The following is a 72,089-nucleotide window of genomic DNA, read 5'->3' on the forward strand; positions in this document are numbered from 1 at the left end:
AAGCATATGGGAAACTATGAAGTCCACTTGAGGTGTCAAAAATCTCTTTTCCTTGAGACGAAACAAAACCCTAATCGGGGTCCTTTCGCTTAGGAGAAGGATGAGTATGCTCAATTCTTGTACAACCTTGTGCATTTGAAAGTCATGTGAGTCAAAATATGACGGGCAAATTTTGGGGTATGACACACATATTACTGGTTGTGCTTTGAGGCTCGTAACCTTATCAAAGGGATGAACAATACATTTAATGTAGATGAAGTTAAAATATGGTGGAAGCATGAACATGGTTCTTTTGAGAAAGATCTTCAACCGTTTTGCAATTATGAAGATGCTTCTACCTTGGCTTTGTATGCCGTTTACAAGAAATCTGATGTGGAAATTTACACAGAGGCCAAAAGAAATACAGGTGAGTTAACCTATATAGAGAGAGAGACTTATAGAGAGACAAAAGAGACATGAAAGTGATGAGGGAGACGGTGATGAGGACTATGAACCAAGTGAAGATTTTGTTGATGGTATTCACTTTGATGATAATGAAGATGAGAAAAAGTAAGATTCTGATGGAGAACTTAAAGAAGGAATCAACATTGATGGTGTGTATAAAAATGCGAATGTTCAAATTGAAGCTCATAGCAGTGGCTTTATCACAAGAGATATGTACAAGGAACATGTTATAGAAGAAGAATACATGACAGATGAGCTTGTTATAGAATATCAATTTGTTTATTGTATATTATTAATTGTGTGGAAATATGCTGTTAACAGTTATCAGGGACTTGTTCAAGTATTTGAAGAGGAATATCCTGCATATGAACATAGGTTATGTTTGAGGCATTTGTATGCAACTTTAAAAAGAAGTTTGATGGTGGGACATTATTCAGCGATCTCATGATGGCTGCTGGCAAGACTACATACTTTGATGAATTCAAGGTTACAAAGGCTATTTTAGAGGCAGTTACGGGGAGTACTTGTACCACAAATAACAAGGAGTTGCTTCATCGCGATTTGAAGGAAAAACTAGCTGGAAAAAAGTTCTTAATTGTTTTGGATGATCACAATTTGAAGGAAAAACTAGCTAAAAAAACTAGTTGAGTATAATTAGGAGTTACAATTCTCGCATAATCCTCCCACTAGAAAACTTTTCAAATATAGAATTGCTCATGATCAGCAACTGTAAAAATCTAGAATATCTTTTCGTTTCAAAGATTCTTCAAAATATAGTTCAAATTGAAATTAATGCCTGTCCCAATTTTATATCATTCTCAAGAGTAGGATTGTCCAGAAATTGAGACGGTTCCTAATGGGGGCATGCTTCCTAGTTTGATATCACTTTCTATCACAAACTGTGAAAAATTACTCTGGAGCCCATCTCTAACTTCAATGTGAAAGTGTTGAGTCCTTTCCCAAGGAGGGTTTTGCATTCTTGCCTCCCTCTCTTACCTCCCTAGAGCTATGTGGTTTTTTGAGCTTGCACAAGTTGAGCTGCACGGGGCTTCTCCACCTCACATCCCTAACAAAATTAAGAATTGCATACTGTGACAAGCTGGAGAATATGGCGGGAGAAAGGCTGCATGCTTCTCTAGTAAAACTTCATATAGATGAAAGTCCTCTACTGGAAAAGCGGTGCATCATGAAACACCCGCAAATTTGGCCCAAAATTTCCCACATCCCAGATATTGAGACTGGCGAAAAACAGATTTCTGAAACTTGAACTTGGATTTTTAATTGGTAATAGCTCTACTCTTCTCTGCCTCATGTAAATGCCACTAGCCCAATTTTATTCTTTTCTGCACCAGCCAGTTTATTCCACCTTCTGTATCTACTTTATTTTCCTTTAGTATCTGTCTATTTTTCATGTTTGCAGTTTGTCGTACAAGATTGTATCGACGCAGAGTTACAACAAATGTCTTTTTTCTTTATATATTCAGGCTATATATTGTCCGATGTGAGACTCTTAACAGTTACTACTTTTGGCAACCATGATTGTTGAAGAAAAGTTTGGCATCAAAAGTTCAAAGTTCAAATATTTACTAAAAAGCCTAGTTAATTTGGATAGTTCATTTCAGTTATTGGTTGCATATCATATATCATACTCAATTACTCATTGGTTATTGTGTCCACTATGATACTGTTAGAATGAGTATTATCTTTATATTGGATTTGAATTACTTAGTATTTCTATTTTATGCATCTGCTGGAATATGTAGCTGAGCAGTGAACACTATCCTTCCTGGAAAATCCAAACCGGATGGCTTTAGAGGTATGCTCGTACTTCACATTGGTACAACATCTCTAAGCCTTCTCGACCTCGAGGATACCTTCTCGTTTTCGTTTTCATTGTCTACATACAAATGGTTAGGGTGGAGAAAAAAACTGCCATGCTTCTGGTGGATTATTTTTGTCTATGATCTGAATATGTAATTCTCTGGTTTCTTTTTTATTCTGTCAAATTACTAGTTCCTTGATTTTGAAACAAACAAGGGGCTACCTTTTATATGGTAAATTTTCAGTAAATTGAAATGTAATAGTTTGTAGACCATACTTGTATTTGATGCAACCTCAACCATAATATAAAATTGATTTTGCTGAATTGGCCGAGTTATCTTTTGAGTGGGAAAAAATGAAGAAGCTTATGATGAGTTATTGTAATTCTTTTCACGAAAATAGATAACCATGAAGGAAATTAAATTCAAACTTGATAAAATCAGTTGGATTCTTAAACAATGTAGAAAAGGAATTTATAATGTTACAGTACAATAATTGTTTAAATAGATAATAGAGTGATGTTGTGCTGATTTGATGAAGGAGCTTATTAATGGTGTAACAAGGAAATGAAAGTCCAATTCTTACTGCCATCTAACTGCCTAACTGATAAGAAGTTGGGCAGGCCCACTAGAGAAAAGAAAAGCCCAGCATTTTTTAAAGACTTTTATTATTAAAAATAGGTGCTGTTAGCAAGTTATTGTATCTTTAATGTTTTAATGTTTGGGCCGCAGCCCATTAGCCCTTTTAGTAGCACAAACCCTAGTTATTTATATTGTAATGCTGTCTTGGAAACAAAGTAAGAAAAGTTCAAGTTTGTTTTTATGTCAATTTCTTTTGATGCAACTTAGATCTAGAATTTTAACCTAGCTTAGTCTATCATTGGTGCTTTCATTCCCTTTACCTCATGGCTCCCCCAAAACCCCCAAACCCATCAGCTAAGGAGATTGTAGAAGAGGCTGTACAAATAGCTCATCTTCATTTGGATAATGCTATGCAAGAATCTCAACACCAAATGGATGAGAGATTCCACATGTTTTCAGTAGAAATGGAGAACCAGCTGGGTGACATACATAATAGATTTGATAAGGAGAAGAAACTTGCTGATATGAGGCACGATTCTGTCATGACCATTCTTAAAGAGCTGGCTGTCCAAAAAGAACAGCAGCAGCAACACACACCCTCACAATCTGCCAGCAGTAGTTCAGGTATTGTTAACCCTCCTTCTTCATCTCCTGTTATACCTACCACATCACCCACCATTTCTACCCCATTACATAGCCCATTTCGGAATACATCTGTGTATTCGTACACCCCTACCCTAACCACCGTCACACACCCCCATTCCTTACAGCCGCACCCCATCCCCCACCATTTACTCCGTATAACCATACCCAAACACAAATTCCAGCCACCCAAAATTTTCAACCCCCCTCCACCCAGCATATTCCTTACCAGCAACTACAACAAATCCCACCATTACCCCATTTTAGGACACTTAAATTCGAATTAGCGTTGTTTGATGGGTCACAACCCTTGGAATGGCTTTTCCAAGCTGAATAGTTTTTCAGTTTTTATAATATGCCCCCGGAAAATCGTTTATCACTTATATCTTTTTACGTGAAGGGTGATGCCTTAGGTTGGTTTAAGTGGATGCACCAGAATCACTTTTTAACAGATTGGTACTCTTTTACTAGAGCCTTAGAATTACGCTTCGGTCCCTCCACTTTTGAAAACCACCAAGCAGAATTGTTTTAACTTAAACAAGAGGGTACTGTTAGTGAATATCAATCAAAATTTGAAAACTTAGCAATCAAGTTATTGGTCTCCCACCTGATGCTATTTTAAATTGTTTCATTTCTGTTCTAGCTCAAGAAATTTGAAATGAACTTTCAATCCATAAACCTACCACATTTCCTCAAGCCATCGGTTTAGCTAAACTAGTTGAAGCTAAATTAAAAGACTCTAAACCAAAATATTCCAAACCCTACAACCCCCAATTTCATAAGCCCAACCCAACAACCCAGATCTACACAAAAGGCCCATCCCTTCCACCCCACAACCCTAGTCAGCCACTACAAAACTCCCAGCCAGCAACCTCTATAACACCACAACGCCTTCCTATTAAGAGGTTATCCCAAGCCCAAATACAAGAACGCAGAGCTCTCGGCCTTTGTTTTAATTGTGACGAAAAGTTCATTCCGGGTCACAAATGTTCCATAGGACGTTTTCTAATTCTGTTCGCGGAAGAAGAAAATCATGATACTGAACTAGCTGATGAACAGAATTCTGAAGTGGCAGTAAACTCAAACGTGGCAGACACCTATTTCCAACTTTCAACCCAAGCCCTCACAGGTTATTTTTCCCCTCAAACTCAAGTTTAAAGGCATAATTGGAGGATTATCTGTCATGGTACTAGTGGATACAGGCAGCACTCACAATATCTTGCAACCAAGAATTGCCCACCATTTAAATCTGCCAGCTACACCTATTCCTCAATTCTCGGTTATGGTGGGCAAAGGATCCAACTTGCAATGCGAAGGTGTCGCTACCGCGAAAATTAACAGAGTCGCCACTAACATATTTATCCTGAAAAGGAAGGGAATGCCAGCAAACCACAAAACAAAACAACGGTCTCACGACCAGAGAAAAAGGGTAAGGGAGTCGGTTACGCGAGGGGAAGGTATTAGCACCCCTCGCGCCCATCGTACTCGATGGTATCCACGCCTGTGTCTAAAACTATGGGTGTGTAAGAAAACTACGCTAATCTGGACTAAAATAAATGCAGAATGTAGGGAAAAGAAAGTATTATGCTCGCACGGGCCCTACCCCGCTGCCTACGTATCTGTTTTGCAGAATTAGAGCTACCGTAGCTCGGCTAACTAATTTCTGTTTGTTTTGTGTTTTTTAGGTGAACGAGTTACATTCACACTCCGCTGCTCGACCTTTGGAGACTTATGCTGGGAATGGAGCGGAAATAACAAGCTCTTAAGAAAAGAAAATCAAAGAGTGTGGTTTGTGTTTTAAAGAATGCATGAGGAAGACCTAAGCTAAGGGGGAAAGCTTGCTACCTAATGTTATCATACAAAGGGTACAAATCTAAGCTAATCTATCAACCTACGAAGGAAAAGGGAAAGCACACAATGAGCACACAAACGAGCATCTACTCGTAAAGCAAACAAACCAACGGTACTGACCGAATGGTAGAAAAGCGGTCCCGCCATAGCCAAGGGGAGCAACTCAACCCAAGTCAACCAAGCATTAGACCTCGCGAAAATGATCGGGCCATAGACAAGAGGGCGGACCCCTCTCAGCAACCAAGCCGTCACGGATCGTAAAGGAAAACGGTGCGTGTGTACACCGAGCATCAACGTCGAGCAACGCGAGCTATAAGAAAGGCGGGGGTCCGGCTGCATGAACCCTTTTCCTGACATACTCGATAACAAGATCTTGTGCTGGTTCAGAAGCGAGCCACGCGTAGCGTGCGCATACTGAACAGACTCGATGAGACTAGGCGGGGGTTGATTGCTAACCCTTTCCGCATGCCTTCCATGAGGACTTAACGGAGTGCCATATAGGACTTATTACACCGTGACTCCCTGCCGCAAAGCACAAATATAAACACACCAACAAAAACAGAGCCTCTTTCGAGGGCTTGGCCAGATGCATGTCTAAGTCCTACTTCTCATGTTATTGGATGATGCGAGAAAGCGGTAAAAGGGACAAGGAGACAATACTGAACGGATAGCAAATCCGCAATGAGCTAGCAAGTGCAAGCAGAGAAGTCCGGAATACTTCGCGTAAGCCATCATCAAGCAAAGCGAGTCATAAAGCGTAGTCGTGAAAATAAATCACGAGCGACATGTGGTACACGTCGAGCATAACCACATGAGCAACCTGCAAGAGAACACAAGCCAGACAAGACAGGAATATACATCTCAATGAATGAGAGATCAGGTGAATCGCATCGAGGATAAGTTCGTATCCCACAACTAAAGTGGAACACGACTCGAATCAATCGCACTGGAAGCGAATTCGTGTCCCACAAATAAAGTGGAACACGAAGCAAGTCAAATAGCAATCAAAGGCTCTCTCGAAGTACCTCGCACATCTCAACAACCAAATCAGTAATAACAAAGAGGCACGCACCCGCCATAGAAAATAATAGAAATTAAATTCTAAGTAAATCCTAAAACAAAATCTAACAAGATTAAATTGTTTTCATGACATTTTTATCTCAAAGTAAACAAACAAAACTATGTATAAAACAATTAAAGTCTAACAAGCAAAATATCACATGTTTTTGGTTATTTTTATCATCTAAAACAAATATAGGAAACAAAAATCTAATTCTAACTAAAAAAGAATACATGTTTTTATTCATTTTTATCATGCAAAAATCTAACTAAACAATTGTTTTTATGTCATTTATTATGCTAAAAATAATGGAAAGCAAACTAGTTAAAAAACTAAAACTAATGTGAATTTTATATGAAACAGAGGGGTTTAAGTGTGAGAATCATGGTGTACATAGTGAATCAGACGCAGGCCCTAAAGTATTGCAGGCCCAAACTCAGTTTTTTGTAGCAATCAGCAAAAAGAAGGTGCGTGGGCTCATTCTGGAGGTGTGAATTGGATTCGTGAGCCCAAAGTTTAACAATTGATTGATCCATGGTAGCTTTATTCAGATTTAATCCAACTTTCTAATCCAATTAGACTCATCTATAAACTAACTATTAACAGTGCAATTAATATCAATTAACAAAAAGTAAAAGAGGAGAAATCAAATTAGGGATTACATTACATGTGAGGTGATTTCACGTTCTTCCCCTTCCATCACACAAACAAGCAAGCGGCGGCGGCGGTGATGTCTTCAAATCTCCGGCAAAGACAGAGCTCCGTCCGACTCTCCGATTCCGTCTTCTCGCTCTTCTCGTTCTTGATTTGCTCTCTCCCTCAACAACGGCGACGGCGGTCTCATTCGTTCACCTCTCCGATCAACACGCGAACGCCGCCGCTGATCCTCTCCGATGAGAACAACACTCTCGTCTCAGCCTCACTTCGTCTCTCAACTCTGAACGGCGCGGCAGCTCAACTCTCGCTCTCTCTCGCGAATGCACATCTCTCTCTCATCTCTCTCCGATGAATATCTCCGATAGGTTCTCTCTCAACTCATTGATTCTCGCATCTATCGTCTTCTCTCAGATTTCTTTTTGAATGAATGTTGTTGTTCGTTGAAGAGCGGAACTGTTGCGATGAAGATAATGAAATTGTTGTGCTCTTGCGTGGATGTGGTGAATCGGAGATGAGTGTTTGATGATGAACGCGTCGATGCGATGAAGGTTGCGAATATGATATTGATGAAGAATTGAAGACCGTGATGATGATGCCAAGCGGTGGAGTTATTGATGAAGATGATGACGATATTCAAAGAGTGACGAAGTGTGAAGATTGTAGATGCTTGAGTTCTGATTGTTTTCGGTGGTGACGAAGATGTGCGATGATGAACACGGTTCAGAAGTTATCTCTTTGTGATTTGTTACGATTTCTCCCTTTTTTCAGTTATCGATTCTCTCTTCCTTTTCTGAGTTTTTTTTGTGAATTCAAGGATTGGTGATGAAGAAGATTGGTTATGGTTGAATCTGTGATTGAAGGTTGAATCTGTGATTGAAGGTTGAATTGTGGAAGATGAAGTTAAGGTGATGGTTTCAGATTGAAGGTGATGAACGGTTCTTGTATGGTGATTGAATGAAGGTTCTTTGTAATTTTCTGAGATGTTTTTCTTTGTGCAGATTGAATTCAGGGAGAAGAACCCTTCAATACGGTTAGAAGTGATGGAGAAGACGAGAGAAAGATCCAGTTTCAGTTACCAAAGTTTGTTACGTTTTCATGAGTTTGTTACTATTTTTCTTCTGAAGTTCTGTTAGTCCTCCTTTCTTTTATCAGCTTTCGTTGCAGCAGGTTGTAAACCATGGCCTCGGTTTTTTGTGCAGCAATGCAGGGTTGGTTTTACTTGTTTGCCGAACCGAAATTCGGATGGATTCTGAACCGGTTCTCCTTGTGAGATCAAATGCAATTGGTTTGAAAAGTGAAGCTTTTGTTTGAAGAATGAAGACTGGAAACGTGGGAATTGATTTATTGTAATGGACATTGATCTTTTTTTTTAATGAATAGAGACTCTTTTGTGTATTGATTTTGTATGAACAATGAATTTAGATAGAAATTAAATGGGCTTTGTATGGACTCTTGGTTGTTATTGTAACTTTTTGGGCTTTGTTGAATTGGAATGTAATAACATGATTTTTTTTGTAATGAAACTTTTATGACAAACGCTTGATCTTTGCAAATTCGATAGTATCGTCCAATCATTACAAGCAGCTTTCTTCTTCAAAATGAAACCTTGGGTATTTGAATTAATGAATCTTCCAACTTGCACGTTGAGAACTTTGAACTATACCCCTTGATTAATTTGAACACATTGAATGTTTGAAAGGATTTTGAATAGCAAGCTAAATGATTCCATACGATTTCCTTGAATTGCAACTTGAAGAAGAAGTCCATGAATCAACCATATTTCATGTTTTAACGCGTACAGAAGAACTGATTAAAACAAACTTGAACGAAGATGAGAGACCCTTTTATTATTTTTCTTTTGATTTTCGAACGACGAAATAAACGCCATTCATAACTTATAGCACAGATAAAGAGGGCAAATTTTGGGGTGCAACAGCTGCCCCTATTCAAACTCCTTGAACCTGACGAGTGAGAAACGCACGTTTCGAACCGTTGAGGTGGAAGGAGATTGAATACCAGAATGAACTCGAAAATTTGCGCTCTTGATCAATAGAAGATTCCATCTTGCAATAAGAAGGAATGTACCACCCCGCAAGCAGGGAGAAAAAACTTCAATTGATCTGGACAATTAAATATGCTCCAACTTGTGATAAGAAGGAACGGGCACCCACAGGCAGGGGAAACACTTCAGTTGATCTGGGCATCAAGAGAAGGAACATCTCGGATGATCTGAGTATCAGACGTAGCAGATGTCTCCGAACATGCATCGAGACAGATGTCTTAAGTCGATCTGGGAATCGAAGGAGATACATCGGTTGATCTGGACATCAACGGGTAATAAGTATCTCTGATCTGGGAATCTGGGTAGACATCTCTTCTGATGCAATTAAATCATCAGGTAGATATTCCAACTAATCTGGGAATTAGCGGCTAGCTCCTTCGTAAGACCACGGGGATCCGGAGGCGGTTCCTTCAACTGAACTGGTAATCAGGATAGGAACAATATCTCTTCCGAACTGTGTACGCCGGGGAAAGAATGCCTTTAAACTGATCTGGACATGATGCCAGAAAATAAGTAGGACAATCTTCATCTGATTGAAAAAGTCAATCAGGCAGATATCTCCATCTGATCTGATGATATCAGTGGCTTGCTCCTTCGTAAGATCTTGGGAGATCCGGAGGCGGTTCCTTCAACTAATCTGAAACTGGATATTAGGATAGGAACAGATATCTCTTTCGAACTGTGTACGCCGGGTAAAGAAAACGTCCTCAACTGATAGTAAGGTATCAGGACTGGGCAAACGAGTTTCTTCTTCTGAACGAACTAAATCGTCAGGGAGTAGATATTTCCAACTGATCTGATGTATCAGAAGGCTTGCTCCTTCGGAAGATCTTGGGAGATCCGGAGGCGGTTCCTTCAACTGAAAGTCTGATTTATCAGGAATGGGAACAAATATCTTCCACCGATCTGGGGGCATCGGGAATAGGAATGTCTTTGAACTGATCTGAGCTATGCCAGAAAATAAGTAGAACAATCCTCTTCTGATTCAAAACATCAGGATAAGCGCCTGCAATGACTAGGCGAATATTGCTCTTTGGGGAGCATTTGAATCTGGATAACTTTCCTGCAGAAAGAGACATATATGATATGATTTATGCATGATGCATGTATGAATGTATATGGAGTAGTATTCAGATGATGGAAATGCTACACGCTTTTGAGAATGCTATGCGAATGATGCATGATTCGAATGCTGCTTGGGGAAACAACGGATGAGCACTGAATTGCTGAAGAAGTCCTGGAGAGAGTAGGGAACTCTGTGGGGAGGACGAAATGAGTGACCCGAAGTCACAATTGCGAGCTGGCAAAGATGGATCAGAAATCTGCTGGAGATGATCAAATCTAGACGTGAGCTCTGCTTGGGGAATAAATCCTGCTTGGGGAATATGGACATCCCAATTAACTGCTTAGGGAATACCTTGGCAACTTCACTGGAGAAGCAAATTCTCGACATTTTAGGGATATGGAGATGTGAGCAAGTCATGGAGATAACTCTGGTGAGGAGTGACCAACTTGCTTGTATAGGACGCATTCCGCTGGGGAAGTCCTAGATGAGAGCAGATCCTGCTGAGGATGCATGTGAGTTTCTGCTGAGGAAAGAAAACTCAGTGGGGAAGATGAATACTTCTGCAAAGCGATCCACTGGGGAAATGAGAGATCCACTGGGGATAAGGAACTTAGCATAAGAACCTTTGTTAAGACCATTCCACTGGGGAATAAGATGACTCTCTTGGGGAGACCAGATCCATCTGTTGGGGAGAAAAATACTCTACTGGGGAGAATGAGGAATTCAAGCAAGGAACCTCATTAAGAGCTTTCTGGGGAATCAGATGCCATTCAATCATGACTCAGCTGGGGAGAAGATATTCCATCGGGGGATAAGGCTTCTGAAGCACAGAGATTGCATTGAGATGTGCTTTGCTGAGGAGATGAGAATCTTGGAACAAAGAAAACCTCATCTAGATGCACTCAGTTGGGGAATGAGGATCAATCACTTGTCTAGATCCGCCAACCGCTGACATGGTGTACTCGAAAGAATGTACTTGCGAGATATACATATGAAAATGCCCCGGGATATAGCATGACGTCCACAGGATTCCTCACATGGCAGAGGATACTGATGTTCACCCACAATGGGCAAATGCAAGAGCAAACAGATTTTCAGACATCTGGGCTTGAAACTTTCCAACCAAGCAATGGATTCAATGAGTTGATAGGCAAGAAGGGATTAGAATACCAAACAAGTACCGGCCAGAGTATCAAACAGGCATTGGTTCTCTGAGAGAAATTCACCAGGAAGTGGGATTAATGGGTCAAGCAAGTATTGGACTTTCAGCTTCTGACTGCTGAGGATGACGACCCTGACGGTTCTCAAGTTCATAAGTTGTTTAGCTCACACCTGAACTTTAAACTGAACATCTCCTGATGAGGAAAGAATGCCACTGCATAGTGTTTTGCCCCAGCCTGTAGGGACTTTGAAGAGATTCGTCTCGTAAGGACCTTTTGAGATTTGTGCTATCATAGCCAAATTTGCCCCAGTATCGTGAATTTTGGAACCATGCCCCGATTGACCAGTGTTAGAAGTAGCTTCGACTGTGCTTGGGTGAATGCCCCTGATTGCTTAGCATTTTGAGAGATTCTTCTAATCTTGACCTGATTGCCTCAAATTGATTGAAAACTTACTCGATAGAGTATTCAAACGCTTCTTGTGCCCCCGAGGGTGATCAGACTTCGAAGTATTGTCGCTTCAACTCAACGGAGTTCTGAAGACAACTTGCCCTTTGGGAGGAATAAACTTTTCATCTGAAGTTCATGATGGAAACTTTCTTGATGTTAAGCACTTGTTCATATGCAAAGAATGTTTATTATGAGAAATATAATTCTAATGCAAAGAGTATGTTTGTCTTGAAGTTTAAAGAAACTTTTTGAAAGGATGTCGTAACATCGATTTTTTTTTGTTAAAGAAAGATGGTGTGATACCAACTCAAGCGCTTAGCGGATCTCCTAGGAGTCAGCTTACCGTATTCTCATGTACATTATGCTTTTGAATTAACCTTGCTTCAGTTAGGACTTTTCAGGGTTGTAACGTGGCCAGGTTCACGGTTTTTAGAAAAAAGGATTTTAGGCTCAATTGTTTGGTGCCCACCCCCTTCGTGATGTTCTCCAGTCCTAAGTTCAGTTAACTTGACACGAGCATTCATCCTTCAAGAGGAACTTGAGATGGTTGAGGAGTTGATGAGGTATCCGGACACGGCAGTCACTTTACCTTTTATTTCTGGTGTTTGATCACACGGCTTTTTTCTTTTGGCGAGGATTCTTATTTTGTAATCCTTGTTTTTTGCTTTTTGGCTTTGCTTTCTTTTTTTTGTTTCCCTAACTTTTGCCTGGACAAATTCTTTTGAATTTTGAGTTGGATGTCCAGCGGGATGCCCTAACTTTTGCCTAAGTCACATGCTTTCTACTTGTTGACTTAGCGGGCTTTTCTTCTTTTTCTTTTCTTTTTGATTCATTTTTTTCTTTTGAACAAGTCGTGTGATCCTGAATCTCGGATTTGTTGGAAGTGACTGTGACTGCCTGAGTCATTGATTGATGAAGAATTACCATTGCGGTATCGTCATATTTTGACCTCCTGATGTGAGGGATAAACCATAGTGGTTTGGATGTTGGTCTCAACCTCCTGATGTGAGGGATAAATTTGATGTCTCGACCTCCTGAGGTGAGAGATAACCATTGTGGATTTGATTTTCCTCAATCTTTTGAAAGATAACCATTATTGTATCCTTAGATGTGTGCTCCTGATGAATTTTGAATGCTCGATCAGGTTAACTGAACATTACCCTGCCCCAGGATTAAAATAAGGGTTTTTTAATAGAAAAGAAACTCCTACTTCGAAGGCTCATAGGGGTTAACGAAGGTTTCACTCCCTTATATCTCCAGTGTTTGGGAATTTGAAACAATGCCTGTACATCATCAACAGGGTTCTACTCAAAAGCATACCATTTGATATTATTGGTATTATGTTCATCATTCTCCCTACAGAGTTATCGTGCTTTATGTAGCAAGAGTTGAGTATCACAAAAAGCATAGAAAACATATATGAGCAAAAGCGAATGGATTTTTTCAAGACAAACATATCCAATGCATTATGATTATAGTTAAAAAACAAACAAGATTTGCATGCAAACAGTATTGAACAAAGCAAGAAAGCTTAAACATGAACATGCATGATGAATTAGGAATTGCCAATGTTGAGGAGATCCTCTCCGTATGGACTTATTGCTTCAAAAGATCCGTTGAGTCGGAGGAGAACTTCAATTCTGGACCTCAGGTGCGAATGTGATAGCATTTACATCAATCAGGTCTTGAACCTTGTCTTTGAATGACTTACAGTCTTCAATCAGATAACCAACTTCCCCAGAGTGGAAAACACACCAGGCGTTGCATATGTTCCAACAGAACACTTCAGATTACTTCCTAGAAGAAGATTATGGCGAGGCCATACAGAAGTTGCAAGTGTCCAGCTTTAGGGATTTGAGTTGTGCCAGTGGTGCACAAACTCAAGATACAAGGCGTCTTGCTTATCCCTCGGTCGGGAGCCCCAAACAACAGTAACGGGAGTTTGTGAATGCTTTAGGGATTTGAGTTGCCGATGATGCAAACTCAAGAACACGGAGTTTTGCTTATCCCTCGGTCGGGAGCCCTAAGTATAGTTGCTGAAACAGAAATCACCATCATGAATGGAGGAAACTTGCATTACTATCAGCGAACAACAATAACCTCTGACGCTTGTTCATCAAAGTTGTTACTTCGAACACCCAACAGTTGTTGAGAAAGAAGCCTCTGGAAGTACAAGTTGCGAGTAATTCTCATGAGTTACTTCCTCGAGGAAGAACAAACATTTTACTTGCAGCAGATGAAATGGGAGACCGGTAGGAACCATTATGAATAAACTCAACCATCTCTGCATCGAGCAAATTCTGGACTTTTTGTACCTCAACACCTTGTAAGGCTTGACATTATGATCAGGTGCCCCGAGAAGAGAAAACACCGAGTATCGTCACCAAAATCAGGAGAGCTATATGTGGTGAGAAAAACCCAAAGCACGGATCTTAACCAACTAAAATTTCAACAAGCAAGCAAGGAAGCAACTAAACACCATGCATGGGGATTACATCAACTTGCTTCTTACTCTTCTGCTGACAAGCAAAGGATACTAACAAGGAAACTCCAAGAGAGGAGGAGGTGACTCAGAATATGAAGCAGAACCTTGAGAATGTGAGGTGCCATTGCAGAACACTCTTGATTACGGTATGGCGGAAGATTTTGGCAAAGTCACACAAAATTTTGTAAGTGCTTTAGGGATTCGAGCAATGCAAATGGTGCAATGCTCAAGATAGACAATGTCTTGCTTATCCCTCGTGCGGGAGCCCCAAGCAATTTCAAAGACTTGTAGATACTAACATCACAACCAGGTGCCCCAGAATAGAACTCACACCTAGTGTCATTGTCATCAAGCAGAGAATCTGTAGACATCCATACAGTACCGAGCTTGACCAGTTGCAAATAAAGCAACCGTGGAAGCAAATGATCATAAGACAAGTCTTCAATAAGAATCTCAACGGAGCTTTCCTCTTGATCACCCCACAAAGTTGTTCCATGACTAATCTTTGAGCACACATTAGTGGAAAGGTGAGTCTGTGTGTCTAGAGAGAGTACCGAGTTTGAATAAGAAATCCTCGATCCTGAACACCTGTTATGCATGAAATATATGAGATGCATGATATGCGTGAAATGCCATGTTCATTCGTTTTCCAAGGAATCCTCGCATTTTTTTTATTTTTTAGCAAGCAAGAGATGGAAAAGCTCGGCACGAGGCTTAAAGATACAATTCCTTGGAAATGGAAGGAACATGTATGCTAGTTATTTTTTGTTCATCATTTTTCACAAGTAAACATGCAATGATGCAACATGGTGGAAACCACACTACTGGATATATCTGGATGCCGAGAAATCACACGGCACAAGTTCAAAGGTTCAGCATAGTTTCGGACCACCACACAAACCACAAGTCACCAACGGAACAAGTTACCATCGGAACCAGAACATGTAGTCACCAACACACTGGAATAGAACATAGATTACCACTCAAACAAGAACCATAGTACCCCACGAACAGGAACCAATAGTACACTCGAACAAGATCAACGGTAACCCACGAACAAGGACCATGGTAACAACCCTCGAACGAGAACAACGGTAACCCACGAACGAGGATAGCGGTAACCCACAAACGAGAACAGCGGTAACCCACGAGCGAGAACAACGGTAACCCACGAACGAGAACCAAAGTCACCATCAATGTACCTGTTAAGCAATGATTGATTCCCGCCCCACTCACGGGTAAATCTAGGCCAAGGTAGGTCGAAAAGCCAACAGAGGATCGAATGTAGGCGTTATCATACGATATTGCCTCATTCCACCAAGCTCTGCCCGTGGATACGTGATCAGATCAATCAGGCATACGCCTTCTGTCCGTCATGGCCACTCTAGTCCTAGTTCCTATGGTATCACTCATAGCCTGGGTATTGGGCCTTTTACCTCTTGAAACACCCACCCAACAAACAGAGATCCAGACAGTCCAGAATATGATGCAGAAAAGTAAAAGCGCACATAGAATGCAATGCAAACAGATAAATATGCAAAGCGGTAAAACACCCAAAGGGTACAAAATGAGGAAGACCTAAGCTAAGGGGGAAAGCTTGCTACCTAATGTTATCATACAAAGGGTACAAATCTAAGCTAATCTATCAACCTACGAAGGAAAAGGGAAAGCACACAATGAGCACACAAACGAGCATCTACTCGTAAAGCAAACAAACCAACGGTACTGACCGAATGGTAGAAAAGCGGTCCCGCCATAGCCAAGGGGAGCAACTCAACCCAAGTCAACCAAGCATTAGACCTCGCGAAAATGATCGGGCCATAGACAAGAGGGCGGACCCCTCTCAGCAACCAAGCCGTCACGGATCGTAAAGGAAAACGGTGCGTGCGTACACCGAGCATCAACGTCGAGCAACGCGAGCTATAAGAAAGGCGGGGGTCCGGCTGCATGAACCCTTTTCCTGACATACTCGATAACAAGATCTTGTGCTGGTTCAGAAGCGAGCCACGCGTAGCGTGCGCATACTGAACAGACTCGATGAGACTAGGCGGGGGTTGATTGCTAACCCTTTCCGCATGCCTTCCATGAGGACTTAACGGAGTGCCATATAGGACTTATTACACCGTGACTCCCTGCCGCAAAGCACAAATATAAACACACCAACAAAAACAGAGCCTCTTTCGAGGGCTTGGCCAGATGCATGTCTAAGTCCTACTTCTCATGTTATTGGATGATGCGAGAAAGCGGTAAAAGGGACAAGGAGACAATACTGAACGGATAGCAAATCCGCAATGAGCTAGCAAGTGCAAGCAGAGAAGTCCGGAATACTTCGCGTAAGCCATCATCAAGCAAAGCGAGTCATAAAGCGTAGTCGTGAAAATAAATCACGAGCGACATGTGGTACACGTCGAGCATAACCACATGAGCAACCTGCAAGAGAACACAAGCCAGACAAGACAGGAATATACATCTCAATGAATGAGAGATCAGGTGAATCGCATCGAGGATAAGTTCGTATCCCACAACTAAAGTGGAACACGACTCGAATCAATCGCACTGGAAGCGAATTCGTGTCCCACAAATAAAGTGGAACACGAAGCAAGTCAAATAGCAATCAAAGGCTCTCTCGAAGTACCTCGCACATCTCAACAACCAAATCAGTAATAACAAGGAGGCACGCACCCGCCATAGAAAATAATAGAAATTAAATTCTAAGTAAATCCTAAAACAAAATCTAACAAGATTAAATTGTTTTCATGACATTTTTATCTCAAAGTAAACAAACAAAACTATGTATAAAACAATTAAAGTCTAACAAGCAAAATATCACATGTTTTTGGTTATTTTTATCATCTAAAACAAATATAGGAAACAAAAATCTAATTCTAACTAAAAAAGAATACATGTTTTTATTCATTTTTATCATGCAAAAATCTAACTAAACAATTGTTTTTATGTCATTTATTATGCTAAAAATAATGGAAAGCAAACTAGTTAAAAAACTAAAACTAATGTGAATTTTATATGAAACAGAGGGGTTTAAGTGTGAGAATCATGGTGTACATAGTGAATCAGACGCAGGCCCTAAAGTATTGCAGGCCCAAACTCAGTTTTTTGTAGCAATCAGCAAAAAGAAGGTGCGTGGGCTCATTCTGGAGGTGTGAATTGGATTCGTGAGCCCAAAGTTTAACAATTGATTGATCCATGGTAGCTTTATTCAGATTTAATCCAACTTTCTAATCCAATTAGACTCATCTATTAACTAACTATTAACAGTGCAATTAATATCAATTAACAAAAAGTAAAAGAGGAGAAATCAAATTAGGGATTACATTACATGTGAGGTGATTTCGCGTTCTTCCCCTTCCATCACACAAACAAGCAAGCGGCGGCGGCGGTGATGTCTTCAAATCTCCGGCGAAGACAGAGCTCCGTCCGACTCTCCGATTCCGTCTTCTCGCTCTTCTCGTTCTTGATTTGCTCTCTCCCTCAACAACGGCGACGGCGGTCTCATTCGTTCACCTCTCCGATCAACACGCGAACGCCGCCGCTGATCCTCTCCGATGAGAACAACACTCTCGTCTCAGCCTCACTTCGTCTCTCAACTCTGAACGGCGCGGCAGCTCAACTCTCGCTCTCTCTCGCGAATGCACATCTCTCTCTCATCTCTCTCCGATGAATATCTCCGATAGGTTCTCTCTCAACTCATTGATTCTCGCATCTATCGTCTTCTCTCAGATTTCTTTTTGAATGAATGTTGTTGTTCGTTGAAGAGCGGAACTGTTGCGATGAAGATAATGAAATTGTTGTGCTCTTGCGTGGATGTGGTGAATCGGAGAAGAGTGTTTGATGATGAACGCGTCGATGCGATGAAGGTTGCGAATATGATATTGATGAAGAATTGAAGACCGTGATGATGATGCCAAGCGGTGGAGTTATTGATGAAGATGATGACGATATTCAAAGAGTGACGAAGTGTGAAGATTGTAGATGCTTGAGTTCTGATTGTTTTCGGTGGTGACGAAGATGTGCGATGATGAACACGGTTCAGAGGTTATCTCTTTGTGATTTGTTACGATTTCTCCCTTTTTTCAGTTATCGATTCTCTCTTCCTTTTCTGAGTTTTTTTTGTGAATTCAAGGATTGGTGATGAAGAAGATTGGTTATGGTTGAATCTGTGATTGAAGGTTGAATCTGTGATTGAAGGTTGAATTGTGGAAGATGAAGTTAAGGTGATGGTTTCAGATTGAAGGTGATGAACGGTTCTTGTATGGTGATTGAATGAAGGTTCTTTGTAATTTTCTGAGATGTTTTTCTTTGTGCAGATTGAATTCAGGGAGAAGAACCCTTCAATACGGTTAAAAGTGATGGAGAAGACGAGAGAAAGATCCAGTTTCAGTTACCAAAGTTTGTTACGTTTTCATGAGTTTGTTACTATTTTTCTTCTGAAGTTCTGTTAGTCCTCCTTTCTTTTATCAGCTTTCGTTGCAGCAGGTTGTAAACCATGGCCTCGGTTTTTTGTGCAGCAATGCAGGGTTGGTTTTACTTGTTTGCCGAACCGAAATTCGGATGGATTCTGAACCGGTTCTCCTTGTGAGATCAAATGCAATTGGTTTGAAAAGTGAAGCTTTTGTTTGAAGAATGAAGACTGGAAACGTGGGAATTGATTTATTGTAATGGACATTGATCTTTTTTTTTTAATGAATAGAGACTCTTTTGTGTATTGATTTTGTATGAACAATGAATTTAGATAGAAATTAAATGGGCTTTGTATGGACTCTTGGTTGTTATTGTAACTTTTTGGGCTTTGTTGAATTGGAATGTAATAACATGATTTTTTTTGTAATGAAACTTTTATGACAAACGCTTGATCTTTGCAAATTCGATAGTATCGTCCAATCATTACAAGCAGCTTTCTTCTTCAAAATGAAACCTTGGGTATTTGAATTAATGAATCTTCCAACTTGCACGTTGAGAACTTTGAACTATACCCCTTGATTAATTTGAACACATTGAATGTTTGAAAGGATTTTGAATAGCAAGCTAAATGATTCCATACGATTTCCTTGAATTGCAACTTGAAGAAGAAGTCCATGAATCAACCATATTTCATGTTTTAACGCGTACAGAAGAACTGATTAAAACAAACTTGAACGAAGATGAGAGACCCTTTTATTATTTTTCTTTTGATTTTCGAACGACGAAATAAACGCCATTCATAACTTATAGCACAGATAAAGAGGGCAAATTTCGGGGTGCAACAGAAGGCATTTGCAATGATGTTAAAATTATATTGCAAGACAAACCCTTTACCCTTCCCTTCTACTTGTTACCTATCGAGGGTGCCGATGTTGTGTTAGGCATGGCATGGCTTCGCACTTTAGGAACTATAAAAGCTGATTTTTCAATTCCTTCCATTTCTTTCAATTATAATGATACTTCTATCACATTGCAAGGTGATACTAAGACCCAACCCACCCAAACATCCTTTCACCAACTAAAACAACTCATACATACAGACTCCATTGCTTCTTTCCACTTAATGTTTCTACAACCAAACTCAAATCCTGACTCCAATTCCCTTACCACTTCTGACCTCTTGACAGACCTACCCCAAAACCTTGAACCCCAACTCTCACAATTATTACACAACTATTCCACCATTTTTAAACCAACTACCGGTTACCCACCCCCAAGGCTCCACGATCACCATATTAACCTTATTCCAAATTCTTTACCGGTCAATGTGAAACCATATCGTTACCCCCACTCTCAAAAATCGGAAATGACAGCAATTATTGATGACATGTTAAAAGAAGGAATTATTGTGCCTAGTCATAGCCCATTTTCATCCCCAGTTTTACTTGTAAAAAAAAAGATGGCACATGGAGATTCTGTGTTGACTACCGTGCTCTAAACGCTGTTACCATAAAAGACCGATTTCCCATACCCACCATTGATGAATTGTTAGACGAACTAGCCCTAGCAAAAGTGTTTACCAAGTTAGACCTACGCTCAGGTTATCACCAGATTCGAGTGGCATCAGAAGATACACATAAAACGGCTTTTAGATCTTTCGACGGTCACTATGAGTTTTTAGTGATGCCCTTTGGGCTAACTAACGCTCCCTCCACATTTCAATCTGCAATGAATGACCTATTGCGACCTCACCTACGCAAATTCGTTTTAGTCTTCTTTGATGATATTCTTATTTATAGTTCTGATTACACTGAACATCTAACTCATTTGCAGGTCATTTTTGAATTATTACAATCTAATGTCTTTGTTGTGAAATTATCTAAGTGCGTTTTTGCAGTTGATAAGGTTCATTACTTAGGACATGTGATTTTTAATGGTTCAGTTGCTCCTGATCCAGAGAAAGTCAAGGCCATTTTGGATTGGCCCCAACCACGTTCTCTCACGGCACTCCGCGGTTTTCTTGGCCTAACAGGTTTCTATCGTCGTTTCGTGCACCAATATGCCGCACTCGCCGCTCCTCTCACCGATCTTTTGCGTTCCACTAATTTTGTTTGGGGTACAGAGCAGGCCAAAGCCTTTACATCATTACAGCGAAAGATGACCGACATGCCGGTCTTAAATCTGCCTAATTTTACAAAGAGATTCATAGTCGAAACAGATGCCTCTGGAGTTGCCATTGGAGCTGTCCTCTCTCAAGATGGCCATCCAATTGCCTTCTTCAACAAGAAAATGTGTCCTCGTATGCAAGCGGCGTCCGTCTACGTCCGTGAAATGTTTGCTATTACAGAAGCGATAAAAAAATGGTGTCAGTACTTAATCGGACAGGATTTTCACATCTATACTGATCAAAAGAGCTTACGCAATCTGTTGCTCCAGAAAATCCAGACTCCAAAGCAACAAAAATGGGCAGCGAAGTTGCAAGGATTTAACTTCGAGATTTTTTACAAACCTGGTAAGTCAAACATGGTGGCAGACGCGTTGAGTCGCAAGTATACCGCAGCGGAACCTTCCTTTTTGGCAATCTCTTCGGCTATCCCAGATCTCCTATCTACCTTGCGGGTTTTTTATGCTACAGAAACAGCAGGAAAAGATATGATCACGACACTTCTAGAGAACAATCAGACACAATACAAATTTTCTCAAGGATTACTTTTCTTCAGAGACAAAATCTTCATACCTGACATAGAGGGACTTCGTCAGAACATTCTTCAGGAGTTCCATGCCATACCTACTGGAGGTCACTCGGGAGTCAAGGCAACGCTGGCCAGAATCGCCAGATCATTTTGTTGGCCAGGCATTCATGCAGAAACAAAATATTTGGTTAAGCAATGTAGAGAGTGCCAACAAAATAAATATTTGACTGAGAAAAAAAAGGGATTACTTCAACCCTTACCTGTACCGAACCAAGTGTGGGAGGACATCTCCATGGACTTCATTACAAATCTGCCCAACTCCTTTGGCCACAAGATGATCTGGGTCATTTGCGATTGGTTAACTAAATATGTTCATTTCATTGCTATGCCTTCTCACTTCACCGCACAAGATCTTGCTAAACGTTTTATAGTGGACATAGCACGCCTGCATGGTCAACCAAAGTCTATCGTTTCAGATCGGGACCCGTTGTTCCTCAGCTCTTTTTGGAAATCCTTTTTCAAAGAACAAGGAACAACGTTAAAGTACAATACGACATACCATCCCGAGACAGATGGTCAAACTGAAGTTGTTAATAGATCGATTGAGACTTACCTTCGCTGTTTTGTCAGCTCTCAACCACGTCAGTGGTATAAATTCCTCCATCTTGCAGAATATTGGTATAACACTTCATACCACTCCGCAATCAAGATGACGCCTTTCCGAGCCCTTTACGGTCGTGATCCACCGTCTCTGTCAGACTACATCACTGGTTCCACCTCAGACACTTCACTTGAAGAGCTCCTACAACAACGAACAGAAATATTCAAAACCCTGAACGAGAATCTTAAGAAAAGTCGAATCCAAATGGAAAAGCAAGCTAATATAAAGAGACAGACTTTTACCTTTAAAGTTGGTGATCCGGTTTTGCTTAAACTTCAGCCGTACAGACATCAAACTCTTCAAAAACGTGTTTCCCAGAAGCTAGCTCCTCGGTTTTTTGGACCTTTTACCATCATCAAACGGATCGGCCAAGTTGCATACATGCTTGATCTTCCGTCTTCTTCTCGCATTCACCTGGTCTTCCATGTTTCTTTGCTAAGACCTTACCATGGAGACAACCCTGTGCATGATTTTAAACCACTTCCGCCTTCTCAGTCTCTTACCATCTATACAGATCTGGACTTACTTCGTTCATCAGCAACGGAGACGGAAGACACTTTGCCAAATACAGAGAAGCAAGAGTTGTTGCAAACAAGAAAGGAGGAACGCAAGTTTGAAAAAAATGAAGTGAAATCTCTTTCAGAGAATAAGGAAGCGGAAAATTTTTCAGAGAAAAATGAGAGTACACAGCAGTTTGAGAAACAAAAGTGTTTTAAAAATCTTAGAAGTCCCAACACTTTAACTTCTAAAGTTACGTTACACAACTCTCAAGGAAGTAAAAGCCCCCTTGCTCTGATTTGTTCAACTCACACACGGCTCAAGACAAGACTTCACGTGCTTTGGTACATCACTCTACAGTTTCCAAGACTTATCTGGATACAGCTGTTTCCAACGGATCTTTTCCCTTCATCACACAGCTGTCTCACATTAACTCCACCGCGACCAACTCTCAGCCTGCCACGCATCCCTTGCATGCAATCTCCAACCCTAATTTCCCAATTGCTGAATCCGGCCCAATCACTCATGAAAGGTTCCACGGCCCACTTCCACTTGTTTCTTCTAGAGTGAACCTTGAGGACAAGGTTCTTAAAGGGGCCATAAGTATTGATAAGAAGTTGGGCAGGCTCACTAGAGAAAAGAAAAGCCCAGCATTTCTTAAAGACTTTTATTATTAAAAATAGGTGTTGCTAGCAAGTTATTGTATCTTTAATGTTTTAATGTTTGGGCCGCAGCCCATTAGCCCTTTTAGTAGCACAAACCCTAGCTATTTATATTGTAATGCTGTCTTGGAAACAAAGTAAGAAAAGTTCAAGTTTGTTTTTATGTCAATTTCTTTTGATGCAACTTAGATCTAGAATTTTAACCTAGCTTAGTCTATCACTAACCGTCCCACAAAGATTGATTGGAAAATCTTCGAATTAAGTTTTTGCCTAGAATCTATTCGAAGAAGATCCTGGATCAATACTCCATCGTGTCCTATGTTATGAAAGAAGGCCAGAGGAATATTCCTATCACTAATGCACATGAGAGAAAAGAACACGTGTCACACGATCCAAATTATTAGGAACCAAGACGTGGCACAAGAGAGAGAATTCCTAACAGAAAATACATCACAGACGGTTAAATAGAGGCAGAATTGGGAATGAGAGTGTGTGGAATTTAGTGGATGAAAACCTAGTCTTTTCTCTCTGTGAATTTAGCAGCTTTCCATGGTTGTTAGATTTTCTTGTATCTTCTTTTCCATTTGCTAATTCTAAATTTCCAGAAGATAAAAATTGTACTGAATACTTATTTGAGAATATAGTACAATTTTAGCCCAAATTATTTTGTTTATCTTTTACTGTTATTTGAAACATAACAACTGGTGCTTTCATTCTCTTCCACCATGGCTGAAAACACTCGCATGAAGAGTATGGAGAATGCCATAGCAAAAATGCACAAAACCTTACAAAATTTTATGGAGATTCAGATCGGCGTCACAATGAGTATATGCAGCAACGCCATTTGGATCATGCTCGCTTGGAAAGGGTTGAGAATCAGTTGAGTTCTCTTCATACACGTCGTCCACTGGTGGAAAGAACTCCACGCCGACACCGGCGACACAACCATTTCAGGTGCGTAATATCAAGCTTGATTTTCCAATATTCGATGGATTTGAGGTCTTAAACTGGATTTTTAAGGCGGAACAATTTTTTGATTATTATGCCACACCGGACAACCACCGCCTTACCATCGTCGCCGTGCATATGGAGAAAGATGTTGTTCCCTGGTTTCAAATGATTTCTCGAAATCAGCCATTTCAGTCATGGAATATGTTTACGCGTGCCCTAGAGATGGAATTTGGGTCGTCACCGTATGAATCACCCAGACCGACACTGTTCAAATTGGCCCAAACCACTACTGTAGCAGATTATTACTCTGCTTTCACGGTTTTAGCAAATGCCACACTAGACTGTTTTATCAGTGGACTCAAAACGGAAATCAAACGAGACGTCATTGCTCAGACCCCCACCTCTCTATCATGTGCCTTAGCCCTTGCCAAACTGTTTGAAGACAAATACTTCACACCACCACCTAAACCGCCACCGGCGACCACCCACAAACCTTATCACTATTCAACCCCAAACCTTAACCCTCGAAATGGCCCCCAACCACCACTTCTTCCGTCACCCACACCAAAAGCCACCCCCAACCCACCAAAATCCAACCCAATTCGCAACATCACACGCGCCGAAATGCAATTGCGCCGCGAAAAAGGTTTATGCTATTACTGTGACGACAAGTTCTCTATCACACATAAATGCCCCAATCGCCATTATTTGCTACTTCTGATTGATGATGATGACGACCCTCCTCATCCAACCAAACCTTTTGATTCACCCTCCCCACCTCCTAGCTCTGTTGATGAGTCTGAGCATCACTTATCCATGAACGCGTTGAATGGTTCTCAAGGTGCCGGTACCTTAAGATTCCAGGGCCACGTCCAGGGCATTAGTATCAGTGTCTTATTGGACAGTGACAACTCTGACAATTTTATTCAGCCCTGCATTGCTCATTGTCTCAAACTACCCATTCAATCCACTGAACAATTCAAAGTTATAATAGGCAATGGCAATTCTCTGACTACTTTGGGATTCATAGTTGAGCTTCCTGTCACTATTCAAGGACATATCCTACATATTCCAGTGTATCTCTTACCTATCACAGAAGCAGATTTGGTTCTAGGCGCCCCTTGGTTAAAAACCATTGGTTCTTACATAGCGGATTATAATGCTTTGTCCATCAAATTTTATGTCAAAGACACTTTTGTGACTCTATTTGGTGAGAAACACAAAGGTCTAATCCCTGCTCAGTTCCACCACATCAAGAGACTTCACAATACGAAGGCAATTGAAGCTTCGTTTACTCTGCAATTCCAGGAAATACATCCTACGTCCGGTTTTGATCCAACAGGGTTACACCCTAACTTGACTACTATTTTGCATAGTTTCCATGATGTTTTTGCTGAGCCTCAAGGTCTACCACCTGCCCGATTTCATGATCATGCTATTCCATTGGTTCAAGGCAGCAATCCGGTCAAGGTAAGGCCCTATATATACCCTCATAGTCAAAAGTCTCAATTTGAATCCATGTTTTTAGATATGTTGACCCAAGGCATCATCCAACCTAGCAATAGCCCCTTTTCCTCTCCTGTACTCTTAGTTAAGAAGAAGGATGGATCTGGGAGATTTTGTACTGATTATAGAGCTTTAAACACTATTATTATGAAAGATAGTTTTCCTATCCCCACAGTAGATGAGCTGTTAGATGAATTACATGGGGCAGAATACTTTTCCAAGCTGGATTTAAGGTCAGGGTATCACAAAATTTTAGTCAAGCCCGAGGATAGATTCAAAACTGCTTTTAGGACTCATCAAGGCCTTTATGAGTGGCTCGTGATGCCTTTCGGCTTGTCCAATGCACCTGTCACCTTTTAGAGTTTAATGAAACACGTCTTTCAAGCTCAGTTAAGGAAATCAGTTTTGGTATTCTTTGACGATATCCTAATTTACAGCCCTTCATGGTCTGCACAGTTGAGTCACTTGGAGGAAGTGCTGCAACTCATGAGATCCCATTCCCTCTTTGCTAAAATGTCAAAATGTTGCTTTGGCTTCATTGAGGTTGACTATTTAGGCCACACCATCTCTAACAAGGGTGTTCATATGGACAAATCTAAGGTTCAAGCAGTCCTTGATTGGCTCCCTCCCACAAACCTGAAACAATTGCGTGGTTTTTTGGGTCTGTTCGGTTATTACAGAAGGTTTGTCCGCCATTATGCCACCATTGCTGCCCCATTGACTGAACTCTTAAAGAAAGATGCCTTCCAATGGACTTCTCATGCCACAGATGCATTTCAAGCCTTGAAACATGCCATTACGGTTGCGCCCGTGTTAGCACTACCAGACTTCACCAAACCTTTCATTCTTGAAACAGATGCCTCGGGTACCGGTATTGGTGCAGTCCTCAGTCAGAACAAACACCCTATAGCTTATTTCTCCAAGAAGCTTAATCCTTTGATGCAGAAGAAATCAACTTATGTTAGAGAACTCTATGTTGTTACGGAAGCAATGGCGAAGTTTCGTCATTATTTGTTGGGTAATCACTTCATCATTCGCACTAATCAAAAAAGTTTGAAAGCCTTAACTGATCAGACCATCCAAACTCCGGAGCAACAGAAGTGGCTGCACAAATTCTTAGGTTTTGATTTTTCCATTGAGTATAAACCCGGCAAGGATAACATTGCAGCTGACGCGTTATCTCGATCATTTTTTGCCTTGTCCGGACCAATCAACCCCCTGCTACCATTAATTACAGTGGTTGTGAATGAAGACCCTCACTTCTCAACCATCAAACAACAATGCATGCAGGGCACCTGTACAGAGCCTTTCTTCCATGTGCAACAAGGCATCTTATTTTGGAAAAATCGTGTCATGGTTCCCCCTAGACCACACTTGATTCAAGCTATCTTAGAGGAATTCCACTCATCTATGTTGGGAGGACATGCCGATATAGCACGTACCAAAGCTAGAATCACTTCTCAATTCACTTGGCCTTCTACGACTAAAGATATTCGACGGTTTGTCTCACAATGTTTGGTCTGTTAACAAGCAAAGTCGTCTACTGCCGCTCCTGTCGGACTACTCCAGCCACTACCCATACCGATTCAAGTGTGGGAGGATTTATCCATGGACTTTATCACTGGTCTCCCCCATTCGAATGGGTTTACTGTCATTATGGTTGTCGTGGATAGGTTATCCAAATACAGTCATTTCGCTCCTCTCAAAGCTGACTTTACTAGTCTCAAAGTCGCTGAATCCTTCCTGTCGCTACCGCGAAAATTAACAGAGTCGCCACTAACATATTTATCCTGAAAAGGAAGGGAATGCCAGCAAACCACAAAACAAAATAACGGTCTCACGACCAGAGAAAAAGGGTAAGGGAGTCGGTTACGCGAGGGGAAGGTATGAGCACCCCTCACGCCCATCGTACTCGATGGTATCCACGCCTGTGTCTAAATCTATGGGTGTGTAACAAATCTACGCTAATCTGGACTAAAATGAATGCAGAATGTAGGGAAAAGAAAGGATTGTGCTCGCACGGGCCCTACCCCGCTGCCTACGTATCTGTTTTGCAGAATCAGAGCTACCGTAGCTCGGCTAACTAATTTCTGTTTGTTTTGTGTTTTTTAGGTGAACGAGTTACATTCACACTCCGCTGCTCGACCTTTGGAGACTTATGCTTGGGAATGGAGCGGAAATAACAAGTTCTTAGAAAAAGAAAATCAAAGAGTGTGGTTTGTGTTTTAAAGAATGCATGAGGAAAACCTAAACTAAGGGGGAAAGCTTGCTACCTAATGTTATCATACAAAGGGTACATGTCTAAGCTAAACTAACAACCTACGAGAGAAAAGGGGAAGCACACAATGAGCACACAAACGAGCATCCACTCGTAAAACAAACAAACCAACGGTGCTGACCGAATGGTAGAAAAGCGGTCCCGCCATAGCCAAGGGGAGCAGCTCAACCCAAGTCAACCAAGCATTAGACCTCGCGAAAATGATCGGGCCATAGACAAGAGGGCGGACCCCTCTCAGCAACCAAGCCGTCACGGATCGTAAAGGAAAACGGTGCGTGCGTACACCGAGCATCAACGTCGAGTGACGCGAGCTATAGGAAAGGCGGGGGTCCGGCTACATGAACCCTTTTCCTGACATACTCGATAACAAGATCTTGTGCAGGTTCAGAAGCGAGCCACGCGTAGCGTGCGCATACTGAACAGACTCGATGAGACTAGGCGGGGGTTGATTGCTAACCCTTTCCGCGTGCCTTCCATGAGGACTTAACGGAGTGCCATATAGGACTTATTACACCGTGACTCCCTGCCGCAAAGCACAAATATAAACACACCAACAAAAACAGAGCCTCTTTCGAGGGCTTGGCCAGATGCATGCCTAAGTCCTACTTCTCATGTTAAAGGATGATGCGAGAAAGCGATAAAAGGGACAAGGAGATACCGAGCGGATAGCAAATCCGCAGTGAGCTAGCAACGCAAGCAGAACTAAGAAACTTCACGTAATCTAACATCCAGCAAAATCCAGGAGTCCAGCATAAGCGTCAAAGCGATGCGGTGTGAAAATAAATCACAACCGCTATGTAAGGCGTATCAAACACAACCACATAAGCAACCTGCAAGAGAAACACAATCCAGACAATACAGGAATATACATCTCAATGAATGAGAGATCAGGTGAATCGCATCGGGAATAATTTCGTGTCCCACAAATAAAGTGGAACACAACACAAGTCAAGTCGCACCGGAAGCGAATTCCTATCCCACAAATAAAGTGGAACACGAAGCAAGTCGAATCGTAATCGAAGTCTCTCTCGAAGTACCTCGCACATCTCAACACCCAAATCAGTAATAACAAAGAGGCATGCACCGACCATAGAAAATAAGAAAAATTAAATTCTAAGTAAATCCTAAACAAAAGTCTAACAAGATTAAATTGTTTTTTATGGCATTTTTATCTAAGAATTCGAACAAAACTATGTACAAAATATCAAATTCTAACAAGGAAATAGTACATGTTTTTTTGATTATTTTTTTATCAAGCAAAATCTAATCAAACATAATATTTTTCATGACATTTTATCAAAGAATTAGAACTAAACAATGCAACTAAACATTTAAATTCTAACAAGAAAAATATTATATATTTTTATTCTTTTTTATCATGCAAAAATCTAACAAAGTGGAATTGTTCTTCATGGCATTCTATGTCTCTAAAAAAAATCTAGAAAGAAAATACCAAAAAGAAAATTAAATCTAAACACAAAGCATAGAAACAGGGAGTGTATTGAGTGAAAATAAGGTGTATGGATAGACAGGGGCGCAGGGCCCAGGCTGGTGACCCATCAGAATTGTTTTTGTTATAGATTTTCATGGCCAAAAAATGGTGTTGGGCACAGAACAAAGGGGGTGAGCAAAAGCAATTTCGTTTTGGGCCAAGGAATTTTATTCAGTTTTTGTTTGATCCAAATGCATCAGATTTTATATCATTTTCAAATTAATCATCATGTTAATTAAACCAGATTAATACCAATTATTATGACTAAACTCAAAATTAATACAGGTTTGAATTAAAAGGGGAATTAGGGATTTACGTGAGTTTCCATGGAGATGTTCAAAGCTCCTTCTCCTTCGATGAAACAGCGCGGCGGCGACGGAGACGGCTCTTTCCATCTCCGGTCAAACTTCTCCGCCACCGTCCGGCCATGGCACCAGCGTCTCATCCTCGATCTCCCTTCTCTCATGTGGATTTGTCCCGATCCGATACCTCTCATCTTCTCCTACGAACCAAACACAACACCGCCGTTTCAGCCTCACCATCGATTTCGTCTAGCTATCGACATTGTATTCAGAAATCTCATCATCTTCGTCTGCGTTGATGCAATTCGCTTGCGGTTTCAGATGCGATGTTCTTGGAGTTGTCGCTGATTTGAAACCAAGACTCAGTGATGATGATTTTAACTTGTTGCAATGCGAAGGTCCAGGGGAGATTGATGAGAAGATGGCTACGATGATGGATCAGAGAAGAAGATCGAGGAGCGAAAGATGAAGGTTCTGAGGTGAGTTTCAACTTTTTGTTTTTTAGTTACGATTCTTTTTCTCCTTTGCTTTTCCAATTTTCTGATTCTTTTTCCGGTTTGTGAATATGGATGATGATGATGAAGGTTTCGAGTTTCTTCTGTTATGTAATTTTCTGCAGAATTGGTGAATGAATTGCAGGGAGAAAGATGTGGTTGAAGGTTGGATGAAGTCGGAAGAAGATTGAATGAAGATTGAATACGGTTATGAGGTTGAAGATGATGATTGTTGAAGAATTGAGATCCGATTGAAGATTCTGGAGAAGGTTGAAGAGTGCGATTGGAGAACGAGAACAAAAGTTTGTTACGCTTCTATTACGCTCTCTTCTTCAATTCTGTTACCGTCTTTTTTTCTTCTTTCTTTCTGGTTTTCTGTTATTGATTTTCTGGTGAATGAACATGATGAATCGTGAAATTCCAGAAGGTTCTGGCGATTGAATGATTTGATGACTGAAGATTTCTGTTACAGGTTTTCTCCCTTTTCTGTTATTCAATTCTGTTATCCTTTTTTTTTCTCTCTTTCTGAACCCGTTTTGTCCAATGGTTTATGCTCGTTTTTCTTTGTATTGTGCAGCAAGTTTTGGTTTTGATTATGCAGGTGAAGTTACGATCCGAGAACCGGTTTTTCTTTCAACTTGAAGCAACTTGACTTATAATTTGAAGTGGAGGATCGGTTTATTTGTGGTTCAGCTGCGGCATGTCATGTCATGGTGTTACGTTACGGGAACCGGTTTTATCCTTCCAACTTGCAGCAGCAACAGACTTGATAAAGGCCTATTAGCATGGGCATGAAATTTGAAGATGAAGTTTAGGCATAGGCTTAGGATATGATTTTTTGTGTAATTTTGTGATGAGTTTGAATTTGAATGGTGTAGTGGACATGGTTTCTTGAGAATTTTCCGGATCTTGTAATGGATATGTAAATATTTGGACATTGAATGGACATTTGAACTTTGATATGAATGAACTCTTTTTTTTATGGGCTCCTAACTTCAATTCCGATCAATTCACATGAATGGACCTTGCTTGCATCTCACAACATTAATCCAATTAATAAGCTTGAAATATTTTGAATTCATAGGATTAAGTAAACAGTTAAAGGAATTCTTTCAAATCAATCCTCAATTCTCAATGAAATTCAATCCGCATTCTTAACGAAACCTCAGCTTAAATTCTCACATCAAGTGACTTGCATTACGAGCAACCAATATTTGTACTCATAACAACACCTTAATCACAATGACCCCGCGAACCATATCTTGTACCATGGCTAATATTTTGACTTGCATAACAAGCAATTGGAGGGAACCTTAGCACCGAAATTGTCTTAAAAACAACGAAAACTCTTTATTATTTTCTCAATTTTTGAGAGACGAAATAAACGTCTTTCATAACTTATAGCACAGAGAAAGAGGGCAAATTTTGGGGTGCAACACTTCCTACATAATGTGTTGAAATTACATGGGTTTCCTCGTAGCTTAGTATCGGACAGAGATAAAGTATTTACAAGCGCATTTTGGCTGCATCTATTCAAATTGAGTGGTACAACCTTGGCTATGAGCACATCCTACCATCCTCAGTCTGATGGTCAGACAGAGGCAATTAACAAATGTCTGGAGCTGTATTTGCGGTGTTTCACAGGGTAGGAACCTCAGAAATGGTCCAAGTTGCTTGACTGGGCCGAATTTTGGTATAATTCTTCGTTTTAGTGCAGCATCGGAATGACACCATTCAAAGCGGTTTATGGCAGAGACCCTCATAACTTAGTCAAGTATGATACTGTAGAATCCGCACCTATACCATTACAAACATTGCTTGTTGAAAGGGACCTCACCCTTCAACTCCTCAAAGCAAATTTACACCGTGCTCAACAAGTCATGAAGAAGTATGCCGACGCCAAACGCAAGTTTGTGGAGTATTAATTGGGAGATATGGTATTAATCAAGTTACAACCATATGGCAACACTCTGTCACTTTACATCGTAATCAGAAGCTTGGTATGCGTTATTTTGGGCCTTTTGCTATCATTGAGAAAATAGGTATTGTTGCTTATAAGGTGTTGCTGCCACCCTCAGCCAAAATACATCCTGTCTTCCATGTGGTTAACTTGAAACTGTGCAAAGGAGAACATCACACTCAATATTTTCCACTTCCACTGCTAACTTCGGAGACTGGACCCTTGTTGGTTCCGGAGGAGATCACGGACACCAGAGTGTTGCTGCAAAAAGGGCACAAACTGTCCCAAGTCTTGGTTAAATGGGCAGGCTTACCTCACACTGAAGCAACGTGGGAAAATTAAGAAGAGCTGCAAGGAAATTTTCCCAACTTTAACCTTGAGGACAAGGTTAATTTTAATGGAGGGGGTAATGTTATGATAGAAGGCCAGAGGAATATTCCTATCACTAATGCACATGAGGGAAAAGAACACGTGTCACACGATTCAAATTATCAGGAACCAAGACGTGGCACAAGAGAGAGAATTCCTAACAGAAAATACATCACAGACTGTTAAATAGAGGCAGGATTGGGAATGAAAGTGTGTGGAATTTAGTGCATGAAAACCTAGTCTTTTCTCTCTGTGAATTTAGCAGCTTTACATGGTTGTTAGATTTTCTTGTATCTTCCTTTCCATTTGCTAATTCTAAATTTCCAGAAGATAAAAATTGTACTGAATACTTATTTGAGAATATAGTACAATTTTAGCCCAAATTATTTTGTTTATCTTTTACTGTTATTTGAAACATAACATCCTATTTATAAGAGATAATTAATTTTTTAATTTATTCAATAATCAATGTATAGGTGGCTCATCCAATACGGCCTTAAATTTATTTTCATAAAAATCATGACATGATGTGTCCTTTTGATTATTTAGTACAGTGTTTTAAAAATCGAACCGAATCGATCAAATTGAGAATCGGAGGGATTATCAATTTGATCTAATTGTTGGATCGGGTAAGTTATTGAACCGATGAGAATAAAAAAGAATTAGCCAAAATCAATAAAAATCGGTGAATCGACAGTCTTAAAAAAATTGGCGCATTAAATGCTTGTTTTTTTAATTAGACAAAAGTTGTTTTGATAATATTTTTAAAAAATAAATTTAAAATATACTTTCTTCAAAACTCATTTGGAACATCTTTCTTTCCTTAAAATTAAATTTATTTTAATATGAACTTTCTACCGTTGTGTTGTATGTGATGATTATTTTAGAATTTGAATTTAAAAAATAAGCATCTAAAATTTGTGGATTTGAATTTTTGTTTTTGTATTTTAGGATGTTTTAATATTATTTTTCATACTTTGATAACAATGTTCGTAATATTATAATTTTTTTTTTTAAATTAATGTATTACGTTGTTCTGATATATTTGTTTATTAATGTTTGAATCAAATTATTACATTGTTAATCGGATTAAAATGACTTTGAATTTTAAAGAAAATATAAACTTAGATAATGTTTCTACTCAAAATGCATGCAAGTAAGTTTTGAAAAATACATATCCGAAATAAGATTGTTTAAATAGCTCAACATGCACTCACTGATGTCTTCAGAGATGATAAACTTTATAGAAGTTTCGAATATGCATCTCGGAATAATTTTTCTTTCAAAAATGAGATGAATTGTGAATACAAGACATAGACTTCAATAATCATTTTATTCACATACAAGACATGGACTTCAATAACACTAGTAATTTCCCTTTAAAATAATAATGAATTTGAATATTACATCCAAAAAAACTGGAACCACAGAACATGCAGATGGTCTTATCCTCACTGATTGACGAGATCTATATAGTAAGGAACCGAAACAGTTGAGCTTAGAACACTCCACCTAAAACCAATTTCTGATTTTCTCACTTAAGTATCTCCTTGATCCAGATCATGGCGCTCGCTGTTTTTGGTGAAGCATGTCTCTCTGGCTTCATTGAAGTTGTCCTTGACAGGCTTGCCTCTCCTCATGTTGTTGACTTGATCCGTGGGAAGAAACTTGACATCAGTTTAGTCCAAAGGTTGAAGAACACTCTTTATGCTGTTGAAGCTGTGTTGAACGATGCTGAGCAGAAACAGATCAAAGATTCTGCTGTTAACAAATGGCTTGATAATCTCAAAGATGCTCTCTATTTTGCTGATGACATTCTCGATCACATCTCTACCAAAGCTGCTCTTTCCAACCACAACAAGCAGGTCAGTACTGTTAACTACATCTCTCGCTTTTTCAACTCTGAGGAAAGGAATTTGGTTTGTAAGCTGGAAGATATAGTTGCTAAGCTTGAATACATTCTCAATTTCAAAGATATTCTTGGCCTTCAACATATTGCAACTCATCACTCTTCCTGGAGATCTCCATCAACCTCTCTAGATTACCCATCTAACATATTTGGTAGGGATCAAGACAAACAGGCCATACTCAAATTAATCTTAGATGCTGATAATGATGTTGATGATAACATTTCTGTGATTCCCATAGTTGGTATGGGCGGGGTGGGAAAAACTACCTTAGCCCAATCTGTGTTCAACCATGATACTATAAAGCAGAAATTTGATGTTCAAGCGTGGGTTTGTGTTTCCGATGATTTCGATGAACTCAAGGTAACCAAGGCCATCTTAGAGGCAGTTGCAGGGAGTTCTTGTAATATAAATAACAAAGAGTTACTTCATCTTGATTTGAAGGAAAGACTGTCTGGAAAAACGTTCTTGATTGTTTTGGATGATGTATGGACTGACGATTATGACAGTTGGAACTCTCTTATAAGGCCTCTTCAATATGGAACTAAGGGAAGTAAAATTCTTGTAACTACCCGTATTGATAAAGTTGCTTCTATGGTCCAAACTTCTCATGCTTACCCTCTTCAACAATTGTCTGATGAAGATTGTTGGTCCGTATTTGCAAACCATGCATGTCTTCCTCAAGAAGAATCCAATGAGCATATGGTTCTCCAAAAGACTGGAAAAGAGATTGTTAGAAAATGTAAAGGATTGCCTTTAGCAGCACAATCACTTGGGGGCTTGTTGCGACGAAAGCGTGACATTAGGGACTGGAATAATATACTAAATAGCAACATTTGGGAAAATGAGAGTAAGATCATTCCAGCACTAAGAATTAGTTATCATTATCTCCCTCCCTATTTGAAACGTTGTTTCGTTTATTGTTCACTGTATCCTAAGGATTACAAGTTCGATAAAGACGAGTTGATCTTGTTGTGGATGGCTGAAGATCTTTTACCGTCTCTAAAAAATGGGAAGACTTTAGAAGAAGTTGGTAATGAGTATTTTAATGATTTAGCTTCAAGGTCGTTCTTTCAACGTTCGGGAAGTGGAAACCAATACCAGCGTTTTGTGATGCACGATCTGGTGCATGATTTAGCAACCTTGCTTGGTGGAGAATTCTATTTCAGAACAGATGAACTTGGGAAAGAATCAAAGATCAGTACCAAGACTCGTCATTTGTCATTTATTGGGTTCAGTGATCCTGTCTTGGAAAACTATGATGTTTTCAGCAGAGCAAAAAACCTTAGGACGTTTTTGACAACCAGTTTTAGATTTCCTCGAGTCAACTATGAAAAGGCACCATGCATCATTTTGGAGAATTTGAAGTGTTTAAGAGTTTTGTCATTTCAATCTTTTGATGATCTTGACTCATTGCCTGATTCAATAGATGAACTAATCCATTTGCGTTATTTGGACCTCTCTTTCACAGATATACAAACTTTGCCGGAGTCATTGTGTAATTTGTATAATCTACAAACGTTGAAGTTGTGCTATTGCGAACAACTAACCATGCTTCCAAATGACATGCAAAATCTTGTAAATTTGCGCCATCTTGATATCAGTGGAACTAATCAGTTAGAAGAGATGCCTAGAGAAATGAGCAAATTAAATCATTTGCAACATCTGAGTTGCTTTGTTGTGGGCAAGCATGAAAAGAATGGGATCAAGGAACTGGGAACATTTTCAAATCTTCATGGATCACTTTTAATTAGTAAATTGGAGAATGTTACCAACAGCTTGGAAGCATCAGAGGCACATATCATGGATAAGAAGTACCTTGAGGAATTATCGTTTGAATGGTCAAAAGACGCAAAGGACCATTTTACAAATTCACAAATTGAGATGGATATACTTGGCAAGTTACATCCTGTCAAGAAGTTGAAAAGGCTATATATAAGGGGATACAGAGGGACAAGATTTCCAGAATGGATTGGAGATCCTTCCTACCATAATTTGACTGAGATATCTTTGAATTGTTGTCATAATTGTTGCATCCTTCCACCACTTGGACAATTACGCTCTCTCAAGGACTTGAAAATCTATGAAATGAGTATGATGGAGACTATTGGATCTGAATATGGTGATTCCTTTTCAGGAATCCTCTTTCCCTCCCTTGAACGTCTGGAGTTTAGTAAGATGCCATGTTGGGAAGTGTGGCATCATTCTCATGAGTCAGATGGTTCATTTCCTGTATTAAAGTCTCTTGTGATTGTTGATTGTCCCAGATTACATGGTGGTTTGCCATCTCATCTTCCTGTTGTGGAAACAATTAAGATTGAACGTTGCAACCAACTTGACTCTTCATTCCCAAGGGCTCCTGCCATCCGTGAGTTTTGCACAATTGGAAGCAATAAAATAGGCTTGCATGAACTACCCATTTCATTGGAAGAATTAAGAATTCAAGGAAGAGAAATGACAGAGTCCGTCTTTGAAGCCATTGCCATCAGCCTAACATCTCTTCAAATTTTAGATATCAAGGACTGTTTGTCTGCGATATCATTTCCGGGGGATCGTTTACCCTTTTCCTTAAAGAGTTTTTCCATCAGAAATTCTAGTAATCTGAATTTTCCAAAGCAAAACCACCAACATGAGTCACTTCAGTCTTTGAGTATAGATAGCAGTTGCGATTCTCTCACAACCCTCCCATTGGAGATCCTTCCAAACCTCATTTCTCTTGGAATCTGTAATTGTGTAAACATAGAATGCCTTTCAGCTTCAAAAATTCTTCCAAATCTCATTGATCTTTACATTAGTGACTGTCCTAAATTTGTATCATTCCCAAGAGAAGGATTGTCTGCACCCAATTTGACAAGGTTGCATGTCGGCCGGTGCCTTAATTTAAAGTCATTGCCTTGTCACATAAATAATCTTCTTCCAAAGTTAAAAGAGTTGGAAATATGTAATTGCCCGGAGATGGAAACATTTCCTGAAGGTGGTATGCCACCTAGCTTGAGAAAACTTAAAGTTCGGAATTGCGAGAAATTATTGAGAAACCCATCTTTATCTTTCTTTGACATGCTTTCCCATCTTTCAGTTGGAGATTTACATGTTGGTGTTGAGTCCTTTCCTAACAAGGATTTTGCATTGCTGCCCCCCTCCCTTACCTCTCTAGTTCTTTACAATATGAGTTGTTTGCACACGTTGGATTGCAGAGGGCTTCTCCACCTGACGTCTCTCCAACAATTAACAATTCATTCTTGCCCAAAGCTTGAGAATATGGTGGGAGACAGGCTGCCTGCTTCTCTAATAAAACTTCAAATTTTTAGGTGTCCTATGTTGAGAGAACGATGCCTCAAAAAACACTCTCTAATTTGGCCCAAAATTTCCCACATCCGACGTATTGAGGTTAACTACAGATGGATTTAGCAAGCTCAAACTTGGATTTTAAACAGGTAATTGTTCTGCACTCTTTACTTGGATTTCTATTATTTACTAAATAGACTCCAATGTTTGTGTTAGTATTATCTGTACATCTGTATTACTATAAGATACTGCAATTTTTAATTTTATTTACTACCTGTGCTGGATTAAAATGTATAAATAGTTTTACAATGCTCTCCGGCCCTTCGTAATTGTGTTTTCTTACTCTATGTATTGAAATATGATAATGAGAGATTTGTTATTTTCTTATATGAAATTTATGTTGAAGTTAAGTTTTATTTGCTAATGCAGCTGCCAGAGTTCTACTACTAATTTCCAAGTCACATTTTGAAGGCCTTGCACACATCCTCGGCTTTTGATGGTCTTTGCTACTTAGATGTTTTGGTTTTAGATTCCTATGCTGTTTGAAACACATTGGAATTAGTTTTCTTGATCAGTTTCCAGTGATTTCAGTTTGTGTAACTTGTTATGTGAGAGCCTAAAAAAACAATTGTACCAGATTAATAATTATAAGGATATATTGTAAGTTGTGCTTTACATGTTTGATTTATGGCTCCTTGAATAAGGGTCCTTTGTGATTCTACAGCTTCCATGTTTTAAAGAACTGGTAGCTTTTATTTATCATTGAGGTGTGGAACTTTAGCATCCATGTCTTAAAGAACTTTTCAAATGCCTTTACTGTTTTGCTTCGAAGAAATGGTAGCTTTTGTTTATCATTGAAGTATGGTACTCTAACATCTGGGTTTGGATGCACAAAGATGATAAACATGATGAAATTTTAGTCGCTAATTATGTCATTGTCATCAATCTTTTTCGTGACTGATTTTCTGAATTTCGATTTTTCTTTTATATTTAGATTTTATGATATTATAATTTTTTTGTTATACATAAATATTATGATAATTTTTGTCTAATTGGTGTCACTTTTAAATAATTAAATAAAAACTACAATAAAAAAGTTAATGTGTCACTTTTATGTCATTAAAAATGTTTATTAATTAATAATTATAATGAGACATTTAAATGATAATCTTCATAAGATGGAGATGTGTTTTTTTTTATTTAATTTTTTTTTCAGGGAAGAATTGAATATTAACTCGATAAATTTTAAAAATGTTAAACAAACCAACCTTTTTAGTTACACTTAACAATTGTTTGGAATAGTTTAGGACAAAAACTAAAATTTGCTGTAAAGAGGTAAGCTCTACTCCCTCCGGTCTCAAATATAAGAAAATTTGTAAAAAAACTCAACCTTTAAGGAGAATGTCTCAATGCATTTAATTCTTACTCTCTTTCTAATTCTACCCCTATTTTTTGCTTTGAAAATTGTTGTAAAAATTTAAAATGTAAAAAATTGTAGGGGTATATGTGGAACAGTGACATTGAATGTAATAAATATTGATTTTTTTTGCTTATAATTAAGACTATAGATTTTTTTTCTTGCTTATATTTGAGACCGGAGGGAGTATGTGGTAATTTTTTGCTCTTTTAATACAAGGGCATTACTTATCCAATCTCATTCACCACAATGAAAAGTAATAAATATTCTTGAATGTTAGAGATCTTTTTCCGAACTCATTTATATTACGCACTCTCATGCTTTCATGAATAAACCATATCATGTTGTTTAAAATTACATGAGATACATCTCGGTATCTATATTAGACTTAATTCAGAGGTGCATCTATGTAATAGTCTTTATTTCAAAAATCAATGAATTTTACTGAGATGTATCTTCGGAATACTCATAATAAACTTAAATGATAAACCAATAACAATTGCAGAAAGTTGAAGAAAAATACAAATTAACATCAAAATATGTAACATTACATAGATAATCGTTAACATATATTTAACATTACATTTCATCACAATGTTGTAACATAATTAGAATATCTTCGATCGATATTCTGTGTCGGCCAAAGGGTTAATACCACGAGACCCAATTATCCAACCAGCTTCATTGAGTCCAATGTATAAATACATTCACAAAGAGTTTTTCAAGTAAACTAACTTGGCCGTTGGATTGCTCGCTATGCAGGTATCCCTATTGTCGCACCCTAAATTTTGACCCAAGCTCTTTCATCTGATTCATTTGCATTAGCATATCAATTCAACTGCATCCAAAATAAATTTCGACTCCGCACATTTGCATTTTTAAATCAATGTTTAAATTCACAATTGATTTCTCATTATTTTATCTAATAATCATTTTCTTTTTCTTTTGTTCTTATTAAACATTGCATCTTTATTTACCTATTAATGATTTAAGCTTACATTCTCTTTTCTGATTTCTTTTATTGGTTTAATGATTAAATTGATATTTAATTATTATTATCCATTTAATTTAAAATTAAGAAGGAGATATGTGATTCGTATTATAGGTATAAAAAAAAGAGAAAAAAAAACTTTTGTTACATAATCTTATCTTTTATTGCTATACAAATCAAGTCTGTTGCACAAAAACTCCAAGGTTTATGCTGCTCCAATATGAGAGCCTGCATACCACTGCCCCATCACCATAACAGCCCAAAAACACCTGCTTCTTGCTGCTCCACTATCCCAGCATCTCTGCACAAAACCCTGCTTCTTGCTGTCCACAATGCTCCAAAACTTTCACCTAAATGGATCAAAACAAAAACAACATAAGAAAGACACTAAGGCAGTGTTACAAAGGTGTTCAAATCTTCTCACAATTTCCCCCCAAAACCCTTTTCAAATTCCTCTCTAAAACCCTAATCTGAGCCTATAAAAAGGGGAGGCACACACGAAAATCAGGGCGGAAGCCACCAAAACCTAATCTCTGAGTAAGCTCCACAAAACCAGCCTCATATCCTCACAACTCACCTTATCTCTTCCGAAAAATCATTATCTAGTAACAACATCAAACCTCAACAACCAAGTCACTCATTTAGCCGACACATACACATCACTCACACAGAGAAACCACAGCTCCACATAACCACAACACATCTGCATATCGAAACGAAAGGGAGTGCGAGTTTGTACCTGATAAAAGAACCGTCACTTCCGGGAGGATTCAGAAGGATTTGCAACATCAAACACCAACGCGGACTTCACCTCGTTAACATACGAGCTAGTAACCCCTTATGATTTTTGTCAATTGTTTGTAGTTTTGATTTATTGTTCTTCGTTGTGTTTGTTGTATCAGAATCGGATTTCTTTGTTCGAGCTCTAGACTGTTGTTGTATGAACCATGGTTTTGCGTTGTTCTTAGATTAGAGAAGTTTTGTTATGCTGCCGTTTCGTAATCGAGAGATTGAGACGAAAACACGGAGAGATCGAGTGAGCGAGAGAGATAGAAAGCGTGTTCAAACACAGAGAAATCGAAAGATATTTGATTTCTTTGAGTATGTTTTGTAAACAGATTCGTGGGAAAGGATGAGAGGAAGGTGATGAGAGTGAGCGGCGGCTTGCTGTGGTTGTTTTAGATTTTTATTTTTTTTACTTTAGTTAGATTCTGGGCCGATTTCTAATGAACTTAAAGCCCATCAGTTTTTCGATGCTCACCCCCCTCGTTTCAGCGCTCACCCCTCCGATTGGACTATAGTTTAATTTTTGGGATTTTTGTGATGGGCCTTTATGTTGTTTATTTAATTTTCTTTTTATGACAAAAATACAAAAAAAACGTGTTTTAAGATTATATTTTATTTCTTATATTATCAAAAATACCAAAAATATTTCATTAGACTTTATTTTAATATCAAAACATCAAAAATATGTTAGTTTTATGGTTCTTATTAAAAATACCAAAAAACATTAGATTAATATTTCAATCCAAAAAATCAACAAATCTTGGTCCAACGCCAAGGCGATTATAATAAACTTCTCGATCCAAAGTCGAGTTTCTTTTCAAAATCTCTTTTCTTAACCACATCGAAAGATCGAGTGACAAGAAGTGTACACCTCTTGAATACCTCGATTCTTTTGAATTAACACTTTTTTTTTAAAAAAAAACCTTTCATTAAACAAATTAAGAGAACAAGTGACAAGAAGTGAACACCTCTTGAATACCTTGATTCTTTTGGATTAAAACATTAAATAAAAAGCTTTCTTAATTAAATCGAAGTGATCAAGTGACAAGGAGTGCACACCTCTTGAATACCTTTGATCCTTTGAATCAAACTTTAAAAATTATTTCTTAATTAAATCGAAGTGATCGAGTGACAAGAAGTGCACACCTCTTGAATACCTTTGATCCTTTGAGTCAAACTAAAAAAATTCTTTCTTAATCAAATTGAAGTGATCGAGTGACAAGAAGTGCACACCTCTTGAATACCTTTGATCCTTTGAACCAAACACTAAACATCCGTCATAAGATTAACCAACAAACTCGTAGTTTTTTATCCCGAACTACGGTCGCTCTGACTTTCCCATTGCACGAGGGAATACGTAGGCACAAGATACAAATGTCTTGGCGAGCATAATAATAAAAAATCTTTCCTTTCTCTTTCACAATAATAAAAAATAAAATCCTTTTTCTTTTCTCTTTTATTGATTAATAAACTAAAGAACACAAACATTACGCAAACACTCATTCATAAAACTAGCTAAATGGGTCCCATCGAGTACGATGGAGGTGAGGGGTGCTAATACCTTCCCCTTGCTTAACCGACTCCCGAACCCTAATTTGGTTGCGATGACCATATTATCCATTTGTTTTTATTCATGGGTTTTATTCGATATTTTCCCTTTCCTTTTTGGAACAAATAAAGATCGGTGGCGACTCTGTTCTTTTTCGAGTGTGTAGACACCTCGAGTAATTTTTAGCGCTACACCTATAACACCCTTTATTTTTATTAATTAATTTAGTAGAACTCTATATTTTAATTTAGGGTTAAATATACACCCCTAATTGCCACATTGCAATAAAGATTTCTTATGACTACCAAGGTGCAAGTCCACGTGATATTGTTTAAATCCACATCATATTTTTTAAATCCAAGTCATATTTTATTTTTATATTTTTTAAATAAAATTTATCAATTAATCATTTTATTTTTTTAAGAGTAATTATTTAAACAAAATTTACCATGAACATTGTTGGGCTAGGCTTATGGCCTATTTACTTTAGGCCTGTTATCAGTTTATAAGCTAAGTGCTTGTTTGATTTATAAACATTAATTTTGTTTATATAAGAATCGATGTAGGACTCGCATTTTCCAAGACTTTCATTTTTTGAAGAGATTTAATCATCATAATTCTCGTGATTATAGTAACAGGCAAATCAATCAAAATAGTATTATGATATTCATCGTATTCTGAAGAGACTCTACCCATTATACCATATTCTCTTATTGCTATTTTCCTTTGACCCATCAACTTTCATTTTCCAATTTATTTTCATCGTTTACATCTTCATGATCCTTTATTACTAGTATTATGATTTTTCCTTACTCTATGGAAACTTAGATTAAAGCTTCTTATGTTGTTTTTGCATTCTTCTCTGCTTTATTCCTTGGATTTTGAAAATTCAATGAATGTTTCATTTGAATGGTTTTTTGTGTATGCAAGATTGTTTGATGCAGCTTTGAAAGTTATTGTTTTGATTGCTTGTCTGTTTTCCAATCCAATCATCATAATCAGTCCTAGTTGGTTCTTTCAAGAAATTCATTTGCGTAGAAAATACTAGAAAAAAAGTACATTAAACTAATTATATCAATAGAATATGGCATCGACAAAGAGTGAATGTAGCAGGAGAAAGTATATGGCACTAACCTTGTTCAATGAGTGAGATTGGGAGTTTGGTTAATTTCTTTCGTCCTCGAGATGATTCTAAGACTAGAAGATGAAAATATAGATAGCTGTGAAACACTAAAAAAATATAGATTGTATATTTTCATGATATTGACATGGATAGTGGTTGAAAAGCTACTACTGAGATATCACTAAATTGTCAAAGATGTTGTTCTTCCAACACAAAATTCTGCTACTACATCAAAACACTCGAGGCTATTATCGAATGTTGAAGTTGGTTCTAGTAGTTTAAATTTGTCGGAACTTGAACTTGATTTCAAAGGGTGTTTGTATACTCATTGTATGGTGTATAGAATATGGTTTTTATTACTACAAAATAATTGGAAGGTGTAAACAAATAGAGTCTTTGAGAGTTTATAGTTCCAATTATATACTGATACACATAGTTTTTATTATACCTTTTTTTGGTTCTACTATCTTATACATGTATTGTATTTTTCTTTCTATGTGTTGATTAAGGGTATGTGTTGATTAAGGGTCTATTTGGTTCAAATGAGGGGAAGGGAAGGGAAGAAATTTTAGTGGAGGGAAAGGAAGGGGAGGGGAGGGGTGGGGTGAATTTTTTGTATATATATATATATATATATATATATATATATATATATATATATATATATATATATATATATATATATATATATATATATATATATATATATATATATATATATATATATATATATGCGCGTGTGTGTGTTTGGTTCAAACGAGGGGAGGGGAGGTAAGGGATTTCGTTTAAAAATATGTTTGGTTCACGAGGGGAGGGGAGAGAATTTAATAATAATTTATAATTTTATCCTTGTAATTTTATATAAGTGATATGATATTCAATTGTAAAACTTCCATAAATATTTTCTTGGAAATAATATTTGTATAATTAAATGATTAAAAAGTCATAACTTATCGTATAATATTAAAAAAATTGAGTACACTTGATTCATATTATAACTCTCGACACAAAATAAACTATGCGTTGATTACAACTTTTGAATATATAAATGAAAATAATAAAAAACAAAAAATTATAGTAATTATAATTTTTACTAAATAAAAAAATAAAAAATAATTTGAAGGTGAAGGTGGAGAATAATTATAATAAGTTGATGGAAGCAATAGAGAAAAAATCACAAAAAAAAAGTAGGAACATGAAAGAAAATAATATTTTTAAAATAATAAAATAAAATTGAGGATATTTTAGTAAATATATTAATTAAATTAATATTAAAACTCAGATCCCCTCCCCTCTGAATCCCCCTGATTCGGGAGAACGCAAAAAGTGTCATTTGGAGAGATTTTGCTCCCCTCCCCTCCTAAAAATTGAACCAAACACATTTCATTTTAAATATTCCCTCCCCTCCCCTCGCTCTACCTCGAACCAAACACACGCTAATGGAATTTAGTTTTTGTTAGAACAAGAATTGTTCTTATCAATATTCTTAGTTTTGATGATAACAATGAATATGAATTTTGCTTAAGATAATGTGGTACTCTAATCCTATGCAATTTCTATTTCAGGAAATATACAAAGAGTATGCACAAATCAACGCTCAGAAGCTATGACTCAAGAAGTTCAGAATGCAACATAAAAACATGCTCTCGCAAGACATCAGAAGATGGTCAAGCAGAATCAGAACATGGTCTATTGAAGCATCAGAAGAACATGAGTTCAGAAGCAGAAGCACTGAAGTTCTCATGGTATCACGCTAGAAGCACTTCAATGTCAGAAGACAAGAAGATGCTCTGCACCAAGCTGTATTGACTCCGAAGATTCAAACATTGTATCTACAAAAGATCAAATCAGAATCAAGTACAAGATGGCAGGCTACGCTGACTGACAAAAAGAACGTTAGAAGCTATTAACGGCAAAGTCAGTTAAAGCAGGAAAAGCAAGGCTCGAGGTAGTTGACAAAAGAGTGAAACATTAAATGCAATGATGTACGGATTACGCAACGCATTAAATGCTTCCAACAGTCATCTTCTCAAACGCCTATAAATAGAAGTTTTGATGAAAAGTTGAATACAGCACTTTGCGCAAACATACAGAAACGCTGTCAAATTCAAAAGCTCTCAAACTTCATCTCCAACCTCACTTATTGCTGTTGTAATATATTAGTGAGATTAAGCTAAAACTTTAAGAGAAATATCACTGTTGTGATTATAGCTTTTTAAGAAGGATTGTAAAACTCTTAGAAGAATTTGTTTACATTTATTTGTAACGAACTAGAGGAGATCAAGTTGTGATCGGATTCTCTAGAAGTCTTAGAGGTTATCTAAGCATTGTGTTCCTAGAGTGATCAAGGTGTGATCAGAATACTCTAGAAGACTTAGAGGGTATCTAAGTGGAAAACCATTGTAATCTTATGTGATTAGTGGATTAAATCCTCAGTTGAGGTAAATCACCTTGTCAAGGGTGGACTGGAGTAGTTTAGTTAACAACGAACCAAGATAAAAATCATTGTGCAAATTGTTTTTATCTTAAGAGTTTTTAAACTACACTTATTCAAACCCCCCCTTTCTAAGTGTTTTTCTATCCTTCAATTGGCATCAGAGCGCCGGTTCTAAGGTGCAAGCACTTAACCGTGTTAGAAAAGATTCAGGAAGATAAAAACGCTAAGTTAAGATGGTTGAAACTCCTCCACCTACATCTACATATGGCTCTGCTGAGCAATACAATGGTAACAATGGTTATGCCGCTAGACTGCCAGTATTCGATGGTGAGAACTTTGAATATTGGAAAGATAAACTTGAAAGTTACTTTCTTGGTTTAGATGGTGACTTATGGGATCTTCTGTTGGATGGTTACACACATCCAGTTAAAGCTAGTGGTGTAAAGCTGACAAGACAAGAAATGAAGGATGATCAAAAGAAGCAATTCAAGAATCATCACAAGTCAAGGACTGTTTTGCTGAATGCTATCTCTCATGCTGAATATGAGAAGATATCTAACAGGGAAACTGCCCATGATATATATGAATCATTGAAAATGACTCATGAGGGAAATGCCCAAGTCAAGGAGACCAAAGCTCTTGCCTTGATCCAGAAGTATGAAGCCTTCAAGATGGAGGATGATGAAAACATTGAAAGAATGTTCTCAAGATTTCAAACTCTAATTGCTGGATTAAGAGTGCTTGACAAGGGATACACAAAAGCTGATCATGTCAAGAAGATTATCAAAAGCTTGCCCAGAAGATGGGGCCCAATGGTGACGACATTCAAGATAGCAAAGGATCTGATTGAAGTCTCTTTGGAAGAGCTGATCAGTGCCCCGAGGAGTCATGAGATTGAGTTGGATTCTAATGAACCTCAGAAGAAAGGTAAGTCTATTGCATTAAAATCTAATTTTAAAAAATGCAATAACACTTTTCAGGCTGAAGAAGAAGATTCTGAAGAATCAGAATCAGAAGAAGAAGATGAACTGTCCATGATCTCCAGAAGGGTAAACCGACTCTGAAAGAGCTAGTAAAGGAAGTTCAAGAACTTCAAAATTTCTAAGAAGCTTGAGAAAGGAGAATCTTCTGGAAGCAGAAGATATGACAAGAAGAAGGCCACTTGTTATGAGTGCAATGAGCCAGGTCACTACAAGAATGAGTGTCCAAAGCTTCAGAAGGAGAAGCCCAAAAAGAAGTTTCATAAGAAGAAAGGTCTTATGGCTACCTGGGACGATTCAGATTCATCAAAATCAGAATCAGACTCTGAAGGCGAGCAGGCAAACATTGCACTGATGGCCACAGTTGATGATGGATCAGAATCTACATCAGAATCAGATTCTGAAGAGGTATTTTCTGAACTGACTAGAGAAGAGTTAATTTCCAGTCTAACAGAACTTCTGGAACTCAAAGCTTAGCTTAGTATCAAATACAAAAAGCTGAAAAAGCTGTTTGAATTTGAAACTAAGAAGCTGGAAGTGGAAAATTCTGAATTGAAGGAAAAAGTTTTAAAATTATCCAAAGATGTTGGATCTCCTTTTGATTCAGAAAAGTCCATTCCTAGCCTGAACCATATTCTGAAAGAATATGACTTGAGCTTCAGGAAGTTCTTATCTAGAAGTATTGGCAGAAGTCAACGTGCTTCTATGATATATGCTGTTTCTGGAAACAAGAGAGTTGGCATTGGTTATGAGGGTGAAACCCCATACAAACTTGAACGTGTTGATGATATGAAAATCACATACAAGCCATTGTATGATCAGTTCAAGTATGGCCACTCCCATGATATTAGGCTCACATCACATGCCAAAAGCTTTCACATAACACCCACTAAGAAGCATGTGACACAACCTAGAAAATATCATGTAACTCAGAACAAATATTATCATGTTGTTCCTCCTATTATTTATAATACTAAACCCAAGTTCAATCAGAACTTGAGGAGAACTAACAAGAAAGGACCTAAGAAAATGTGGGTACCTAAGGACAAGATTATTCCTGTTGCAGATATCCTTGGCTGCAAAGAAAAAAAGGAAAGCACGTCATGGTACCTGGACTCTGGGTGCTCTCGACACATGACGGGAAGAAGGTCTATGTTCCAAGACCTGGTGCTTAAATCTGCTGGAGAAGTTAAGTTTGGAGGAGATCAGAAGGGCAAGATAATTGGCTCTGGAACCATAAGTACTGGTAACTCTCCTTCTATAACTAATGTTCTTCTGGTAGATGGATTAGCTTATAACTTATTGTCCATAAGTCAATTAAGTGACAATGGTTATGACATAATCTTTAATAAAAAGTCTTGTAAGGCTGTAAGTCAGAAGGATGGCTCAATCCTATTTACAGGCAAGAGAAAGAACAACATTTACAAGATTGATCTTCAAGATCTTAAGAATCAGAAGGTAACTTGTATTATGTCTGTTAGTGAAGAGTAATGGGTCTGGCACAGAAGATTAGGCCATGCTAGTTTGATAAAGATTTCTCAGATTAACAAACTAAATCTGGTCAGAGGACTCCTTAATCTGAAATATAAATCAGATGCTCTTTGTGAAGCATGTCAGAAGGGCAAGTTCTCCAAACCTGCATTCAAGTCTGAGAATATTGTCTCTTCCTCTAGGCCGCTAGAACTTCTGCACATTGATCTGTTTGGCCCAGTCAAAACAGCATCTGTCAGAGGGAAGAAATATGGATTAGTCATCGTAGATGATTATAGCCGTTGGACATGGGTAAAGTTCTTAAAACACAAGGATGAGTCTCATTCAGTGTTCTTTGAATTCTGCACTCAGATTCAATCTGAGAAAGAGTGTAAAATCATAAAGGTCAGAAGTGATCATGGTGGTGAATTTGAGAACAGATTCTTTGAGGAGTTCTTCAAAGAAAATTGTATTGCCCATGATTTCTCTTGTCCTAGAACTCCACAACAAAATGGAGTTGTAGAACGAAAGAATATGGCTCTACAAGAAATGGCCAGAACCATGATAAATGAAACCAATATGGCTAAGCATTTCTGGGCAGAAGCAATAAACACTGCGTGTTATATTCAGAATAGAATCTTTATTAGACCTATTCTAAATAAGACTCCTTATGAATTGTGGAAGAACAGAAAGCCCAACATTTCATACTTTCATCCTTTTGGATGTGTGTGTTTTATTCTGAATTCTAAATATCATCTTGGTAAGTTTGATTCTAAGGCACAAAAGTGTTTCCTTCTTGGATATTCTGAACTCTCTAAAGGCTACAGAGTATGCAATACTGAAACATTGGTTGTTGAAGAATCAATCAATATCAGATTTGATGATAAGCTTGGTCTTGAAAAGACAAAGCAGTTTGAGAATTTTGCAGATATTGATATTGATATATCAGAAGCTGTAGAACCAAGAAGCAAAGTATCAGAAGCTGAGGATCTCAGAAGCAAAGGATCAGAAGATCAAGTTGTTGCATCTTTAGAGAATCTGAGAATTTCTGAAGAACCAACAGTCAGAAGATCTTCAAGACTCACCTCTGCTCACTCAGAAGATGTCATTCTTGGAAAGAAGGATGATCCCATCAGAACCAGAGCATTCCTTAAGAACAATGCTGAATGTCAATTAGGTCTTGTTTCTTTGATCGAGCCAAATTCTGTTGATCAAGCTCTAGAAGATGCAGACTGGATAATTGCCATGCAAGAAGAACTAAATCAGTTTACAAGGAATGATGTGTGGGATTTGGTTCCTAGACCTAAAGGATTTAACATTATTGGCACAAAGTAGGTCTTCAGAAACAAGCTAAGCGAAAAGGGAGAAGTGGTAAGAAACAAAGCCAGACTGGTTACTCAGGGCTATAGTTAGCAAGAAGGGATTGACTATACAGAAACCTTTGCACCAGTGACCAGGTTAGAATCTATTCGTCTATTAATTTCTTTTGCCACTCAACACAACATCACTCTATATCAGATGGATGTTAAGAGTGCCTTCTTAAATGGTTAGATAGATGAAGAAGTCTATGTCCACCAACCTCCTGGTTTTGAAGACTCTAAGTCTCCAAATCATGTTTTCAAACTAAAGAAGTCATTATACGGATTGAAGCAAGCTCCTAGAGCTTGGTATGAAAGATTAAGTTCTTTCCTTCTGGATAATGGTTTCACTAGAGGAAAAGTGGACACTACTCTCTTTTGTAAAACCTTTAAAAATGATATTTTAATTTGTCAAATTTATATTGATGATATTATCTTTGGAACATCGAATGCTACAATTGGAAAGGAGTTTGCTAAGTCTATGCAGGCTGGGTTTGAAATGAGCATGATGGGAGAACTCAAGTATTTCCTTGGGATTCAAATCAATCAAACATCAGAAGGAACATATGTTCATCAAACCAAGTATGTGAAAGAACTTCTGAAGAAGTTTAATCTTTCTGAAAGCAAAGAAGCAAAGACTCTTATGCATCCAACGTGTATCTTAAGTAAGGATGAGGTAAGTAAGAAGGTAGATCAGAAGTTGTACAGAGGTATGATTAGATCACTTCTATATCTCACTGCTTCTAGACCTGATATTCTTTTCAGTGTTTGTCTGTGTGCTAGATTCCAATCAGATCCCAGAGAATCTCACTTAACTGCTGTTAAGAGAATTCTGAGGTATCTGAAAGGTACTACTAACGTTGGTTTAGTCTACAGAAGATCTGAAGAATACAACTTAGTAGAGTATTGTGATGCTGACTACACTGGAGATAGAATTGAAAGAAAGAGTACTTATGGAAGTTGTCAATTTCTTGGAAGTCATCTAATCTCCTGGTACAGCAAGAAGCAAGCTACCATTGCATTATCTACTATAGAAGCAGAATATGTTTCTGCTGTTGGATGTAGTACACAGATGCTCTGGATGAAGAGTCAGCTAGAAGATTATCAGATATATGAGAGTAACATTCCTATCTTCTGTGATAATACTTCTTCTATTTGTTTATCTAAAATTCCTATCTTACATTCTAAAGCTAAACATATTGAGATTAAACATCATTTCATTAGGGACTATGTTCAGAAGGGTGTTCTTTCTTTAAACTTTGTGGATACAGACCATCAATGGGCTGATATCTTTACAAATTCCCTTGCTGAAGATAGGTTTAAGTTCATTCTGAAAAGTATCAGTATGGATTTATGCCCAGAATGAGAAGATGAGAAGTTCTGACGTATGGTTAGTTCTGAAGTGTTCTTTTTATAAGAAGTTCTGAGAATGATCAATTAGAAGTTCTGATTCTGTTATTGCTAACATTTCATTATCTAAGTTGATTCAGAAGTTCTTTTAAAGCAAAACAGCTGTCACTAGCTTTCCAGATGATAGACACGTGTTTACTCTATTTGGACAAGCATGCGTGCAGTTGAGGAGACGCCGCCCTAGGTAACTGTGCAAATCACTTCTTTATCATAATTCTCTCTCCTAACGTCACTCTTCATTAAATGCATTTTATCATTTCATTTAAATCACTCAAGTGCATTTCATTTCAAATCCTTTTACCTTTTCAAATACTCCTTCATAATCATTTCTTTTTCTCTCTCTTCATTCATTGTCTCTTTGTTTTCATCTCTCTCTTTCGAGTTTTCTTCGTTGTTGCATAAACCCTAGCTCTAAAACCGAATCTCAGAAACCCTTAATGCTTTCATCTTCAAGAACTCAACCCATCATGTCTTCAACACATCTTGTTCATCAAAAGTTTGGTTACTGTCCGTTGAAGACTTGTTCTATTCCTGTGAATGAACTTGAAGTATTGAGTGAAAATATGGTGGATTTTGAAAGCCTGCTGGAGCATGGTTTCAACGTCAACGATACAATGCTGAATCAAGGATGGTCAAACTAATTTGAAAGACTGATTGGACCAGTCTATCCTAGTCTGGTAATAGATTTTTGGATACATGCAACCGTTACACCAACTGCTATCATCTCTTTTGTTCTAGGGCATGAAGTTGTTATAACGGAAAAGATGATTAGAACTCTGTATGTTCTTGATGACTCAAAAGGAATCACATGTGCTATCCCTGGTAGAGTTGATTGGGACAAGGTTGATAGAGAACTATCTACTTTCACCGCTTCACCAAATCAAACCTCTTTGTTGAAGCCTTTCTATAGAGTTTGGGCTGATATTCTTCTGGGAACTCTTTATCACAGGAAGAAATCTATTGCTGCTATGTATGTAAATCAGGATCAGAAGTATGCTCTCTTCTGCATTGGAAACGGCACTAAGGTTAATCTCTCCAACATTCCTTTTCAACATTTGAAGACAAATATTGAAGAATCAAAAGATGATGAATGCAAGAAGTTTCCTGATTTCAAGAAGAACACTATTCGTCTTGCTAGAATGATTTCAGATATCCTGGTAGAGAGTAATCTGATGGATATTCTGAAAACTGTTGGCACGCCAAAGTTTTTCTATGCTGTTCAAGGACATGTTCTGAATGCATTTGATCTGCAAAGAATGCTTCTGATTGAGAAGGTAATGTATGCTCCAAGAATATTTCCAGATATTCTAACCAGAAGATATCCTGTTGAGAACTTCTCACAACTGTTCAATGAAGAGCTACACAAGTCTGTTAAGTGCTACTTGAAGACATGTGTTCTTGCTCACTATTCTATTGATCCTGCATGGATCAGAGGACGAACTCTTCCATCTTTGGCTGAGTTGAAACAGAAAGCACAAAGGAAGCAAGAGAAAAGATTAATGAGAAAAGCTTCAGAAGCAGAAGCAAAGCAAGCTAAGAAGCAAATGCTGACCTATGATCCTGACAAGGTGAACTCCAAAGAATATCAAGAGAAGCGCATCCGGGATTCTTTCCTTGCCTTGAGAACTGCTAGTTCTTCTCAAAGTAAGCCTCCCTCTTCTGAACCTCATAATACCTTCACTGTTAGACGCTAGGCTTAAGGATCTAGAAGGGGGGTGAATAGATCTCACACAGTTTTTCGGAATTAATTGAACTTTAAGCGAAAGCGGTTCTGAATCGACTCGCGTCTATTCCGGACCACTATTGAAACGATTGTATATGTGTTAAAACCACTAAACAGCTTGAGATAAACGATAAGAGAATACCCTATAGAATCAATATGTCGCTCTAATGAAAATCGATTAACTTCTTATATGATGAACGATGTTTGCAATGCAGTAATGGTGAAAGAAGCAAAAACACAAACACTTGGTGATAATGATCAAATTGATAGTAATTCAATGTGTGATGAATTGTGATGTTTATACAAGTTCTTAATTCACAATTTTAACACTCGAATCGTTGATCAATTTGCAATTATAACCAAATATGAACAGAACTTAAATGAAAAGATAAAAGCGACAAGAACATGATATTTGTTCAGACAGTTCGTCGATCGTCCTCGCTACGACTACGTCTGCCCCCAATTCCAAACTGAAATTGGGAAATCTTTCATTAATGTTGAAAGCAGTTTATACAAAGAAGATAACAAAGCGATAAACAATAAACCAAATTTGTCGATCCTTTGAATCTTCTTTCCCCTTAATCTTGAGCCAGATCAAGGTATTCCAAGAGCTTCACTTTGATCCCTTCCTGCAGTGTCTTGAATTGCTCGAACACTTGTTCTTCAATCTTCACACTCAGCTGGATCCTTGATGAAGCTTCTTGATAAAAACCCCCAAAATTCACCTATCTTGGAGGACAAAACCCTCGGATTTTATTCACCAAAAACCCCACAAATCTTCACCCACTAGGAATCTTCAATTCCGTTCCATGGACGTTATCGAACTCGATCACTAACCCTCAACGCAAGAATGATTATGTGTAATTGTGTTGGAGATGATGAAGAACGAAGATGAGAAGCATTTGTGTATCTTTCAGTTGTTGGTGTTGATGAGCAATAATGAACCAATGACAATATATATGAGAGCTTATTAGTTGGAGCAGAGAAAACCAGAAATTTTGGCATTTTTGATCAAATAGGTCGACCTCTTGTAGGCTTAGGTCGACCTAACAGAGCTGCATATCCTTTGGATGTCATTTGTTCCCAGTTAGGTCGACCTGTTAAAGAAGTAGGTCGACCAGAATCCACTTCAGATGCGTTTTGGGGACCTTTCCTCAGATTAGGTCGACCTAGTTGATGTGTAGGTCGACCTAGCAGAATGATATGTAAATTTCTTCATTTTAGGTCGACCTGGGTTGGGAGTAGGTCGACCTGACTGCTATTTTTCTGAGTTCCTCTTATTTTGCTTGTGTTGAGTCGACCTATATGCATAGTAGGTCGACCTGCTCTGTCATGAGTGACCAATGCTTGCTTTTCTTTGAGTTCTTCTACTTATGCCTTGTTGCTTGTATGCTTGTTGAGTTTGCCATGAATCAAAAACATCTTTGTGAGTGTGATCTTGTATTTACATACTCCCCCTTTTTGATGATGGCAAACCGGTAGTTAAGCTTTGGAAATAAGTGGTAAAAGCTCCCCCGAACTTGTATGCGTAGGCTCAAGTGGCTGCATACTAAGCTCCCCCGTACACTCAGCTGGGCTCCCCCGTACGCTCAGCATCTATCTCCCCCTTTGACAACATCAAAAGAGATACAACGAAACAGAAGAGGAGAGTAACGAGAGAAACATAGATAAAACGCTAGCATTCATAGTATAATAGATAAAGGTAGATAGTTATAGCATGAGAACCAAACATGTTTAAAAGTACACTTTTAACATACATAATAATCCAAGAGAATAACAAAAAAAAGGCCAAGTACGACAACATGTAGGAATATAACATAATGATAATGAAATGAAATGCAATGATATGATGATATAATGGAGAATGCATCCTAACGCCTGCCCCTTCTTCCTCTTCCTCTTTGAAATGTATGAGGGCGATCTTCTTCAACTTGTTCCAACAGATCCAGCACAGATAGGTTGAGAGTGTTGAAGCTTTGGCTTATGTTGGCATGACGATGCATAGCAGTTTCTTCAAACTGATTCTGTCTTAGGGTCGAGTTGGATGCAAATGTCTCAAAATCGCTCTTGTGCTCTTGAACCAAGTTGTACAACGAGTGATATTGTCGTTGTTGTTCGTCATAGCGATCTTGTTGGAGTTGTTGCATCTGTTGGAATTGGAGCTGCTGTGTGTCGAAGTTCTGTTGTTATAGGAGTTGCATATTTTCTAACATGGAAATGATGTTGGTTTGATCTGGCGGAGGTGGAGCCGTGTATCCCCAAAGGATATCCTCTTGTTGTGGAGGAACATATCTCCAATTTGCATCCGCATCTTGTGCAACATCCTCCATGTGGTGATCATCATCATTTGCATTGTCTTGATCAAGTCCTTCTTCTTCATTACCTACATTGTTTCCAAACTCCGCGGGATCATCATAATTGTAAATAACCTTCCCAGTTCCCTTTTGAATGAGATAGTAGGTTTTCCTAACTGGATTCCAATGGTATCCCATAAGAGTCAAGGTGGTTTGTGAGAATTCTTGAGATTGGTGTATGCTGATGTAGTGTAAGTGATCAAGCCGCATGCCAAAATGATTGACAATTGTTTGAATGATTGATCCATAACACAGGGCTGTAGTTTTCTGTTGGACCTCATGAAACTTAGCGGCTAGGAAGTAAGGCCAATGTATACGCGTTCTGTTTTGCAGCAGATACATGAGCACAACTTCATTCCTTTCAATTCTTGAGTACCCTCCTGCTCTTGGTCGAATGATTCTTGAGATGACCCAATTTAGGAGCCTAGGATCTCGCTTCAGGTGACCGGCTGTTATTGTTTCATTAGGTTTGTCAAAGACGGAAGGGTCTTTGAGGATGGATTTCATGTAGGCCACATGGTCATAGTTTCCCGGTACATCCCCGTCTTCCATACAGAATTCATCACCTACAATTTTGAGACCAAAGATACTAATCCAAGCCCGTTTGTCAACAACATGCGACCTAGAGCCCATTTTGAATCGGAAATTACAACCATCCCCTTTTGTAAATCCTGCATAGAAAGCCCTTACGGTATTTTCACAGTACGGAGTATCACATTGCACTAAGGGATGAATATTTTGATGTTCAATCAAAGCAGCGACATCGGGGATATGCATGTTTGTGACAAGATTTGGATCATAGGTATATTGCTTAACAATTTTTCTTTTCATCTGCCATTTCTCAAAATTTTCCCTACAATCAGGATGAACAAGAGCACTTACCGGTTGTGATGATGAACCAGAGGCAATTTCCTTTCCCTTTCTTGATTTTGGAGGCATGGTTGTTGAGTAGTAGAGTGAGAGAGATGATTTGTGACAGATTTTGTGCTTGAGGAATTAGGGTTGGCCGTACAAGTGATATGCAAATGAGCAAAAGAGGTAAAAGAAATGGTTATGTATGAAAGGATATGGGTCGGGTCGACCAACAGACCCACTTTTGGAAATTTTTGACACAGTAGGTCGACCTAATGTAGAGCTTGGTCGACCTAACAGGAAGGCTGTTAAAAAAATTGCAGTTTAGGTCGACCTAAAAGAAGGGTAGGTCGACGTAACTGGGAGTTTTAACAACATTTCTGAAAGAAGACTTGGTTAGGTCGACTCAGAGACATATTAGGTCGACCTAAATCCCAAAAATTTAGAAAATGCTCTATATATGATGTGTTTATGCCTAGTTACTTGATGTATGTTTATAATATGATATGCTATGATTGATGATGAAGCACATACATGAGTACGAGAGATATATGAATGAAGTCACTATAAGCATGTTAATTGATAGCATATTATAGTCATCAATAATATTTTTGGAAGTGAACAACAACCACGTTACCGCCTTCTCAATATGTAGGTGTCACCGTTTAGTGGAAGCCTTTAGTCATTGTGGAATGATGCCTGGCTTGATAATGAACTACCTTTACACTAAGAGAAATGTTAGCTTGAGAACAACCAATATATAGATATAAAGTAAAGGAATAACTTTAAGAGAAAACAAACGTAATTAGCCCAAATTAGAGATATCGAGTATCCCTAATTCCCTACGAATGTTGAAGTATTGCTCCGTTGCTAGAGGTTTGGTGAAGATGTCAGCTAGTTGCTTCTTGCTTTCTACATGTTCAAATATAACGTCTCATTTCTCTACATGATCTCTTAGGAAGTGATGCCTTATTTCAATATGCTTGGTTCGTGAGTGTAAGACAGGATTTTTACTTAAGTTAAAGGCACTTATGTTGTCGCACATGATAGGTATACGATCAAGCTTAATACCAAAGTCAAGAAGTTGTTGCTTGAGCCATAATATCTGCGCACAGCAGCTTCCGGCAGCTACATATTCTGCCTCAGCAGTAGATAATGCAACCGATACTTGTTTCTTGCTATGCCAACTTATCAACGAATTTGAGAATAGATGACATGTTCCACTGGTGCTTTTTCTATCGGATTTGCAGCCAGCAAAATCTGAGTCGGAGAATCCTACCAAATAGCACTCATTTCCCTTTGGATACCATAGGCCATATGTAGTAGTTCCGCGTAAATATCGCAGAATTCTTTTGACAGCTTTTAAGTGATATTCTTTTGGACAAGATTGATATCTTGCACACATACACACACTAAACATAATGTCTGGTCTTGAGGCAGTAAGATACAATAGTGAATCTATCATACCTCGGTACAATTTCACGTCAACCTCTTTACCTTTCTCATCTTTGTCTAGGTTAGTATTTGTTGCCATAGGTGTGTCAATTTCCTTCGCTTCACTCATTCCAAATCTTTTGAGCAGCTCTGTACAGTATTTAGTTTGACTTCCAAACGTTCCATGACTGAGTTGCTTGATTTGTAGGCCAAGGAAGAAATTTAGCTCACCCATGAGACTCATCTCAAATTCACTCTGCATAAGCTTAGAAAAATCTTTGACAAGTTTTGCATTAGTAGATCCAAATATAATATCATATATAATATCATCTACATAAACTTGGACTAAGAGAACATCTTTATCTTTTCTTTTAGTAAAGAGAGTAGTGTCAACTTTACCCCTAGAGTACCCTTGACTAAGAAGAAATTTGCTCAAACGTTCGTACCAGGCCCAAGGGGCTTGTTTAAGACCGTATAGAGCACGTTTCAGCTTATAAACATGAGTTGGATACATGTAATTTTCAAAGCCGGGTGGCTGAGCAACATAGACTTCTTCATTTATATAACCATTTAGAAAGGCACTTTTAACATCCATTTGGAATAGTTTGAAGTCTTTAGAACACGCATAGGCAAGTAAGAGACGAATAGCTTCGAGACGTGCTACAGGAGCGTATGTCTCTTCATAATCAATACCTTCCTCTTGATTATAACCTTGGGCAACTAATCTAGCTTTGTTTCTAGTAATAATGCCGTTTTCATCAAGTTTGTTACGAAAAACCCATCTAGTGCCTATTACTTGATGATCTCCCGGATGAGGGACTAAGTCCCAAACATCATTCTGTTTAAATTGGTTTAATTCTTCTTGCATGGCCATTAGCCAATGCTCATCAAGTAATGCGTCCTTAGCGTTTTTCGGCTCAACTTGTGAAACAAAAGCAAAATGATGACAGAAGTTACTTATCTTTGAGCGTGTTGTAATGCCCCTTGAGATGTCTCCTATTATGTTGTCAATTGGATGGTCTTTCACATTTGTCCAGGCCTTAGGAAGTTCTTCATTGTTTGAGATGCTTTCCTTTTCATTTTCATCATGAGACTCATCTTTCTCTTTTTCAGCATCTTTCTTTACAATATCTTCATTCTCGTCTTCCTTATCTTGGACAATGTCTTCAGTGGATGGACCTGCACCATTAAATGAAAGACCTTTCTCGACATATTTTGTATATGATTCATCAAAAGACACGTGTACTACACTTCCTTTACCAAGTATGGCTCCCCGATTGTTATCTCCATAGGTGACATACCCCTTTTTCTTTGCGTGAAACTCAACAAAAAAAGATATGTCTCCCGTCATGTGTCTTGAACATCCGCTATCAAGGAACCACAACCTTTCGGCAATGTCAAGACACTTTTCCTGCAGAATTAATTTAGAGAGGGAGGTCCACAATTTTCATTGGGTCCTTGGTAGTGAGTACATAATTTGTTGCACTTGGGCAACCATTGAAATACTCCTTTAGGAACTAAAATTCTCCTAAATTTGCATTTTTCAATAGTATGACCCTTTTTGCAACAATAATGACAGGTAATATGATGAGAATATGCTGTTTTGCTTTGGTACAAAAGTGTATTTACTATATAAAGGAGTATACGATCTTTTGAACTTATTTGGATCAACCGCAAAAGTCACTTTTGGTTGTAGAGCCTTGTCTAATTTGGCTTTTAGATCTCTTACTTCTTTTTGCCAAATGTGACATGTCTCACAACCAAACCATGATGTAGGATCTATTTCAACTTTATCCTTTTGAATGTCTAGCATAGATTGTTTTAAAGCTTCCATATCCTTTTCGGTTTTCTCAACTTTTGATTCAAGATATGAAAATATTTTCTTATTTGAGGCCAAAAGTTTGAAAGCTTCAATTGCATCTCTATGTAATTCTTCAAAAGCAAGTTTTAGTTGAGAATGAGATACCTTATCTATGAGTTCAGGTTTAAGATGACTTACAACTTTCTTTTTCTTGTATTGATGAGCCATAAGGCATAAGTTTGCTGATTCTTCTTCATCGCTTGATGAGCTTTCACTAGATGAATCACTTTCCCATGCTATGTAGGCTCTTTTAGATTTGTTGTGACCTTTGCTTTGGTTCTTCTCTTTTTCCTTTTTAAGATATGGACAATCCGGTTTGTAGTGACCGACTTTTCCACAATTAAAGCAAGGGCCTTTGATTTTTCCTTTGTTATTGCCATCTTGTTTGAACTTGATTGATTGCCTTCTATAGTTGATCAAGCCTTTGTCAGAATGCTTTGCTCCATTTTTCTTTAGATATTTGTTGTATCTTCGCACAAACAGTCCCATTTCCTCATCATCGGAGTCTTCGTCATCACTTGTATCACTATCCTCTAGCTCTTGTCTTGAGGTCTTGGAACTTGAAGCCTTTAGAGCTATTGACTTCTTCTCTACCTCTTTCTCCATGTTCTTTTCTTTCTTTGCCCTTTTCTCATGCATGTCAAGGCATTTAAGGTGTTGTTCATGTTCCTCTAGTTTACCAAAAAGAGTGGTAATGTCTAAGGTGTTTAGATCATTTGCTTCCTTTATTGCTGTAACCTTAGGTTGCCATTCCCTGTTCAAACATCTTAAGATTTTGTTAGTAGCAACTGCATTGGAACAGGTCTATCAAGATAAATTAAACGATTTTTCAAGTGAACGAATCTCTTCTGCATGTTTTCGATGGATTCACCATCTTCCATGTGGAAGAGTTCGAATTCTTGAGTTAACGTATTGATTCTAGCTAGTTTGACATCATCCGTTCCCTCGTGGGCAACTTGCAATGTGTCCCACATAGCTTTAGCGGATCTACAATGGGAAACGCGATAGTATTCATCAACTCCTAGAGCTGAGATTAGAATGTTTCTCGCTTTCCAATCGTATCCATATCTCTTTTCATCTTCAGCATTCCAAGTATTTTCTGGTTTTGGAACAACTGCACCAGCTGCATTTGTCATGGTGATTTGAAAGGGACCATTGACAATATCTGTCCAGATGTTGCTATCAATTGCATTGATGTGGACACACATACAATCCTTCCAATAGCCATAGTTTTCACCGTTGAAAATTGGAGCTCTATTGTGAGCCCCTTTAGGTCCGGAAGCCATCTTTCCAATAAGTGTTTCACGTAGCACAGAATAAACCAGAGCTCTTGATGCCACTTGTTAGACGCTAGGCTTAAGGATCTAGAGGGGGGGGGGTGAATAGATCTCACACAGTTTTTCGGAATTAATTGAACTTTAAGCGAAAGTGGTTCTGAATCGACTCGCGTCTATTCCGGACCACTATTGAAACAATTGTATATGTGTTAAAACCACTAAACAGCTTGAGATAAACGATAAGAGAATACCCTATAGAATCAATATGTCGCTCTAATGAAAATCGATTAACTTCTTATATGATGAACGATGTTTGCAATGCAGTAATGGTGAAAGAAGCAAAAACACAAACACTTGGTGATAATGATCAAATTGATAGTAATTCAATGTGTGATGAATTGTGATGTTTATACAAGTTCTTAATTCACAATTTTAACACTCGAATCGTTGATCAATTTGCAATTATAACCAAATATGAACAGAACTTAAATGAAAAGATAAAAGCGACAAGAACACGATATTTGTTCAGGCAGTTCGTCGATCGTCCTCGCTACGACTACGTCTGCCCCCAATTCCAAACTGAAATTGGGAAATCTTTCATTAATGTTGAAAGCAGTTTATACAAAGAAGATAACAAAGCGATAAACAATAAACCAAATTTGTCGATCCTTTGAATCTTATTTCCCCTTAATCTTGAGCCAGATCAAGGTCTTCCAAGAGCTTCACTTTGATCCCTTTCTGCAGTGTCTTGAATTGCTCGAACACTTGTTCTTCAATCTTCACACTCAGCTGGATCCTTGATGAAGCTTCTTGATAAAAACCCCCAAAATTCACCTATCTTGGAGGACAAAACCCTCGGATTTTATTCACCAAAAACCCCACAAATCTTCACCCACTAGGAATCTTCAATTCCGTTCCATGGACGTTATCGAACTCGATCACTAACCCTCAACGCAAGAATGATTATGTGTAATTGTGTTGGAGATGATGAAGAACGAAGATGAGAAGCATTTGTGTATCTTTCAGTTGTTGGTGTTGATGAGCAATAATGAACCTTGGACAATATATATGAGAGCTTATCAGTTGGAGCAGAGAAAACCAGAAATTTTGGCATTTTTGATCAAATAGGTCGACCTCTTGTAGGCTTAGGTCGACCTAACAGAGCTGCATATCCTTTGGATGTCATTTGTTCCCAGTTAGGTCGACCAGTTAAAGAAGTAGGTCGACCAGAATCCACTTCAGATGCGTTTTGGGGACCTTTCCTCAAAGTAGGTCGACCTAGTTGATGTGTAGGTCGACCTAGCAGAATGATATGTAAATTTCTTCATTTTAGGTCGACCTGGGTTGGAAGTAGGTCGACCTGACTGCTATTTTTCTGAGTTCCTCTTATTTTGCTTGTGTTGAGTCGACCTATATGCATAGTAGGTCGACCTGCTCTGTCATGAGTGACCAATGCTTGCTTTTCTTTGAGTTCTTCTACTTGTGCCTTGTTGCTTGTATGCTTGTTGAGTTTGCCATGAATCAAAAACATCTTTGTGAGTGTGATCTTGTATTTACATTCACCATACCAAATCCCTCTCTATCATTTCCTTCTACACAAATTCTGAACCCTACTCCTCTAACTATTGTTCCCCCAACACCTTCTGATATTCCATCCTCATCTACCCCCACAAATGTTTCAACACCTTCTCTATCACATCCCTTTCCTTCCAGAAAATCCAACCCATACTGCCTTCTCTACCCTGACTACAAATTCACCTTCAATCCTTCATAACCTCCTTCTCATATTTACTTTGAGTTGTTCAAGCTTGAATTCTCCAGAAGGATGGAAATTCTGTCAGATGCCTTCTTTAACAAGCTTGATGATGTTTCTACCTGAAACCTTTGGAGAAGCTTTAGACAAGATTTTCAGGTTGAAGTTATGGAAGTCCAGAGAAGATTCGTTGCTGATGCACCTGGTGCTTCGGGATACTTCTTGGAAGTTGATGATGGTAGATATTATCATCCATCAGAAACAGGAGATCTCTTGATGAGAAGATGTATGTAGACGAGCTGGATGGTAATCCTTGCAGACAGATTGTGGTTTTCAAGCTTCACTTTTCTATTATGACTGGAGACTTCCAGTGGTTGTTCAACTGGCTGAGGGACAATCCTTCTGAAAGAGCTCCTAACATGATATTTCCTGAAGTTATCTACCCTTCAGAAGTTGCTGGTCCCACTCCTCCAAAGAATCTGGCTGCTATTTTTCAAGCTCTTGAGAATGAAGATTCTGATCTTCCTGCTCCAGATTATTCAGAAGATGCTTCTATGGGAGAAGCTCTTGATGAGAATTAAGCTAATGAAAATCATCCTACTGAGACAATTCCTGCTGAGGAAAATAAAGATGATGTTCTCGTTGTTTAGACTGCTGTTGAGGATGCTGTTCCATTGAACAGAAGCTGTGAAGCTTCTTCTTCTAGAGAAACCTCTCTTCTGGTGAAGACATTAGAGGTTATTCAAAAGAATCAAGCAAACCTAGCTTCTCGCCTGGACAAACAAGAAGACACCAACAATGAGTTTCACTCATTTATTCAGAAGCAGACTGAAAGCAACAATGAGATTCAAGGTCTTCTAGCCAAGATAGTTTCTAAACTAGGCTAGTCGTAGTCGTTTTGGTCTTAGTTGTCTCTCTTTTTCTTGCATCTGTTTTTGTGCATCTGTCTTCTCATTTTTTTGTATCCTCTGATTAAATTCTGATGAATGAAATCTTTTGTCTTCTCTCTTTTTTGTTTGTTTTTCATCTGAATCTTTTATTCTTTTTGATGTTATGACAAAAAGGGGGAGAAATGTGATACTTGATTTGATTTATTATATCAGTTGCTGGGAGTAAGTCCCAACATTTCTAATGAAATTTGCAAGTTCTATGTCTTTGATATTTTTGCAGGATTAAAGATATTCTGAAAAAGCTCAACATGAGAAGCAAAGACATGGGGAAAAGCAATTCTGTAAAGAAACATGCTCATGGAAATTGAAGCAAGCTGAGTGTTGTGACGCTTCAAGATCAGAAGCAAGAAGGAAGAATGTTCTGATATTCTTGAGATAGAATACATACTTATTCTTTATATGCTCTGATACATATGTTATGTACTCTGATACATATCTTATGATCTGATACATATTTCATGTTCTGATTCATTCATGCTTTGACTCTTGTTGTCTAGTTTGTTTTGAAACATTTCAGGATGTAGAGATGCTCTGATGACGCTCTGGTACATTCAAGAATGTTCTGATTCAATCAAGTATGCAATGACTCAAGAAGAAATTCAAAGCTCTAAAGCTGTCATATGGAAGCAAGAAGCAGAAGCTCTGAATGTTCTGAAGTTATAAGCATTTGTGAAAGTCTCAACTGAAATGGAAAATACTCAGGGAAGTTCTTTTGTAAATTTCTTCCAGTATTTATTTCAGGGGGAGATTGTTAATCTCAGGGGGAGACATATTCACACACTTATTTATATGCTTTTGCTATAACTGTGTATTTGTCTTTGGCTGTCTGTTATTCTGTTTGCAAATTCATATCAATTATATATGTTTTTGTCATCATCAAAAAGGGGGAGATTGTTAGAAAAGAATTGTTCTGATCAATATTCTTAGTTTTGATGATAACAATGAATATGAATTTTGCTTAAGATAATGTGGTACTCTAATCCTATGCAATTTCCATTTCAGGAAATATACAAAGAGTATGCACAAATCAGCGCTCAGAAGCTATGACTCAAGAAGTTCAGAATGCAACATAAGAACATGCTCTCGCAAGATATCAGAAGATGGTCAAGCAGAATCAGAACATGGTCTATTGAAGCATCAGAAGAACATGAGTTCAGAAGCAGAAGCACTGAAGTTCTCATGGTATCACGCTAGAAGTACTTCAAGGTCAAAAGACAAGAAGATGCTCTGCACCAAGCTGTATTGACTCTGAAGATTCAAACGCTGTATCTACAAAAGATCAAATCAGAATCAAGTACAAGATGGCAGGCTACGCTGACTGACAAAAGGAACATTAGAAGCTATTAACGGCAAAGTCGGTTAAAGCAGGAAAAGCAAGGCTCGAGGTAGTTGACAAAAGAGTGAAACATTAAATGCAATGATGTACGGATTACGCAACGCATTAAATGCTCCCAACGGTCATCTTCTCAAACGCCTATAAATAGAAGTTTTGATGAAAAACTGAATACAACACTTTGCGCAAACATACAAAAACGCTGTCAAATTCAAAAGCTCTCAAACTTCATCTCCAACCTCACTTATTGCTGTTGTAATATATTAGTGAGATTAAGCTAAAACATTAAGAGAAATATCACTGTTGTGATTATCGGTTTTTAAGAAGCATTGTAAAACTCTTAGAAGAATTTGTTTACATTTATTTGTAACGAACTAGAGGAGATCAAGTTGTGATCGGATTCTCTAGAAGTCTTAGAGGTTATCTAAGCATTGTGTTCCTAGAGTGATCAAGGTGTGATCAGAATACTCTAGAAGACTTAGAGGGTATCTAAGTGGAAAACCATTCTAATCTTGTGTGATTAGTGGATTAAATCCTCAGTTGAGGTAAATCACCTTGTCAAGGGTGGACTGGAGTAGTTTAGTTAACAACGAACCAGGATAAAAATCATTGTGCAAATTGTTTTTATCGTAAGAGTTTTTAAACTACACATATTCAAACCTCCCCTTTCTAAGTGTTTTTTTATCCTTCAGTTTTCACACCAGTAAAACACGTAAAACACTTAGTATCATCGCCATAGCAGTGCCATTTGTTTTTGTGGTTTTAGTAACTATTCTTATCTAGTTGTTGTATGTTATACTTGTTGCATGTGTTGCACCCTAAAATTTGCCCTATTTATTTGAGCTATAAGTTATGGATGGCGTTTATATCGTCGTTCAAAAATGGAAGAAAAATAACAAAGAGTTTTCGTGGTTTCAGGAAAATATGGCGTAAAATTCGGTTTATACAGTGAAAATACAAAGAAATTTGCAAGTCTTGTTCTGAAGGTGCTATGAGCTTGATTCCCGCGTTGGTGCTATGAGCTTGATTCCCGCGTTGGTGCTATGAGCTTGATTCCCGCGTTGCCTGTACTGTTTCGATGTTCTATACAAACTTCGTGTTTGGCTCATAAACCAATTCTTTGAGGAAGACCGTCGAATTTGGGGTTTACGAGTAGTTAATGGTGTTGAACCGCGGGTTTTCGGACACAAAAAAATTAATATCTTGTGATCTGCTTCACCGATTCACTTGAAATTTTAACTGAAGCTCTGTGCCATTATCCCTGACGTTTCATATGTTTGGGAGGTCAACCAATTATGCACCGAAAATTCCCATAATTTTGAAGAGCGTCGTGATTTTTCAGTGAAATGTGTATTTTCGGGTATGTCGCACGCGAGTTTGAATATTCATAACTTCTTCGATTTTTATCATATGAGGTCCATTCTGGCCGCATTCTCTCGGAAATTTCGTTAGCTTCGATTCTTTGTTAGACGTGCTCAGTCAGATTTTGGGCTGAAGATAGAGTTTTATCGAGTTCTTTGAGCGATACTCACAAAATTCTGCACAGTCACGCCAGATGAATCGGCGTTTCTCGTCATTCAAACGCGCGTAATTTTTTCATCGCTTATCGGATCGAGATGATTCTTGCAGCTACGAGTCACAATTTTAGACATCTTCGAGTTGTCATTGGTCCCGTTTCCAAATTTCGCATCGAGTCGCATTTCCTCGAAAACGAGAAAAAAAAGAGATAATTAAGGGCGTTTTGGACATTTTACTACTCACACTATATAAATCATTTTCCCTATTTTCTCCCTCATAACTTCCATTCACCCAAAATTCTCAAATAAACTTTCTCTCATTCTTTCTCAAAATCAAAACTACAAAAACTCTCAAAAACTCATCAACAATTTCCAACAATCTCAAGAACATATAGACACAAAAATCATTCAATCTCAAAATCAATTCAAGATCACTCCTCTCCACTCGGATCATCACCGAACTATCGCCGCTACGCCTCTAGTGGCCTTCGCTCCGCACCGTGACAAGCCTCTGGCGCGGCATCTTTCACTTCGTACTTCTGATCGCATTCTCGTCATTTCGATTGCGGTAATTCAATTCTTGGAACTTTGATCTTGCTCTTAAAGTGGTGCGGTTGTTGTGTAGGTGATAATACTTAATACTCATTGCCATTAGCAATTGGAGAAAGTGAATTTGATTTGCTTGTTGTTTATTTTGTGATAGTGTTGAAAGTTGATGTGCGTCATGGTTTGTATGAAAATTGTATCATTTGAATGGATGAGTGTGGTGTCGTTTTTTTTACCTCCCCGTTTCACTTGGGAGGACGGCACGTTAGACCCTTCACGCGAAATTTGGAAGGAGAATGCGCCCGAGATGGGATGAATTTTGTTTCAATTCTTCCTACGATATCACACGAACTTTTTAATTGTCCTAACGAGTAGGAGAGGGGAAAAAGATCTCAAATTAACCCTAGGAGTTTGCTAAGTGTGGGGATTCACCTAGACTAGAAATTCTGGAGTCCTGGGGGTCGGTTATACATAGGGAAGAGTTTAAGCACCCTATATATCCGTAGTACTCTACGGGAACCTTCTCTGTGTCAATGTGTTTGTGTTTGTTGCTGAATGATTGGGAAAGTTTCTCCTTTGTGTTAGGAGAAGGAAATGAATTGATTTGAAAAGACAGACAGACAGACTATTTTTGGTATTTTATTAGCTCGCTGAGATTCCTTGTGAACCTCATGCCTACATATCCCTAATGGAAGTCAGAGCTTTTTGTAGTTCGGAGAACTTATTAGGGAAATTAATGATTTTTGGTGCCTTGCTTGAAGCTCAAGGTTGAAGCTTGAATTAAATCTTTGTTTACAGTAAAGAGACATGAAATCATCTTTACAGAGAGGTATTTCTACTATTCCACCACAAACATTTTTAAAGTGACAGAAAAGCTGAAATGATGTTTCATTAAGAGAGGGAGCCTACTTGGTTGATCAAGTATGACAACCAACATGCCTCTTGAATGAAAGATTCTCAACCAAATTAGGGAAAGTTGTACAAGTCTGGGATGTAGCCAGAGCAATGCCTTTCACGAGTCCTAAATGGGAGAATGTTTGAAATGATTGTTTGTTTGAAATGATTTGTTTGTTTGAAATGATTTGTTTGTTTGTGGTGAGATAGGAGAAATGTCTTCCTGTAAAGATGAGCTATGTCTATCTACTGTATAAAAGATTTGATTTTTAGCTGGCTTGTATGAGGCCCAAGCTTGAGGCTTTTGATTTATTTATTGACTCTGGGAGATAACTCTACTGGGAATTGACTTAAATTGAGAAATCTTTGTGTTCTGTTCAAAGCCCAGAATTGAGGCTGACTCTAGCTGGAGAGTGTTTATTGAATGGATTTTATTTGGTGTTCTGTACAAAGCCCAGAATTGAGGCTGACTCTTTATTGACGGAGTTGTTATTTGATGCCTTGTATGAGGCCCAAGGTTGAGGCTGACTCTTTGGGGAGTTTTGCTCTGCTGGAGAGTTTGTCTTTTGAAAGAATGAATTTTTGGAAGCTAACCCTTTCCAGGGAGATTAATCTTTTGACTGACTGAAGTTGGAGGCTGACCCTTTCTAGGGGTTTTTGAATGATCGCGGAAAGATTATCTAATTGAGACTTCTTGTTTAAAGCCCAAGATTAAGGCTGACTCTTACTGAGGATAAACAAATATAGATCCTAGACTCTGCTAAGGAAAATTAAGATAAGGGTGACAGAGACTGTCCATGTCTCTCATTCCAAATGGTATGCTCAATTCTGGGATTGAGACAAACTTAGCTTGTTTTAAAGTCTGGTTGTAAGAAAAGTGGAAGAAACTCACCAGGATAGGCTAAAAGGTAACTAAAGACCTGTTCCTATGTTTATAAGAAACCTGATGGGTCCTTGTATACAAGCTCAAGAGGAAGCTGGAAATGCTTTTAAGAAGCCTGTGGGTCCTTATACAAAGCCCAAAAGGAGGCTAATCGAGGGTCCTTGTTATAGCACAAGAGAAAGTTGTGTGGTTTTGAACTTATTTTGGCTTTAAGCAAATGGGTAAGAGGTTTCACCGGGAATAATTCCTCTTGGGTGGATGTGTCCCAGTTTTTTTTGGATTCTAAGGTTTTTTCCAAGATGTTTCACCGGGAATAATTCATCTTGGGGGTTTGAACTACAGATCTCTAATTAGGAAAGAGCCTTCACCGGGAAGACATTCTCATTCCTATGCCATATTCCTATAATATATATATATATATATATATATATATATATATATATATATATATATAGTTTAACTGTCCTAAGGTTTGCACTCAGACGTAGTTCTAAACAATATATATTCAGTTTATATTTGACAGAAATTTAAATGAAAACTGTAAATGGAAAGCTTGTAAAGCCTAACCTGGATGGAGTGGAGGCCTTTGAAGAAGTATATACAGAGCCTCACCAACAGTTGATTGATAATAGTTGAATATATATATATATATATATATATATATATATATATATATATATATATATATATATATATATATATATATGATAAACAGTTGAAGGTTTTGAAAACAGAAGAAGTGAAGATGGACATAGGTCACATAGGTATCTGAAGAGTTTCACCGGGAATAATGCCCTTCAAATACCAGAAGAATATTTTGAAAACAGAAAGAAGATTTTGAAAATACAGTTTTGAAAACAAACTAGGAAAAGAAAAAGGTGTTGGGACTTACACTCTAATAGAGGCCCATTGAAAATGATTTACTGTTTATGAGAAACAGTTGGATAATGATTGAAATGATACAAGGTTTTGTTGTTTGAAAACCTTAATCGTCTGTTTAATCGGAGATTGAAAACAGTTTTGAAAATTGACAAAAGTCAACTTAATTAAGGTAAAGATAAAATCTATACCTAATTAAGACCTAAATGATTAGGATTTTATCATAAAATTATTCACAAAATAGTTAGGTTAAAACAAATGAAAATGTATATTTAAAGTATTTAAGAAAATACTTAAAAACACACTATTTTAAACCTAATAAAAACACATGAAATAAATAAAATTTTTATGATTTTTTTGATTATTCACAAAATAGATATATTAAATGACAAGTGTGTGAAAAATGAAGTTAAAATGAATTAATTTGATACGTTAAATAATTGGTTGAATTTGTGAAGAAAATTAAAGAAAATAGTGATAAAAAAAATGTTTTGGTCTCACCATGATTTGAACCCACGCCCTTTATGTTACCAGCCCAAAACAACACCACTGAGCCAACGCGCGCTTAGTGACAAAGTAATGGTTCCATTGCAATACATATGTTATTCAAGTGCATAGAAGCAAAAAAAAAGAAATAAAATCAAAAGGTCTAGGGCGAGGGGGATTCGAACCCCAGACCTTGGGCACACGCAACACACAAACTCTCTTTACCACTGGGCTATATTGTTTTAGTCGTTTATGAAACAACCACCATTCAAAATAAAATAAACTTTTGCCCTGAATTTGAATTTTACGCGCCACCACCATTGTCATCTTCAACCTCAAGCTCTCATATTTTTGAAATTCTGAACTCCCTCAATTCTCAACCATTTGCAAAGATGTAAAGACCAAACTTGCTCTAAATTCACTCACGATTCCAGATATATAACTAACATAAATTTATATTAACTATATCTACTGAATAAAACAAAATACGTGAAGAACCCTAAAATTTGAAATTTAAATTAAATGGTTATACTGAAGTATAAATGACTGATGATAGAGGGTTTTTAATCCTCTGATGATGCTGAATGAAATGGTATTGAGTTTTAACCAAAAAGGTACACGAATTAAAGAGGTGGAGTTGAGAAAATTACCTCTGAAAATGGAGGTCGTGGGGATGATAGAGAACACCTGGGCTTGTATGAATGATCCTAAAAGCTTCCTTGGGACTCAGTGATGCTAACTGAATGCTTATTGTGACTTGAATCCTTCTGAATTGTTCTACCCGATGTCTTCGTTTTGAGCTTCAAGTGAACATGCAGGATGATGAATCTGCATTTACATATGAGCTGCGACCATCTGAATAGCTTCACTACACCCTAAGGAACATGTTTGGATGCTTGGATTCGCTTGACACCTTCTGAATTACTCCATGGACCTCCAACTGCATGAGCTCCAAAGTGAAAGCAACAATGGTGTTCCTCCACCTACAGAAGTGATCCAGGTGCTTGGATCACCTCAAATGATCCCCCTTGAGATGTTAGAATGCTTACTTTCCAAATAAAAGCTCTGGTTTGAAGAAAACGATTCTTCTTGCCAAAGAACTTTGAAAAACCATAAGCATGAGAGAGAGAAGGAGAAAGCAAGGAATAGAGTTGCTTTGGTGTGTCTAATACTGAGGAATGCACTTGTATTTATAGGCAAATGAATGAAGAGCAATTGGATATAGTGAGCTTGCTTAGTGAGGTTAACTTGGTTCCTTAAGCATGAAGAAATTTCAAAGAATATCCAAGTGTGATCATTGCATTTTCGAGCTAGCTCCCTATCCATTGATTCCATCTGATCTTAGGGAACATTTCTGATGCAGAATGAGCTCTAATTGGTTGGTGAGAAGATTCCTTTGATGATTCATCCATTTGCCATAAATTCCCAAATGTAATCATTACATAATCACATGTTCTTGTTTTGGGAATCTTCCTCAATCCTTATGCCATGGTGAAAATGAATGCATGGCATGTTTGCATATGTGTTATGGGTCGTGTATCATCCATTAGTGAGGTCATTTGCTCAAAATTGCAAAGTTCCAAAATGATGCATGACCTATAATTTTACTTCATGAGGCCAACTTTGAACAAGCATAACTCCTAGCTCAAAATGAATTTGGAGAACGTTGAGCACAATTTGGAAAGCCCTAAACATCTACTTCAAATAATTAGTTTCGGGTTTCTTCAGAATCATTTGGGAAAATTGTGAAAAATGAGCCCAAAGTTGGAAGAAAACTAGGTTTAAAACACTTAGAAAAATTTCTAAGTTTTTATAACCTAAAGCTTGAAAATTTCAAATCTCTTAAATGATTGATTTCTTGAAAAAATTTGTATTCTAAGATTTTGTTTTATTTTGCAATATCTACAACTTTCATGTTGGAAGTTTTTTGAGTTGTGTAGGTGAAATTTTGAGTTCCCATAATGCCCTTAAAAACCCTAATTCCCGACTTTTTGATCCTTGATGAATTTTCTTGAATTTCTTTGGTAAAATGACTTCAATAATCATATGTTGATGATATTGATCCTTAAA

General features: G+C 38.1%; 1 protein-coding gene and 1 long non-coding RNA gene across 2 annotated transcripts; both read left to right on the top strand.

Moving 5' to 3' along the window:
* Positions 1-29,697: 29,697 nt before the first annotated feature.
* Positions 29,698-31,197, top strand: LOC131644922 (uncharacterized). The gene is made up of 3 exons (XR_009296790.1): positions 29,698-30,220; positions 30,361-30,707; positions 30,813-31,197. It is a non-coding gene; the product is annotated as an uncharacterized LOC131644922 (long non-coding RNA).
* A 2,790-nt stretch (positions 31,198-33,987) lies between these two features.
* LOC131644923 (putative disease resistance RPP13-like protein 1) lies at positions 33,988-38,541 on the top strand. The gene is made up of 2 exons (XM_058915541.1): positions 33,988-37,905; positions 38,186-38,541. Exon 1 carries the CDS (start codon positions 34,127-34,129, stop codon positions 37,877-37,879), a length of 3,753 nt encoding a protein of 1,250 aa, XP_058771524.1. The 5' UTR covers positions 33,988-34,126; the 3' UTR covers positions 37,880-37,905; positions 38,186-38,541.
* Positions 38,542-72,089: the final 33,548 nt, after the last annotated feature.

Source organism: Vicia villosa, linkage group LG1 (assembly GCF_029867415.1).
Source record: "Vicia villosa cultivar HV-30 ecotype Madison, WI linkage group LG1, Vvil1.0, whole genome shotgun sequence".
NCBI classification, from domain to species: Eukaryota; Viridiplantae; Streptophyta; class Magnoliopsida; order Fabales; family Fabaceae; genus Vicia; species Vicia villosa.

Coding starts and splice junctions, on each gene's coding strand:
- LOC131644923 (XM_058915541.1), top strand. CDS start 34,127: ATGGCGCTCGCTGTTTTTGGTGAAGCATGTCTCTCTGGCTTCATTGAA.